The 72089-nt window shown below is 38.0% G+C and overlaps 1 protein-coding gene and 1 non-coding gene across 2 annotated transcripts; both read right to left on the reverse strand.

Annotated features, from left to right (window-relative positions):
- Positions 1-21751: 21751 nt before the first annotated feature.
- Positions 21752-23878, reverse strand: LOC137716117 (probable receptor-like protein kinase At1g11050). Its single transcript, XM_068455517.1, has one exon. The coding sequence runs from the start codon at positions 23746-23748 to the stop codon at positions 21916-21918; it is 1833 nt and encodes a 610-aa protein (XP_068311618.1). The 5' UTR covers positions 23749-23878; the 3' UTR covers positions 21752-21915.
- Positions 23879-40514: 16636 nt separating this feature from the next.
- LOC137720267 (small nucleolar RNA R71) lies at positions 40515-40625 on the reverse strand. The gene has a single exon (XR_011066483.1). It is a non-coding gene; the product is annotated as a small nucleolar RNA R71 (small nucleolar RNA).
- Positions 40626-72089: the final 31464 nt, after the last annotated feature.

Genomic DNA, 72089 nt, shown 5'->3' on the forward strand with positions numbered 1-72089 from the left:
TGGATGGGTCTCCAGAAGTGAACGCAGATCTACGAGCTCAGATCCCTCCCTCTGTTTCTTTTGGTGTTCGCTGGGAAAATCGTGTTGGTGGAGAATCAATGGAACCAGCACGGGCTCAGCTTGGAGAAAAGGAAGAAGAAGAGAAAGTTCAGAGAAAAGGAAAAAGCTAGAAGGTGTAGAGAAAATGACTTCTTTGCCCTTTAAAGGCAGTCATACGGGTATCACTTCACCTATTTAACGGAAAAATAGATGAAAAATTAAAAAATTTAACAATAGAGTGCAAATTGACTAATTATGAGAGTTGAGGGGAGCAATTGGCCAAAATTAAAGTTGAGAGAAGAAATTGGCCAATCAAGTTCAGGGGTAAATTGATGAATACCTCTACCTATTAGGCAATTCCATTCCCCTGAACTAATTACTGTAATTATGTGCAGGTGCAACAAATACATTTCAAATACTAATCCCAACAACTTAATCAAAGACGCTTTCAAAGTTGCTAGTTTTCCACCCGATGCCTCTTGGCTTAGTTTTTTCTCATACGTTCTATTGGCATGAGTTCTTCCAATAATATAATATCAATTTTTCATTATAAAAAAACAATAGTTTTGGTGAGATCCTTTTGGTGCATAGTAAAGAATATGTTACAAGATATTTTTAGATGTAGCTAGAATGGAAGTCTGTTGATTCAAACATCTACACAATGTCCTTAATACTATGGTCTAGTGGTATTCCTCTTCATTTGTAAGTGAGAGATTTTAAATTCGATTATCGGCAAAAGTAAATTTGAACCACATTATATAAAATAAAATAAAAAAGTTCCGGAAAAATTACAATAAAATTGATTTGTGACAATTTTCGTATAATTTTGCAAAACTGATTAGTCTGTTTACAAATGAAAAAAAGAAAAGAAAAAGGAAGTTATACATAAAAGTGTTATATTTTTGTTCAAAGAAATAGTAAAGTGCATGTTCGACACGATGTATGGAAGAATAGACAAAAAGAGAAAATCTTGACTGAGAATTTGCCCAGAAAAAATCATCATTGCATGAACCTTACTTTGTTGATGAATGTTAAACAGTGTTTTGGTGCAATTGCGGAAAACAATGATGCTTATGCACCATGATAGAGGTTTGATCTTCATCGACTCTCATCCCTTTAACAACTAATTATTTAACTTACTAACACTATTGTTTGTAAAAAAATAAAAAAATAAAAAAAGTCATTTGGAGTTATAAATTTTATGGAGACAAATACTGAACTTAAAAGTTAAAAGTAACAAGTCACAAAACTCTTATAAATTTTGCCTAATTACTCATAAATGTGATGCAATGTTGTTATTCTCCCACTTTCCAATGATCAAAACTTTAAGGGTGAGTTTGTTTGGCTTCACTAAGTTTCACTGGACTAGACTGGCTTACCCAGGATTACTAGTCCGAATTTGGTGCAAGCAAGGACTAAGTTTAATGAGACGAAGTGCGACTCGTGTGGATTAATAGCTTCACCAAGGGTGCTTTTGTTGCACTGGACTATCTCTAAATGGACTAGCTTCATGAATTAAGGTCATCTCCAACCGACCCAGCCAAGGGACTATAAGGCTAAAAATAGCTCGAAATGACACGAAAACCGTCTCCAACCGAGAGGTAGGCTAAAGGGCTCATGGGCCCCACTGGGCCAAAAATTGGAAAACATGCCAACTACCTGGCCCAAACGAGCCAGCCAACATCATGCTGATGCTAGGTTACCGTTGTATTTCAATTTTTTTTTTTTTTGGGGCAAAGTTAAAAATAAAAAATAAAAATTCTAATTTTTTTTTTCCTATAAATACCTAAGTCATTCCTACACCATTTCTCACATAATTTTCACCATTCCAAACTATCTTACCTCATTTTATTTCAATTCTTCACATTCTATTCTCTTACCTCTTCCAATAATCTTTCCTTCAATTTTTTCAATAATTTTCAAATGGCCACATCTGCAATGAAATGTAGGGTTTAGAGCCGAAAAAAAGATGAAGCTCTTTGCAAGGCTTTAGATGGGTTTCGAAAGATAGTTCAAAGGGGAGTTCTCAAACAAGTGAAGGTGTTTGGACTCGTATGTCCAAAAAGTGCTATGAAGGCACCACTCCACCGAATTCCCGAAATCACGAGAGTTGTTTTTCAAGATGGAAAAAACATATTCATCCAAGTTTGAATAAATGGCATCAAGCAGTGTTAAAGGCCGGAAGCAAACATGAAAGCGGAGCCAATTACTACGACGAAGTAAGTGTTTTCACAAGTTATTTTAAATATTTAATTATATTACATTTAATTTCAAAAATTAATTTCCTTTAATTTTTGTAATTATATTTTATAGGTACGCCAAGCGGAGGAATTGTATATGGAGGACAACTAAAAATCCTTTAGTCATCACGGTTGTTGGGAAATTTGTAAAGGATGGGTGTTATTTGAAGATCCACCTCAAGAAAGATTTGGTCCTACACCGATGTTCGAAAATGTTTCCTCAAATGCAGTTGGGGATCTCCTACCATTCAAGAAACAATGGCAGAAAATCTGTTTCCGGGTGAAGCTTCCATACCTAGGGCTACGAGACGAAACAAGGCCCAAAAATTGAAGGAAAAGGGCAAGGCAAAGGATGATTACGCCTTTCAATATGAAATGGCATCCCCATTGCGATTAATTGCAGAGCAAAATACCTTTGCCGCAGAAGAAAGGAACTGTAGGCATGAAGAACGGGCAAAACAGATACAAGAAAAGATTGATGATAGGAACATGCAAAGGAACACTTCAGATTACACTTCTATGAGTAAGGCATATTTTGATAAGAAAAAGAGGGAAATTATGGCCTGACGGGAGTTGTTTACATCCGACTATACTTTTACAATGTTGGATGAAGATGATGATTATAGTCTTTAAATTGAAGTTGGTGTGGTCTTTATTATTTAAGATGTAGTTTTTAAATTTAAGTTCTAATTTTTAAATTTAAGTTCTAATTTTTAAATTTAAGTTGTAGTTTTTAAAATGAAGTAGTTGAATCTTTAAATTGAAATTGTTGTATTTTTTAATATGTCCGAAAACCTTATTTTAATAAGGTAGTTTAATTTAAGTAACCATAGTAATTCAATTAAAATAATAAATTATGAGCCTATGGCCCTTTGGCCCCTCGTTTAGAGATGATTTTTTGTCACAGGGTTATATTTGGCCTATGGCCCCTTGACCCTCTCGGTTGGAGATGGTATGAAATATGGCATGGCACGGCACTGTTCAGTAAAATATAATTTTTTGGAAGGCTATACGGCTAAAATGAGCCATATGGCCCTTATTTGGTTGGAGATGACCTAAGCTAGACTGGGTTGGCTTAGACTAAGCTGAATAAGAAATATAAAATGTTTAGTGCAGTGTCAGACTAGCTAGTATTAAAACATATTTCGAACTCATAATTTCATTTTGTCATTTTTAAATCACTTAAAAAAAATTTAAAATTAAAAAAAAGTTAAAAAAAAGCTCTCATCACCGTCCTCCCCCATCCTCTCAACTCACAAGTCTCATCTCAACAATGTCTGTCCCCCACTCTCTCTAGCCACACTGACTGAACGACAACGACACTACTCAGAGAGGTTGAATTTTAAATCAATTTCTCCAAGCTCGGGGATTGTTGCATCCTGTCTGAACCCAGATCCAAATTCCAATCTTGTCTGCAACTTTAAAAACGAGACAAAGAAGATGCTCGACCGCGAATCCGTGTTAGACTTGACCAAAATCAAGGCCTCCAACAATTAATTTTAAAGTGTGTTTAAGTTGAATCGGTAATTTTGAATTAAAAACCCTTGTAGGTTTAGGTCGTTCTGGGTTGTTTCAATTTGCAGAGGTTCATATCATCTGTGAAGAATAGTGGGAAGAAGGAGGCGCAAAAGAGTTTCAGAGAGAGGTTAATTTCCGCGACTAAGGGAGAAGTGAAAAGAGAGAGAGAGAGAGAGAGAGAGAGAGAGAGAGAAACGGGGAGAAGAGATTAATCGGTAGTCCAAGCTAATCCTCTACTTCAACAGGGGACTATCTAAGGCCAGTTAAAGAGGTCCATTGTCCGAGCGAATCTGGGTTAATCCTAGCTGCACCAAACGTAGGACATTAGTCCGACTTAAGCCAATCCTAGCTAACGAGTTCAATCAAACGCACCCTAAGTGATCCTAGCGAGACCCCTCAAAAACTAGGGGATTGCTAGTCCTGTTTCCATCGTCTACAACATGCCTTGCCGATCTCAGTTGTCCCTCAGACGCAATCATCGACTCACCAAATCTTGCATTCTCTTTCGTCCTGCAACTTCACCGCATCCTTAGTTTAACGCCTTAAATCCAAGCTCCTCCCCTGATTCAGATGATTTGCACCAAAAATTTTGATCTCAAAGTTCTTGTTGAGGCTCTCTCCTAAGAGCTTCACAAATCTGACCAATTTCTGTTGGGTAAGTGGGTTAGGGGACGAAGAATCACAACTCAGATTAAAATTGAGGATGATAATCAGCTAAAGTGGTGATGAAGGATCATTGCCCATCTGGGTTAGAAACAAAATTAGGAGATGAAAATGGCAAATTCTTGTAGAGGAGAGGGAGGGGTAGAGACAGTGAAACGTGGTGATGTGAGGTTTTTTTGTTTTTAATTTTAATTATTTTTTGGGTATTTTAGTCCGCGGCTAGCAGGGCACTGCATCAAATGCCTCACTACTTGATCTTACTTAAAATAAGTCAAGGTAATTCAACTTAGCCTTTAAAGTTAGTCCAATTCGAAATAATTCAGTGTAACAAATGCACTCTAAAAGTAAAAAGATTTGCAGTCTTGTCCCTAGCCTGAACCTTGTTTCGTGCATAAACCACATACTGGTTTGATCTTTAACCAGAAAGTTTGGTAAAAAAAAGCCAGCTTACAAGGTTTGGAGTTTGATTTTGACCCAACAAACAAAAATGTTTGAACTTTGAATTTGACCCAAAATAGAACTAATAAAGGGACATTGACTTGGACACCTTATAAATAGAAACTTCAGAGTTCAAACTCAACTTTAATTCAACCTTAGGAAAGAGGTGACTTGAAATCGAGGAGCTACTTATATGATACAATTATAGTTACTTATGTGATACAATTATACCTTGGTATTGTAATTTTTATAATACAGCTACACTCTTATAGTTACGTTACATATTATTGACACAATATTATACCTAAGCTTTTCTTTGTAGTACATTACACATAATATTGTAAAAATCTTCTCCAAATTTAGAGCTAAAACTTGCTTGAAACTAGATTTATACCCATATATATATATATATATATATATATATGTCTTATTCATGCAGTATCCACCCAATTTCATTTAAGTCTTTCCTCAATCAGACGAGGAGATGGATCTAAATCCATAAAGTACACTATATTTCATATAAATTGCTCTCCGAGCCTTAGGCCAACTAAGGGCAACTCCACTATGGTGGATTACTCGGGGGACAGGCCAGAGAAAAGGGCCTGAGGCCCTGTGGATTCGCTCTAGCGTGAAAGAGCTTGAGTGGAGGTGGAGGTCCAAGCTCAAGGCTTGTGAAGAATTGCCAGCCCGAGAGCCCGAGTGGATGTGACGCCAGGGTTGACGTCAGCCTGGTGTCAGGCCCTTTTTTCATTTTTTTCCGTCAGGCGCGTGCACCCCACTCGAGCGTGGGGGCGCGTCGCCCGACATATTTTTAGAAAAGTTAGCCCACTTTTCAGACTGAAATGTTACCGTTGGAAGCCACGTGGCTTCCCAGGTCTATTCGATCTCAACGACTCTTTAACTTGGACCGTTCGATCTTAACGGTAAAAAAAATTAAAAAAAAATCTTATTTAATATCAACCATTTGATCTGAGATCGACTGTTGATATTAATCTGCTTTATAAATAAATAAAATAAAAGAAAAAATAGTTTTAAAATTAAGAAAAGTTACCGTTATGACACGTGGCACAATCTAGAGTGTTGGAATTCAATTTTTTTTTATATCCAACGGCAGAGATTAATTAGTTGAATAAAAATTAAAAAAAAAATTGTAAAAAATTTGAAAAAAAATATGAATTAAAAAAAAAAACAAAATAGTTTTTACTTTTCTATAAATACCTTTTCATTATCATCTACCTTACACCACAATTTCATATTTTCTCAACTACTTTCAATCACATTCCTTTCTTTCTCTCAAAGTTTCAATCCATCTTTTTTCAACAAAATGACTACTGATGCAGGTATGAATTGGTCGCTTCTTGAAGATGTTGCGTTGTGTACTAACTGGGTTGAAGTTACTCATAGTTCGCTTACGGGTAATGAGATGCAGTTGCAAGAAATGTGGAGTCTTATTCATACCAATTATCTTGAGAAAATTGGTGGGAAAAGAACCAAAGAATCGATGTCCAATCATTGGAAATTACTTAGCCAATTGTTTAGTACGTGGAGAGACGCCTTAGCACAAGCTAGTACTAATATTCGAAGTGAGGAAAATTACTCGGATCAAGTAACAATATATTATTTATTTGTTTGTACTATACCCAAATTTACATTATAATTATTTGTTTGTATTATTTATTTGTTACCTATTTACATTATAATTATTTGTTTGTATTATTTATTTGTTACCTATTTTCATTATAATTATTTCTTCTCCCGCATTGTGTAGGAACTTCAAGCACAAGCTTGGTACGGTGCCAAAACCAAAACCAAAAATAAATCATTCAACCGGTGGGAATGTTGGAATATTGTCAAAGATTATCCTAAATTTAGAGTTGTGCTTGTCGGTCCAGGAGTTTTCATGAACAGCACCTCTCTACACTCTACACCCGACCGTGGCTCGCATGTTCATGAAGATGATGCAGAAGAAGTGCCTGAAACGCCCCTCCTTGAACAAGCATCGGATTCGACCCGTTATCCAATTAGGCCTCAAGGTAAGAAGGCTTCAAAGAGAAAAGGGAGTGCTTCCAAGAATGATTATGCAAAGTACATAGAAGAACTTGCTCGCCAAGGTGAATTGACTTTGGTGAGGGAAATGGCGAAATATGAGGCTGATAAGGCTAGAGAGGACGCAAAAATTGCAGCTATTGAGAGAGAATTTTAGGCTAATGAGAGAGAAAGAGAGCTACTTAGGCAAGAAAGGGAACATGTTAGAGAAGAAAGACGGGCTCAACAAGATCGTGAGATTATGAACACGCCTTTAGAAGGGAAGTCTCCAAATTCTAAATTTTTTTGGAAGTCAGAGAAAGGGGACGTGGTGCGAAGGAGGCGTGCAAGAGAAGCGAGAGCAAGACAAGATGGTCCTAGCACCACAAGAGAAGGTCATCCTAGCACCACAAATTGGTTAAGTGATGATGAATGTAGTAGTTTTTGTAAATGGAGCCCATAATTTTCCAATCACTTTGGGTTGTAATTTATTATTTATTGAATATAGTACTTTATGTTGTTTCCAATTTATTGAATATTTATTCAAATGAATTTGGTAAGTTATTTATACTAAGAGAATATTTATTCAAATGACAAAAACACACCAAATAAAATTACATAAGCATACCGAATAATAAAAAAACTCACTAAAGCTGAACTAAAAAAATTACATAAACATACCAAATAATAAGACACACCAAATAAAATTACATAAACATACCAAATAATAAAAAACACACTAAATGAACTTAATTATCTTCAGCTTGTTTCAATGCCCACTGGTGCTCTATCAAGTCATTTTGCTGGGCACTGTGCATGTCTGGCATTTGAAATGCAGTATATTGTTGAATGACCCTTTCATTGTAACGTCCATCCCTTTGTAATGACTCATGTTGCACGAGCTCATCGATGGCGTCATGAGCACAATATATACGTGTTCTTGAATTGTTCATCATGTTTGGCTCATATTCATCAACGGCTTCATAATCGTACTCATCTTCCACAATCATGTTGTGAAGAATGATGCATGTTATCATGATGGATCGAAGCGACTCTACATCAAACAATCTGGCAGCACCCCTGACGATCGCCCAGCAAGCTTGGAGGATACCGAAACAACACTCCACATCCTTCCTGCACCCCTTTTAACAGCTTGCAAAGTGTTTTTCCTTTGCACTTTGCCGACGTGGCACTGTTTTGACAAATGTTGACCACCTTGGGTAAATGCCGTCAGCTAGGTAGTATGGTCCGTCGTACATACGTCTGTTGACCTCATACGTGACTTTTGGTGCCTTTCCTTGTAGGACATCGTTGAACACTAGGGATTGGGTAAGGATGTTGATGTCATTTTGAGCTCCTGGAACTCGAAAAAGGCGTGCCAAATCCATGTATCAAAAGATGCCACCGCCTCCAAAATGATACTTTTTGCTCCTTTTCTGTCCCCATAAGCGCCTTGCCATGCACTTGGATAGTTTTTCCACGTCCAGTGCATACAATCAATGCTTCCAATCATCCCCGGAAAACCACGCATTTCGGCCTTCTTTAGAAGCCTTTGCAAGTCCATGTTTATAGGTTTCCGGAGGTACTCTGCGGTGTAAATAGATTCGATTGCTCCGCAAAACCTCATAAGGGACTTAAGAATGGTTGATTTCCCCATCCTCGTTATCTTATCCACTTGGTCTGCAGATACTCCATATGCAAGCATCCGCAAGGCAGCAGTAATTTTTTGTTGAGGAAGGAGACCAATAGCACCAAAAGCATCATTCTTTTTGATAGGAGCATATTTATGCGACTTAAATGGCTTGTTCTCGTACATTTACGTTATGTTTCTTTAGTTATTTTAGTACTTTAAGCTATTTTCGTGTGTTTGTAGGTCCAAAGGGCTAAAGGAGCAAAAAGATGCATTTTGGAGACTTTTGGAGCACTTTTGGGCTAAGGACGGATAGCTTATGCTTGAAGCCAAAGTGTTGGACGAAATTGAAGACCTAATTGGAGCCAAAGTGTTGGAACCTTGTTCTCTTTAGTTTTAGGACATTTAAACCTTTCCTAATCCCAATCATGCCATGCATAACACACATCCATTCTAACACATTGTCATTGCACATGCATTTCCTTCATTAGTTAACCCACATGCACTTATCACTTATCATCACCACATATCATATCACTTAATCACTTATCACTTATCATCACCACTTAACCACTTATCATATCATAACCACATATCATATCACTTATCACTTATCACTTAACATATCATCCACCTACTTCACCTACAACATCCACCTACTTCACCTACAACATCCACCTACTTCACCTACAACATCCACTTCACCTACAACATCCACCTACTTCACCTACAACATCCACCTACTTCACCTACAAATGACATAGCCATATGTTCCCTCCACTACTCCTATAAATACCCTTGCATTCAATTCACATCACTCCATCATCTCATTCACAACACAACACCCCTCAAACACTTCCATTCTTCTCTTTGCCGTGAGTCCCCTTAGAATCCAAAACCATCTTTCCATTTCCACCACTTCCCAACCCTCCAAACCACTCCTCTACCATTTCCATAATCCCCCAAACCTCACCTTAGACCTTGTGCTACAACAACGAGGAAGATAAGAGGGCCTAAACGTTCATACAATTCAAGTTTGAGTTGTTGGAATGTTTAGGTGTTTCTTTGATTTCAAAGTTTAAATTCAATTCTCTTTGTTTTGTACGTATGAGGAATGGAAGAGAAGAGTGCCTAAACGTTCATACAATTCAAGTTTGAGTTGTTGGAATGTTTAGGTGTTTCTTTAATTTCAAAGTTATGAGGAAATAAACCCCCCTTTAGCTAGGGGGTGATTCGAAATAAATGTTTATACTTGCATTTTGATTTGATTACCTTTCGTTGGAATTTCATAAGTTTTGAATTCAATTTGTTTAACCGTTTGATTGATAACTTATTTATGAATGTTTATTAAGAATGCGCGCTTAATTTTCATGCATAAATATGACGCTAGAATATAAGTGAATTTCACCTAATCGTTATGAACTTATATTCACAAGTAGTGGAGGTTGCTTATAAACAATCGCGTTAAACGAATTCTTGGCATAAGTTTCATGCGTATTCCATAGTAACGAATGCCTCGTCAACACTTATAGTTTTCATAATGCTTAATGATCTTTGATTGTATCTTTATTGTGCTTTTCACGTAAAGGACTTTTGGAGAATGTGGTGAATTGCGTTGCGCTAACCCATCCAATTCATTAACTTAAGGAGAACTTGACGGTTAATTTAAGCGGACCTAATTAACCCGGGGCGTTGAGTTTCATAATTTATCGAAAGACCAACTGAGAATCAATCTTGTATGCAAGTGTAACATGTATGGAGATGAACCCCTTAGCTAGCATTCATCCATAAATTTCATATTTACATTCTGTCTAGTTTATTAACTTGTTTCGTTATTTCAATTTTCGTAAAAACCTCAATCCCCCTTTTGCTTTAATGTTCATTTTAGTTAGAATTCAATTTAGTTTGTGTTTTTAAAGCATTTTGAGTTTTTGGTTTGTCTTAGTGTTTTAAACTTTATTTTACATTTTTGAGTCAGTTTCCAAGAGATTTGCAATCCCTCCTAATCCCCGGTCCAGAACGATCCCTACTTATACTCATACTACAAATCGACAAAAAGAGGGTTTAATTTGTGTGCGTATAATTCTCGCATCAAATTTTGGCGTGTATTTACGTTATGTTTCTCTCGTTATTTTAGTCCTTTATGCTTCTTTTGTGTGTTTTCAGGTTCTAAGGGCCTAGGGAGCAAGTAAGTGCATTTTGAGGCCATTTGGAGCATTTTTGGGCATGGATTGGATAGCTTATCCATGGAGCCAAGAGGATGGACGAATTTGAAGGCCTTGTATGCACTTGAAGACACAAAACAATGGCCCTAACCCAATCACATAACACATTATGCCATACAAACCAACCTATTTTAGGCCCATTCTATGTACTTAAACCCTAGCCCTTTAAACTAGTTCATTTATCACTTATCAAACCATTCACTTATCACTCACCACATATCATTCACTTATCACTTAACATATCATTCATTTATTTCACTTCCATACTCCTCTTAATTCCACATGCATTCTCACACATGCACATCATTCACTCACATTTCCACCATTCATTCTTTATTCCTTTCCAAACATCTCACATGCATTTCTTCATTATTTCCTAACCCTACATGCATTATTTATTTCATCATTACACCACCATTCACACACACATGCACTTACTCTTTCACACACACATGCACTTACTCTTTCATCATTGCACCACCATTCACACACACATGCACTTAATCTTTCATCATTGCACCACCAATTCAACACATGCATTCACACACCAACAACCTAGCTCTTTTTCCATCATTATTTCATACACATGCACTCTCAATCATAACAACCACATTCACTCTTAAACAATCACCCACATATTCTCCCATTCCCCCTATAAATACCCTTGCATTCATTCATTCAAGCATCATCTCATTCACAACACAACACCCCTCAAACACTTCCATTCTTCTCTTTGCCGTGAGTCCCCTTAGAATCCAAAACCATCTTTCCATTTCCACCACTTCCCAACCCTCCAAACCACTCCTCTACCATTTCCATAATCCCCCAAACCTCACCTTAGACCTTGTGCTACAACAACGAGGAAGATAAGAGGGCCTAAACGTTCATACAATTCAAGTTTGAGTTGTTGGAATGTTTAGGTGTTTCTTTGATTTCAAAGTTTAAATTCAATTCTCTTTGTTTTGTACGTATGAGGAATGGAAGAGAAGAGTGCCTAAACGTTCATACAATTCAAGTTTGAGTTGTTGGAATGTTTAGGTGTTTCTTTAATTTCAAAGTTATGAGGAAATAAACCCCCCTTTAGCTAGGGGGTGATTCGAAATAAATGTTTATACTTGCATTTTGATTTGATTACCTTTCGTTGGAATTTCATAAGTTTTGAATTCAATTTGTTTAACCGTTTGATTGATAACTTATTTATGAATGTTTATTAAGAATGCGCGCTTAATTTTCATGCATAAATATGACGCTAGAATATAAGTGAATTTCACCTAATCGTTATGAACTTATATTCACAAGTAGTGGAGGTTGCTTATAAACAATCGCGTTAAACGAATTCTTGGCATAAGTTTCATGCGTATTCCATAGTAACGAATGCCTCGTCAACACTTATAGTTTTCATAATGCTTAATGATCTTTGATTGTATCTTTATTGTGCTTTTCACGTAAAGGACTTTTGGAGAATGTGGTGAATTGCGTTGCGCTAACCCATCCAATTCATTAACTTAAGGAGAACTTGACGGTTAATTTAAGCGGACCTAATTAACCCGGGGCGTTGAGTTTCATAATTTATCGAAAGACCAACTGAGAATCAATCTTGTATGCAAGTGTAACATGTATGGAGATGAACCCCTTAGCTAGCATTCATCCATAAATTTCATATTTACATTCTGTCTAGTTTATTAACTTGTTTCGTTATTTCAATTTTCGTAAAAACCTCAATCCCCCTTTTGCTTTAATGTTCATTTTAGTTAGAATTCAATTTAGTTTGTGTTTTTAAAGCATTTTGAGTTTTTGGTTTGTCTTAGTGTTTTAAACTTTAATTTTGCATTCTTTGAGTCTAGTTTAGTGTTTTAAACTTTATTTTACATTTTTGAGTCAGTTTCCAAGAGATTTGCAATCCCTCCTAATCCCCGGTCCAGAACGATCCCTACTTGTACTCATACTACAAATCGACAAAAAGAGGGTTTAATTTGTGTGCGTATAATTCTCGCATAAAATTTTGGCGCCGTTGCCGGGGATTAGCAACTTTGCTAATCCCTTAGTTCTTTTCTTTTTTTTTTGGTTTAGTTGTTTTCGTTTTAGTTTCTAACTTAGTGTTGTTTTCTTTGTTTGTTGTTACTTTTGATTTTTGATTTAGTTCTCTTTCTTTTTAGGTACTAGAGAAGTAAGATATGGATTTTGCTAGCATTCAAGCTCAATTGGCAAATCTTACTTCTAAATTGTCGCCGTATGCCGAAAGGACCACAATGCAGAGTGTCCCTACATTTGGTGCTTCGTATAGGCAAGGATTTCAAGCCAATCAATGTCCACAAAGAGATTGGAGGGATCATTCAAACTCTATATGGTGGGAAGATCAACAAGTTCAACGTGAAGCATATTGGCAACCATATGAGGAGTTCTATTCAAGACCTATGCAGCCACCACAACTTCATATGCAATATGCTCAATTAAATTCAAGTTCGCCAATAGATTATATTCAAATTCTTAATGAAATAAATTCTTTGGCGCAGGGGTCACAAAATCAAGCCAAGGAGGCTCAACAAGAAGCATATTGGCAACCATATGAGGAGTTCAATACAACACCTATCCAGCCACCACAACCTCCCCCACAACAATTCCAATCAAGTTCAAGTATGTCCATGGATAATGATAAAAATTTTCAATTACTAACCTCTTTGACGCAGGACGAACAAAATCAAGACAAGAAGTTGGGTAAATTGGACGAGCAATTTGGGCAGATTATGGAGTTCATGAAACAAATTCAAGAGCAAAGTGAACTTTCCAACTCAACTATTGAAAACTCGAAGGAAGATTTTGAAATCCATAATGCTATCACTTTGGGAAGTGCTATGGAGGTTGGAGCTGACCTAAAAATGTCCAAACATAGCCTAGAAGTGGATGAAGAGCTGCTAATTGAGGAGGAGGAAGAAGACATGCACACGGCAAGGGTAGAACAACCCTTGCCGCAGCCCCCTAAGCCCTCTAAACCACCCACCACCAGTAAGGACGTCCCAATTTCATGTTATTCTGATGTTATTCCACCCAATGTCCCTTTTCCTAGCAGGTTTTTGATTCCCAACCAAGAAGAGAGTAAAAAGGACATCGTGGAAGCCTTCCCAAAGGTGCAAAATGCTATTCAAATTCTTGGTGCAACACAGCAAGTTTTAGATGGTGTTGAATTCTTCAAAGGACTTTGTACACCAAGAAGAATGATTCAAGAGAAGGTAGTGGCTGGAGAAGATGTAGAAGGCATCAAAGAGGACAAATTTGAAACCACAATTCCCAAGGAAGTTGGATTTTATGACACGGGACAAGTCATAACTTTCGAAGGGGTGTTTATTCTGGAGTTCATTTTGGAGCACACAGGTAAGCCGCATCCCCGAATTTCAATTTTCTTTTATACTAACATGTGGTTAATGATTCAGGCACCCAATCTGGAATTTAAACTATTACCGGATCATTTCAAGTATCACCGCCCATTCAAAGATAAATTCCATGCCGTTTGATTTTATTTATGTTAAAAAAAAAAAAATAAATAAATAAAAATAAAAAAATTGAAAGAAAGATACTAAACATGGAGAAAGGTGGAGCTTCACAAAGGTTGTTTACGTGAAGCCCCACTACGAGGCGCAGAAGCGGAAGGCGCAGAAGCGGGAGGCATAGAAGCGGGAGGCATCGGAGCGGAAGCCATCGGAGCGGGAGGCATCGGAGCTAGAGCATTCCAGGCCTCAATACTTGGCCAAGCGCTGGATGACCCAGGAAAAAGGTGCCTCTGGAGATAAGACGCAAGCCTTTGACGGTCACTGTGAATTCGACCCTCAGATTCCTGCAGCTCATCAAGCTTCCTCTTCATCCCCGACGAATAGTTATTTGCAAGCACATGCAAACTTCTATTCTCGTACTTAAGCTGCTGGATCTCTTGCTTAAGTCTTTCCACCTCTGCCATCAACGATTCCACCTGACGGGAGCGGGCAAGCAGGCGTAGGCCCATGTTGGACACAGAGCTCGCACACTGAACACTAAGTGCGAGGGACTCTTGAACGGCCAACTCATCGGACCGTCCTGACAGCAGCCTACTATCTTTTGGAGTGAGGAGATTCTTAGCTACTATTGTAGCTGTTGTGGCGTCCTGCATCACAGAGTCTTCACCTGAAAGAGGACCGTTAGAAGATAAAAAAGAAGGGCGCCATACGTTACCTTGACGCGGCGCGCCCGTATCACTGCTAAGGCTCAATTCCAAGCTAAGGTTCGATGAGTTTGCCATTTTTTTTAAAGGTGTTCAAAGATAGGGGTTGATGGAGTAAATTTTCAAAGGGTCGGAGTCGATTTTCAAGAATGGGAGTTCTTCAGAGTGTGTTTGTTGTGGTGATCGATAGCTCTATAAGAAGCCAAGGCGACGCGTCCACCAATTCAAAAAGCCGGAATTTCCGGCGTAATCAAGGCGACGCGTTCTGACAAAGCTGAAAGCACGTGGAGGCCATCATCGCAACTACACATCTTTAGCCGACAAACGCAAAGTTCGGCGACGCTTTCTCTGCTTTTCAGAAAACACGTGCAGCTTTGTCAAAAGGAGCCGCATCTGCATTACCACGTGTCGTTCAGAAAGCGAAGGGGCGTCGTTCAGAAATCGAAGGGGCGCCTGCTCAGAAATCGAAGAGGCGTATTCAAAGATCGAAGAGGCGCCACTATTTCAAAAAGCCGGATTTGCGGGATCAAAACGTTTGTCGACAAGGGTAAAAAGTACCACCACTTGATATTATCTCTATATATGTCGACCTTCGTCTTTTATGGCAGGGCAAACCTGAAGAAAATGCCCAACTCTCCCTCACCTCTGAGGGCGCACTCCCAGCAAAGCCTTTCAAAATACTCAATTCTTTCTTCTTCCCCAAAGATGATACCAGATGCCTGGAGTACATATGACCCAGGAGGAAACGGCGGATTGAAGCATGTGCTGATTCATTCACCGCTTCTTCAAAGCAAAGGTATCTCATATCATCAAGGTCAAAAGCAAAAGTATCTCATATCATGCTCTTTCCCTGTCTTTTTCTTTGTCCTTGTTCTTACTCGCATGGCAAAGTAAAAGAAGCAATCAGCCGGCACTTGGAGTCAGTCTTCCGTTCTGGAGCCAACTGCCTGGAATCCATTCCTGATTGCTTACCTAGCGTTGCTCTCGAGTAGTCATCTTCAACGGTTGATACACTTCCAGAGAAGGGACCACTTCTGCAAAGGGGAGCGAGTAAGGCAAGTGAAAATGATACATTGAAGCATGTGGAGACAAACATAGGCTGAGTTATCCTCCAACCCTTTTCAATACGAATTGGAAAGATTGAACAAAGAAACAGACCAAAGGATAAGCTCAGACCTTCGGGGGAGACCAAATGAACCATCCTGCTGCCCAGTTCAAGAAGTAGCACAAAGGAAAATCAACGATGGGCAGAAACCAGTTCAAGAGTAAGCCTGTGGAATCACAAAGATCAAAAGCCTCAATGCAATTACCAAGGAGAAGATGGAATTTACACTCTATAACCAGATTTGCGTCTCTAAACTCTTCTTTTTGTTAATTACATTCTGCCATGTTTAGTATGTTTAGTGCTGTTTGTGTGTTTACTTATGTTTTGTGTGAATCTATGCTTAAAACATTGAGGACAATGTTTGATTTAAGTGTGGGGGGGTAACTAATGTTGTTAATGCAAATTCGTGGGATTTTATCACCCATAACTTCAAATGTTGTTCCTTGCTGTTTTAAGGTGTTTTTAAATTGTTTTAGAGTGTTTTAGTGTGTTTTGTTTTATAACTCCGAAAATCACATAAAAATTTGAAGAAAATGTTTTGAAAAGCCTAAAAAGAGTGTTTTAAGTCGTTTTTGTGTGTTTGTGTCTTAGGGTACTTTCCAACACAATGATTAGGATTTGGTTTGTAATTGCATGACTGTTAAAAAGAGTTATTAACATAGAGAAAAGTTTGATTTACTCTTGGTATATGCTTGGTTATGGTTATAATGTATGACTTCACATGCAATCATAAAAGAAAAAAAATTCGTTTTTGTAACATGCTTGAAGGAAGGAACTCAAACAAACGCTACAACCCTGAGAGACTTGAGCCTATAACGTTCTTTGGAGAGTATAATCTGTGATTTCTTGTTTTCTAAAGTCGTTGCATGATCTCATTATTCTTTGCTTGGTTACTACTTAGAAGGCGTTTCATCATATAGTTCCAAATGCTAGAACTCATGCCCATTTCATTCAAAGCATGTTATTGATTTGCATAACATATATCAAGATGAAGTTGTGTAGTTGCCACCATAGCCAAATAGCCTCGCTTCCCATATTTCGTATATGTTGTAAGTTTTACCCCCGTTGAGCCATGTTAACCCATGTTCTTTGTTAACCCACTTTATCTTCACCTAACCTAGAATATGACCGTCCTTACCCTTGTTCTTAAAAGATAGTGAGCATGACTTAATTGAATTCCTTTTGAGTTACATTATGAAAGAAAATAAGCTAAGTGTGGGGGAGAGAATGTTTAAGTGTTTTTGTTTTGAGATTCAAAAAAAAAAAAAAAAAAAAAAAAAAAAAAAAAAAAAAAAAAAAAAAAAAAAAGAGAAAAGAATAAGTGATTGAAGAAAGGTTCCAAAACACCAATTCTGGGCGTAAATTGTCTAAATTCTCCCTTTTTGTTCAAAAGTTGAGTTTTCATTCAAAAGTGAATTCTAAGTTGATTCAAATGCTTGCTCACTATTTCTTTAAGAACCTTTGTTTTCCATATCCCTTCTTTGTTATCCACATACCCCAAGCCCCGTTACAACCCTTGACTTCTATCTTGAGTGTTGTGTATTTCAATTTGTGGAGTTTGAACTTGGTATGAGCTTATGGTGTCACTGGTTCTTGCGTCTAAGTAGTAGCATTCCATTCATGAGATCATATCTAAACTTGATTATTAACTCCAGAATTTGCGTTCTTTGTGATACATATATGTGAGTGTCTTTTTCATGTTTACATCAATCTTCACACATATGACTAGATTAGGGTGTGTAGTTAGAAAATCTGAGTAAAAATTGAGTGCATATCTTGAAAGAAATTGAGCAAATTCTCTAAGGCATGTTACTACATTCAAAACATGGTTTTAAATGCTTAATTGTGAACTAGTATATGGTGACTATGATTAAGAATGTACTTAAGTGTGAAGATGACTAAAATCTGTGAGAATGATGATTTTTAACATGTCATGTGCATTGGAAATCCCTAAGACGGTTGTTGGAAGGTTTAGGTTGTGTTTTACGTGTTTAGTGTCGTTTTGTTTATTCGTTTTTATTCTGTTTTGCTCGAGGACTAGCAAAAGCTAAGTGTGGGGGTATTTGATAGGAGCATATTCATGCGACTTAAATGGCTTGTTCTCGTGTATTTACGTTATGTTTCTCTCGTTATTTTAGTCCTTTATGCTTCTTTTGTGTGTTTTCAGGTTCTAAGGGCCTAGGGAGCAAGTAAGTGCATTTTGAGGCCATTTGGAGCATTTTTGGGCATGGATTGGATAGCTTATCCATGGAGCCAAGAGGATGGACGAATTTGAAGGCCTTGTATGCACTTGAAGACACAAAACAATGGCCCTAACCCAATCACATAACACATTATGCCATACAAACCAACCTATTTTAGGCCCATTCTATGTACTTAAACCCTAGCCCTTTAAACTAGTTCATTTATCACTTATCAAACCATTCACTTATCACTCACCACATATCATTCACTTATCACTTAACATATCATTCATTTATTTCACTTCCATACTCCTCTTAATTCCACATGCATTCTCACACATGCACATCATTCACTCACATTTCCACCATTCATTCTTTATTCCTTTCCAAACATCTCACATGCATTTCTTCATTATTTCCTAACCCTACATGCATTATTTATTTCATCATTACACCACCATTCACACACACATGCACTTACTCTTTCACACACACATGCACTTACTCTTTCATCATTGCACCACCATTCACACACACATGCACTTAATCTTTCATCATTGCACCACCAATTCAACACATGCATTCACACACCAACAACCTAGCTCTTTTTCCATCATTATTTCATACACATGCACTCTCAATCATAACAACCACATTCACTCTTAAACAATCACCCACATATTCTCCCATTCCCCCTATAAATACCCTTGCATTCATTCATTCAAGCATCATCTCATTCACAACACAACACCCCTCAAACACTTCCATTCTTCTCTTTGCCGTGAGTCCCCTTAGAATCCAAAACCATCTTTCCATTTCCACCACTTCCCAACCCTCCAAACCACTCCTCTACCATTTCCATAATCCCCCAAACCTCACCTTAGACCTTGTGCTACAACAACGAGGAAGATAAGAGGGCCTAAACGTTCATACAATTCAAGTTTGAGTTGTTGGAATGTTTAGGTGTTTCTTTGATTTCAAAGTTTAAATTCAATTCTCTTTGTTTTGTACGTATGAGGAATGGAAGAGAAGAGTGCCTAAACGTTCATACAATTCAAGTTTGAGTTGTTGGAATGTTTAGGTGTTTCTTTAATTTCAAAGTTATGAGGAAATAAACCCCCCTTTAGCTAGGGGGTGATTCGAAATAAATGTTTATACTTGCATTTTGATTTGATTACCTTTCGTTGGAATTTCATAAGTTTTGAATTCAATTTGTTTAACCGTTTGATTGATAACTTATTTATGAATGTTTATTAAGAATGCGCGCTTAATTTTCATGCATAAATATGACGCTAGAATATAAGTGAATTTCACCTAATCGTTATGAACTTATATTCACAAGTAGTGGAGGTTGCTTATAAACAATCGCGTTAAACGAATTCTTGGCATAAGTTTCATGCGTATTCCATAGTAACGAATGCCTCGTCAACACTTATAGTTTTCATAATGCTTAATGATCTTTGATTGTATCTTTATTGTGCTTTTCACGTAAAGGACTTTTGGAGAATGTGGTGAATTGCGTTGCGCTAACCCATCCAATTCATTAACTTAAGGAGAACTTGACGGTTAATTTAAGCGGACCTAATTAACCCGGGGCGTTGAGTTTCATAATTTATCGAAAGACCAACTGAGAATCAATCTTGTATGCAAGTGTAACATGTATGGAGATGAACCCCTTAGCTAGCATTCATCCATAAATTTCATATTTACATTCTGTCTAGTTTATTAACTTGTTTCGTTATTTCAATTTTCGTAAAAACCTCAATCCCCCTTTTGCTTTAATGTTCATTTTAGTTAGAATTCAATTTAGTTTGTGTTTTTAAAGCATTTTGAGTTTTTGGTTTGTCTTAGTGTTTTAAACTTTAATTTTGCATTCTTTGAGTCTAGTTTAGTGTTTTAAACTTTATTTTACATTTTTGAGTCAGTTTCCAAGAGATTTGCAATCCCTCCTAATCCCCGGTCCAGAACGATCCCTACTTGTACTCATACTACAAATCGACAAAAAGAGGGTTTAATTTGTGTGCGTATAATTCTCGCATAACTTTTGCACAAAGTAAAAATCATGGTTGCAAACAGCAATCATGATTTTGTTGAACAAATGTCGTTCCATTCTAAAACGACGTCTAAAGTACGTATCAGGGAATGCACTATTACGGACAAAATAATCGTCCAAGAGTTCCGTACCTTGTCGTTGCCTGCTTCTATCAAGGTTTCCGGAATGGCTGGGCCTGCAAATCTAAGCCACAGCTTGGATGACTCGACGGGAATGTGAGGCTCTGCCCATTCTTGCTTCATCATCTCTCCTTCTACGTTCCTCATCCTCTTCCCTTTCATTTTTTGCCACCTAGAGATTGAACATTCCTTCTGATTGGTTAAACAATTCTTCCTCTTCTTGATCGAGTTCCCACATCATCCTTGAGGAAGGAAGCAGAAACTATGAATAATGATAGAGATTTTTGTGAAGAAGGAAGCAGAACCTATGAATAATGATAGAGATCTTGAGAAAATTGGTGTGAGATTTGTGAGGATGGATGGTGGATTATATGGAGGATTCAGAAAGGCTTAGGTTATAGATAATGCCACGTGGCATGCCATTATTCGTTAAAAATCTGATGAAAATCTATCCTCAAATATTGTAAACAGATTATGACATGTGGCACAACATGATTGGTTAATAATCTTATCAGAAATCCATCATCAATAATTGTATTTTCGAATAATGATACATGGCATGCCGTCATTCGTTAAAAGTCTGATGGAAATTTATCCTCAAAGATTGTAAACATATTATGACACGTGGCGCGACGTGATTAGTTAATAATCTTATCAAAAATCCATCACCAATAATTGTATTTTCGGATAATGACACGTGGCATGCCGTCATTCGTTAAAAATCTGATGGAAATCTATCCTCAAAGATTGTAAACAGATTATGACGCATGGCGCGACATGATTGGTTAATAATTTTATCAGAAATGCATCACCAATAATTGTATTTTCGAATAATGACACGTGGCGCAACGAGTACGATTAAAAATCTTATCGGAAATCCATTCCCAATAATTGTCTTTTTGAATTTTATGACAAGTGGCGCAACGAGAACGATTAAAAATCTTATCCGAAATTACAAATAAAATTATTTTGTATTATTTAATAATACTTCAGATAATGACACGTAGCGCAACGAGAACGATTAAAAATCTTATCCGAAATTACAATTAAAATTATTTTGTATTATTTTATAAATAAATAAAATACTAATATTTTATTGCCTATTGTCAGGGCTATTAAAGTGCAACGATGGAAAAGCAAAAGGCGATTACTGTTCATTAAAGGTAGTTACTGTTCACTAGGTGAATAGCATAGTGTATTGCCTGAGGGGAGGTTTCACACGCTCGAGTTGCTTTAATAACCCAACCACTTGATTTTTGGGAATGGCAAATTTTTCTTTAATGAATAATTGCATACATCTTTCAATTCTTTGTATAGTCACAAAAACATGAAGAAGTAAAGAAAAAAACAAAATTCACACACATATAACCCACACCACCTTTGAAGTTTGAAGGGTCTTGAGTTTGAATACCCCTACTCCAATATCGTTTGTATCAAAAAATAACAATTAAAAAAACCTATGTTGTGCTCATCCTTGATGTACTAAAACTAGGTCTTTGGTGATCTTTCACTTGCTAACAACCTAGAAAGCCCAAAAGAAGATCTATGTGACTCATTTCCAAGTGGCATTGGCCTGTCTGGTAATTTTGGAATATCAATGTCCCCCTCCAACATCTTTAGTGCCTCAGAAATTGTAGGCCTAAAAGCCACCATAACATGAGCACAAAGAATTCCAACAAGCACGAACCTCTCCATAACACCCTTTGGTCCTTCCTCCCTTACTGCCTCATCAAAAATTTCCTCCACATTCCCTGACTTCAGAGCCATCCACGCCCAATCTGTGATCAACACGAACGCGTTTGAATCCGAACTCGATGTCTCCAAGACTTTCCTTCCACTCATGATCTCAAGAATCACAATGCCAAAGCTGTAAACGTCACTCTTCTCTGTTAGTTGTCCGTAGAGGGCATATTCCGGCGCCAAATAGCCGTGCGTGCCGGCAACCCTAGTGGTGAGGTGAGATTCACCATCGGAACTTTGCTTGGCCAATCCAAAGTCTGCAACTTTAGCCTTCATTTCCGAATCCAATAGAATGTTTGTGCCCTTTATGTCTCTGTGATAAATTGCAGGCTTGATCCCGTTGTGCAAGTAGGCAAGCCCCTTTGCCACATCAATGATTATGTTCTTGCGCTGAGGCCAATTCAATCTCTTCTTTCCAGACAATTGATCACTTAAATTCCCATTCGACATCAGATCATAAACCAAGAACCTTCTTTTCCCCTTCAAATCATCACTCGTCACACAACATCCTCGAAGCGAAAGAAGATTCCTGTGCCTGATTTTGCTTATGATTTCGACCTCATTGGAAAACTCTTCGTCCCCTTTGGAGTCCAAAACAAGAACATGCTTCACTGCAACCAAACTCCCATCAGAAAGTGTTCCTTTGTACACAACCCCATACCCGCCTTGTCCAATCATGTTTTTCTGAGAAAATCCATTGGTGGCTCTTTCGAGCTCGGACACAGCGTACCATTTCGCACCCGAATTGGGCAAAAAGCTAGTTCTAAAACTTGTCACATACTCTTCATGCATTGCAATTTGCTTCTCTTTCTTATCATGCTTCCTGTATAGGACTATAATCCCAACACCAACCAGGACAACAATCACAGCACCCAAAACCCCAAAAACCCATTTCAGCATAGTCTTCCTGCTCACCTGAGTGGATTGTTTCTTGTTCGCCGAGCCGGACAGAGGCAAACCGAGAATGCAAGCAGCAGTCCGGGGCTCTGCCGGACCCAACTCGTTAACAATCCCTGCAGCATACAACACAGTGTAGTAAAAGCATTTAGTCGCATTCGGGTCGAGACTCGACAACTGGGAATTCACCTTCATGCCGGCATCGACGCAGGAGCTGCATCTCGTCAAGCTTTCCAGGTCCCCTTTGCAGGATGTGTCCAGGGGGGTCATTGGCCCCACCCTCTCTGTCCAGTCCTGGATTGTGACAATCCCGGCACAACTAGCCGGGCTGGCGACGAACTGCGTCGAGTTCTCGAAGCACAATGGGACCACGGAGGGGTCGAGTTTGAGGGCGGCGAGGCGAGACTGGAGATCGGAAAGGCAGGAGGAGGAGGAGTTTGAGTTGGGTAATTGGAACATGGAGGTTTGCTTGAGGTGTTGGGATAGTCCAATCCCAAAAAGGCTGAGGAGGGTTTGGCAGCAGTGCTTTCCGGTGGGGTCTTGGCAAAGTGAAGAGTCCCATGGGAGGGTATGGACATAGCTGAGATCAATGGGACAGGAGGAGGAGGTTGGATTAATTTGGGAGGTGACGGAGATTGATAGGATTAGGAAGAGGAGGGGACTAAATGGGATGGGTTTGTTCATCTTGGTTTTCTGGGGGTTCGGATAAAATGGTTGTTTTGGGACACAATTTGAATCTGTGAAATAAAAGATGCTTTGAGATGTTCAGAACTTGAACTGAACTACTATCAACAATGGCAGGCGGATCTGGTGGTCAAAGCTCACGTTTTTGTTTGAGATTTGTCTTTCGGCCGAAGCATTATTATTATATAAGAGTTTTGAAAGCATCCTTTTTTTGGGTCAAAGGGCTTTATAGAGAGTTAAAAAAATGGTAGATATAGCCCAATTTCGAGCTATGAGGAACCTTTAGAGCTCTAAGAAAGAATTTCTTCTAATAAGGGATTATATATCTTTCGAACTCTATATGGAACTATATATTTTATTTTGTAGTAATTTGATTATGTAGTAAATTTATTTTTGTCTTAACTTTTTTTAACTTGATTTTTGGAGTGTTATCTTAAATTTTTATTGATAAAATTTTTAATCTAAAAAAATTCAAATTCTGACAAAGTTAGATTTCATCACTTATGTCGACTCTCTTATCTCAATCTCATTTGTTGGTTTGTTTCTATGAAATCAGACAAGATAATACTTCATTTCATAACAACCATTAGATTTGTTTATCTTATCTCAATCTCATCCGTTAGTTTATTTCTCTGATTGTCACATTCTCCGAAATCAAAGAAGATTTTCATTTCATAACAACCATTGGATTGGCACAATTTAGTTATGTTATTTGTTTATATTTTCGGTTTTGATAGGAGCATATTTATGCGACTTAGTTAGCTTGTTTTCTTGCATTTACATAGCTAATTTCTACTTGTTAGAGTGTTTTAAACTATTTTCGTGTGTTTTTAGGTTCAATTGACAAAGTTGGCAAGAAGTGCAATTTGGAGCATTTTAGAGCAATTTTGGACTTGGAATGGATTGCACATGCATGGAGTAAGGTGGATGGACGAATTTGAAGATCAAGAGAGGCTAGGAATGTGATTAACATCTGGAAAAATTAAATTGAAGACTTGGAAGATAAGGAATCAACTACAAAGAAGGAATATTATCCAAATTTCCTTATCTTATCCAAACCTTATCCAACCTTATCTTATCTTATCCTATCCTAATCATTTCCTACCTTAATTCCAGCTTCAAAGAGGACTCATTTTCACATTAAATCACCTAAATATCATGTTCTAGAAGCCCTATTTTTGTGCCCTAAGTTTATGCTACATGTAACCTTTCTAGAAGTTCTAGAATCTGCCACAAGGATCATTCCTTGTCCTCCTTGGAATCTGATTGAAAGTGTCCTTATTCTTTGGTGATTTGGAGTCCTAATTCCTCTCTTTTTCAGCCCAATTTCGTGCCTTCCCTTCACCGTATAAATACATGATGCCGCAACACTCATAAACCACCACCCTCTACCACAATGGGTGAAAGGAAGGCACGAAATTGGGCTGAAAATGAGAGGAATTAGGACTCCAAATCACTAAAGAACAAGGACACTTTCAATCAGATTCCAAGGAGGACAAGGAATGGTCTTTGTCGCAGATTCTAGAACTTCTAGAAAGGTTACATGTAGCATAAACTTAGGGCACGAAAATAGGGCTTCTAGAACATGATACTTAGGTGATTTAATGTGAAAATAAGTCCTCTTTGAAGCTGGAATTAAGGTAGGAAAAGATTACGATAAGATAAGATAAGATAAGGTTGGATAAGGTTTGGATAAGATAAGGAAATTTGGATAATATTCCTTCTTTGTAGTTGATTCCTTATCTTCCAAGTCTTCAATTTAATTCTTCCAGATGTTAATCACATTCCTAGCCTCTCTTGATCTTCAAATTCGTCCATGCACCTTGCTCCATGCATGTGCAATCCATTCAAAGCCCAAAACTGCTCTAAAATGCTCCAAATTGCACTTTCTTGCCAACTTTGTCAATTGAACCTAAAAACACACGAAAATAGCTTAAAACACTCTAACAAGTAGAAATTAGCTATGTAAATGCAAGAATACAAGCTAAGTTGCATAATATGCTCCTATCAGGTTTAGGTCTCTAAACTACCAATTTAATTTTATCACCTTTTTCATGAATTTTTCAATCTAGAAAATTAAGCACAAAGCACAACATTTTTTCGTAATCAATCACACAAAAAATAGTTGTTATTTGTATATATTTTCTTAATCAAACAAACGGTTGAAAATAAACTCTTAAAATCCTAAACGATTGAAAAATAAACCTTAAAATCATGTTTTGAAATTGAAGATGGGGCTCACCCATTTCTAAACTTTAAAAAAAAAAAAAAAAAAAAAAAAAAAAAACAAGATTAGGCCCTTAATTTGGTGTGTGTCCCCTACTTTTTGGGGCTAAATATAGGGTTGGTTTGGTATTGCTGCGCTTTGAAAAAAAATACTTCTGCTGTGCTGTGAGAATAAACGGCTGTGAAATAAAGCAGCAGAGTGTTTGTAAATTTTTTTGTAAAAGTGCTTTTGGGAAAAAAAAACAATATAATAACGTTTGATAAACTTTTATGTAAAACAGTTGTGACTGTGAAATGACCAAAACCAAACTTATCTATCATATTTCTTTTTCTTCGTTTCCTCCGCTGCTTCTCTATCATATTTCTTTTTCTCCGTTCCCCATAAGCGAGCTTAATTCTATCTTTTAGATTTTTTCCCTTTTCTCTTTTCTTTTACTTTTCCAGAACACTCTCTCTAGAATCATCTTCATTTTTTCTCCTTCCTGTCTAACTATCTCTCTGTCTCTCCCTTTTCACTTTTTCTCTCATCACCAAATTCCATTCTTTTCGCCACTTTCTCCCTCATCATCAAATTCCATTTTTTCTCATTCATTCAGAAAAAAAAACTTCTAGATTTGTCATATGGGTATTTTGTTTTTTGGATTTTTCACAAGCTGAATTTCATATAGGTTTTGACAGATCGGTATTTTTGTCTTCTGGGTTTTGGCTAGCATCGTGGAGTTTGTCGACGATGTCGCAACGGATGAAGGCGATGGTCGAGCAAAGAGCGAGATTAGGAGTCGAGGAAGCAGAGGATCTGAGTAGAGGAGAAGCGATGCCTTTCGACAGCGAGCTCGACGATAAAGCTGGGGGCGACACAAATCTTCAAAGATCTTTGGTAGAGAGAAGCTGGGAGGAGCAAAAAGGGGATGATAGAGATGAAGGGAGGGTACGTGTTTGTTCGATAAAGTTCCACACTTTCTTGTATATTGCCATTTTAGTATGCCTGTAAATTTCCTTTTTCTTTTGATGTTTGGATGCGATTGCAGTGCATCTGTTTGTGGGTACTATTTTTTTTCTGGGATTTTTGTGCTTGCTGTGTTTGCATGGCTCTTGGGTTCATCTAACTGATAGGTGGAAAATTTGAGATGAAATGTTTCTGAGTAGGTGGTTTTTCAGGTTGAAAATCTGTACTTTTTGTGTGATGTTCATGACTTTTTTGGATTTTAGAGATGAGATTTTGTGGTGATTTATGTTTATGTCGTTCTATTCGAATCAATAATTTGGATTTAAGGGTAGGATTGCTAGAAACTTTCATTAAAGGGTTTCATTAAAGGGTTACTGTTCACCTGTGTTTTGAGGTTTGCACAAAAGCTGAAAAGCCAGTTTTTCAAAGATGCCTTTTGCTGCTTTTGTTTTTTGGCTTTTTTTCACCCAAAACTATGAAAAGAAGCTGAAGCTGGAAGTTTACCAAACACCAAAAATTCTCCCAGCTTTTTTTCATACCAGCTTTTTTTTAAAATCACCTTAACCCATAACCTAACTCTTTGCTATCCAAGGATTGAAGTTGCTAGCCCATGTGGTGACTATAGCCCCATTTTCCGGCCCATTGGGGATGAAATTTTTCGTTAGAGCTACAAATGTGGTAGCCTCAAGGAGGATAAAGCCCCCATTGAGGATGCTCTTAGTACTTGCTAGACTTGTTTTTCATGCGTTATAAATAAGTATTTTTTCCACGGATAACTAGAAGAGAATGACTTGGCCTTTTGAGATTGAGGAGTTCCTCTTCAAGATATTTTATGACTAATTTGTAGAACTTTGTGTGAGTTGTTCATGTTATAAGTTATCATGTAAAGATAATTTTTGAAAAAAGCAATTCAAAACAGGATCGTTTTGTCAATCAACTGTAGTAAATGAATAGACGATTCATAATTCTTTTACCAAATTCGTCTATATGCTTTTATATAGTTCGATGACTAAATGATCTCATATTTTATTAGTTTTTTGCATAAGTGATATTTATATAGTGATTTATAATATAAATGATTTCGATTATGAGCATAAAATTCTGTTAATCTATTGCTAAGTATCTTGAGAAGGAACTCATTCTTGTTCCTAAGAAGTTAATTCTTACATAAAATTATGATAGCCTTAGTTGTTTATGCGCGAGTAGGTGATGCCAACACTCCTCGTCTCAATAATATGAGATGTTAGTACGTTGTATGGTAGAATAATGATTGTCATTGCTCCTTGTCTCAATCTTATGATAATAGTATCAGTTGTTCACATATGTATAAATGCATTTGATGCTAGTACTTATCGACTCAATAATATGATATCTACTGGATAAAGTTATGAAAACATAAGTTGTACACCTGCACTTGAGTGACTTACGATATCACTCTTAACCGCATATTGTATATCACATATATCAAATTATACATTTTCAATGAAAATAGTATACACCCACATGAATCATGATGATTTTAAAAGTATTAATTCTAGAACTAACATATCAACAATTTGAATGCTTGAGATGTATGATGAATAAAAGCAAATGTTACACATCCAAATAATTCATATTAAATCTAATATCAAACTTTTTAACTTAATTCGGTTCTTTGTAATCAAACGTGAATCATCTTAATTCAGTTCTTATTAGATTTCTCTATCTTCAAATGTTATATAGGGAAGGGGAACTCCAAAACTTTTGTATGTTCGTGCATGCATGGAACATGTGCTTGATAACTAAAACATATTTTTGTGTACAACCGGTCGTATGTGACACTGTTTATTTGTGAGGCTATAACTTTTATTTAGGTTTTTTCTTTTTAATGCCTGCTCTAGTTTATAGGTTGCGGTCATCTATAAGTGTAGTAAAAATCGCAGACATTCAAAGGTAGTTTAAATGTTACATACAATAATGAAAATAAAAGAATGTGGAAATTTGGAATACTATCTCCATCTATATTTAAATCTACAATATTATAGGTTGTGTTTCGTATTTGTACTTTTATATCAAAATTTGATTATAATTATGATAAAATTAAATGCTACATGGTATCTAAAATTTGATTATTTTCCAAATATCCCTTTCTATTTCTAGAGTTAGAAGCCTCATATTTCATAAGTCTATTAGGATGCCCTTTTCCAGTGAAAAGAATTTTTTTTTTTAATGTGCTGGGCAACTTGGATTATTTGTAAAACCAGCAATGTCTTCACACCAGTTCACACACTATATAATTGTTTATAAATTTCCATGGGAACGGTAGCTGCCATTTAATTCAAAATATGACCCCCAAATAACTAGTTTATAATTTTCCGAAAAACAAAAAACTAGTTTATATTTCAAAACTTTGCCTGCTTTCGGTTCCCGTCATTCATATATAAGGTCAACAGATATTTCTTCAAAGTTTTCTTCTCTCCCTGTCGGTGAGAGTCCTCTCCCATTGAGAGATTTTCTCTGTTTGTGTGAGGTTGCCCCTTCGTTTCTTCCAGATTTCCATTCTGCTATGGTCGGTGGTAGCCTTTTTCTTCCTTTTATTTTTCGTTTTCTTTCCTCCAGCTATTGTTTTCCCACGGTTCTCCACTCTGATCTGCATGATATTTCCACCTCATAATCCATCGAACCTATTCTATGTCCTCAGATCAGTTGTTCTATCCCTTGTTCTACCTCCATCTTCACATCCCTCATCCATCATCAATCTATGTTTTCTTCCGATTCTTACTTTCTGATTTCACTCAATCCTTCATCAATTTCTCCCCAAATCCAGTTTTCAATCACTTTCGACCACAATTGTTGTGGTTAATCGGGAAGGCGTGTAGAGTTTCGGTATTCATACCAACTTGGGTGTTCGCACCACCTCCTTCCCTCGGTCTGCCTTTGTTGGTAGTGTTGCTTGTAGGAATCTGATAGGATCCAAGTATTAGAACAATGCAAAAGAACAGAGAAAAGGAAAAGAAATTCTAAAGCATCAGATTTTTCATTTCATTTCATACCTTTCCCAAAAGGTGAAAGGGGACATATATACAACCCTAGAGAGGAAGAGCTCAGATTGAGACACAATTCTACCCTCATTACCGTCAGATGAAACCAACTCTACCAGAACAAGACAAAATACTGTAAAGGTTAGACTTGACAACTGTCTAATAATTCTAAGGTCTTAACAATCCTGCCCCCCTAAGAAGGAGCTTGTCCTCAAGTGGTGAAATCGGAGAAACGGTCGATGATGGAATCAACATATTCCTAAGTGGCATCGTGTTCAGGAAGACCTAGCCATTTGATGAGCCAACGCGTGATCGCCATGTTGGCCCTCTTGAACATGCCACGCTGGAGAATTCGTTCCAGTGTCCACACCATAAGTCCAGACTCGTACAAGGAAGGAAGACTTGTCGAAGCAACCACATTTGAGCCCAGTTTAGGCTAGAGCAAGGAGACATGGAAGGTGGGGTGGATGCGGGAGTTGGGAGGTAAGTCCAAGGTGTAGGCAACGTTCCCAATGCGAGCCAGGACCTTGTAGGGGCCATAGAATCAACGGGCGAGCTTGAGACAATTGTTGTGATGGACAAAGGATTGTCGATAGGGCTGTAAGCGGAGAAAGACCCAGTCTCCCACATTGAATTGGCGCTCAGAGCGCTGTTTGTTAGCGTAGTAGTGCGTTCTTGAGCATGTTGCAGATTCTCACGAAGGAGGCGAAGCAAGGCATCTCGGTCTCAGAAGGTGGTGTCTACGAGGTGAACTGGGGAAGAACCTGGGAGATAAGAGAAGATACGAGGGGGTGGGTACCCCTAGATCATTTCAAAAGGTGTCATCTGAATGGCCGAATTAAAGTTGGTGTTGTACCACCACTCCGTCCATGGCAACCATTCAACCCAAATGGTGAATTTGTCACCTACGAAGCTACGTAGGTAGTGTTCCAAGGTGCAGTTCAAGACTTCGGTTTGGCTATCGGATTGGGGGTCGTAGGCCGAGCTGCAGTAAAGTTGTGTGCCGTTGAGCTTGAAAAAAGACTCCTAAAAGGTGCTGATGAAGATAGGGTCCCTGTCACTGATTATGGTCACTAGCATACCATGGATACGGAATACCTCACGGAGAAAGACCTCAGCCACCTTGGCTACTGAATATGGGTGTTTGATGGCAATAAAATGGGCATACTTGGAAAGGCGGCCGATGACCACGACAATTGCATTGCGGCCATAAGTGTGGGGAAAGCCTTCAATGAAATCCATTATGATATCAGTCCAAATTTGGGAAGGGATCAGCAATGGCTAAAGCAACCCCAGAGGTTTAATGGACTCATAGTTGTTGCGTTGACAGGTATCACAACTTGAAACAAAGGATTTAATTGCCTTCTTTAAACCAGGCCAGTTGAAGTTTCGACGAACCAACTGATATGTGCGAAGGAATCCCGAATGGCCTGCCATGGGGAAGGAGTGGAATTCCTATAAAATTCGAGTTCTCCACGGGGAAGTAGCCATCACGAAGATGTCGTCTCTGTAATATAGAAGGTCGCCACAAAGGGAGAAATGGGCACGCGACTGTTGCTGGTTGTGTGATAGGAGCATATTCATGCGACTTAAATGGCTTGTTCTCGTGCATTTACGTTTTGTTTCTTTAGTTATTTTAGTACTTTAAGCTATTTTCGTGTGTTTGTAGGTCCAAAGGGCTAAAGGAGCAAAAAGATGCATTTTGGAGACTTTTGGAGCACTTTTGGGCTAAGGATGGATAGCTTATGCTTGGCACCAAAGTGTTGGACGAAATTGAAGACCTAATTGAAGACCAAAGTGTTGGAACCTTGTTCCCTTTAGTTTTAGGACATTTAAACCTTTCCAATTTCCTTAGCCGTGCATAACATTCCAACATTCCAACATTCCACTCCTTCATTTCAGCCACACTCCCACATATCATTACTTATCATAACCACATATCATATCACTCATCACTTATCACTTATCACTTATCATATCACTTATCATAATCACTTATCACTTATCATCATCACTTATCACTTATCACTTAACATGCATAACACACATCCATTCTAACACATTGTCATTGCACATGCATTTCCTTCATTAATTAACCCACATGCACCTTATATTCTTTCATCATTTCAGCCATCTTCCACACCCTTTAATCATTCAACACATGCATATTCACCCACATGCACTTTTAATCATCCACCAACACAAAACAGCCCATCATTGCCGTGCATCCCATTCCATCTCCCATTTCAGATTGCATTCCCTTGCATTCCAACCAAAACCGTGCACATGCACTTGTTCCTCCATTAAATCAGCTACATGCATTCATCATCATATCCTAGCTGTCATTGCACATGCATTCATCATCATCCACACCTTGCAGCCACATTCATCACCAAAGAACCCATTATTGTCGTGCACATTCCTTCCCATTTCCAGCTTTCTATTTCATTGCAGCCACATTCCACATGCATTTGCACATGCATTCCCTCACCAAGAAATCATTCAACACATGCATTCACTCTTTAATCACATGCACCACCAATTCAGCCACTTTTACACACCAACAACACCACTCATTGCACATGCACTCCCACCCTTTAATCACATGCATAAATCAGCCACATACATCTCCCATCACCATTTCAGAATTCCAGCATTTGCACATGCAACCTAGCTGTCATGTTCCCTCTCCCATCCATCCATCTCCCTATAAAAACCATACACACTTCACACAACATTCATTCAATTCGTCCATATTCAGAAAATCATCCATTCACACCACTTCCTTGTGCCGTGCCTTCCCTACAAATCCAAAAACCACTCCAACCACTCCCCATCCCTCCAAAACACTTCACACTATCCCAAAACTCACCTTGGACCTTGTGATACAACAACGAGGAAGAGAAGAGTGCCTAAACGTTCATACAATTCAAGTTTGAGTTGTTGGAATGTTTAGGTGTTTCTTTGATCTCAATGTTTAAATTCAATTCTCTTTGTTTTGTACGTATGAGGAATGGAAGAGAAGAGTGCCTAAACGTTCATACAATTCAAGTTTGAGTTGTTGGAATGTTTAGGTGTTTCTTTGATTTCAAAGTTATGAGGAACTAAACCCCCCCTTGGCTAGGGGGGAATTCGAAATATATGTTTATGCTTGCATTTTGATTTGATTACTTCTAATTGCGTTTCATAAGTTGTGGATTCAATTCGTTTAACTGTTTGATTGATAACTTATTTATGTATGTTTATTGAGAGTGCACACTTAATTTTCATGCATGAATATGACGCTAGAATATAAGTGAGTTTCACCTAATAGTTACGAACTTATATTCACAAGTAGTGGAGGTTGCTTATAAACAATCGCGTTAAACGAATTCTTGGCATAAGTTTCATGCGTATTCCATAGTAACGAATGCCTCGTCGATGTTTATGATTTCCGTTGAACTTAATGATCTTTGTTGAATGTCTCTATCATGCGTATTCCATAGTTAGGGACTTTGATTAGGAATAATTTGGTTGTAATGCGTATTCCATTCAATCCAATGAATCTAGGGAAATCTGAAAGTTAATTTAAGCGGACCTAATTAACTTGGAGCATTGAGAATTCATGGTTTGTTGAAATGCAATTGGAAATCGTTTTATTATGCAAGTGTAACATGTATGGAGATGAACCCCTTAGCTATTCTATCATCCATTCATTCCATTCCATCAAATTCGTTTTACAATCTGTTTAGTTTATTAACTTGTTTTGTTTTTTCAATTTTCGTATAAACCTAAATCCCCCTTTACTTTAATGTCAAATTAGTTAGAAATCAATTTAGTTTGTGTTTTTAAGAGTCTTGAGTCAAGTTACAACTTAATTTCGTCCAAATTTGTGTTTATACTCAAAACTGCCCAGAAAGTGGTTTTTAGGCAGATTTGAGTGTGTTTGTGCTGTTTTGAGTCTTTTAGTTTGTTTGAGTGTTTTAAAGTTTAGTTTTGCATTCTTTGAGTCTAGTTTAGTGTTTTATATTGTGTTTTTACGTTTTTGAGTCAAATCCAAGTGATTAACAATCCCTCCTAATCCCCGGTCCAGAACGATCCCTACTTATACTTATACTACAATTGACAAAAAGAGGGTTTAATTTGTGTGCGTATAAACCTCGCATCATTGTGGAAGGCTTAGAGGATAACAGAGGCCTCTGGTCCTGAACATATTTTGCTTGAATCTTTGAAATGCTATAAAAAAGAGGTTAGGAGAGACCCATAAGTGCTAGGCACCCATGTTGACGTGACAAGGCATCGGCTACGATGTTCGACGAACCCGACCAGTATTCAAGGGTGTAATTATAGCCTAATAGTTTGAGCAGCCATTTCTGCTAAGTTGGTGTGGTGATCCTCTGGTTTAAAAAGTATTTCAATGTTTGGTGGTCTGTCAAAATGGTGAAAGCGTGGCCGAGTAGGTAAAGGCGCCACTTTTAGACCGCGAACACAATTGCCATCATTTCTATATCATAGACAAAGAGAGTTCTATGTTTATCCACCAAGGATTTTCTGACGAAGGCAATTGGGTGTTGATTTTGGGAGATGATAGCCCTGATGTCGGTGTCAGACGCATTGCATTCAATAATGAAAGGTTGAGTGAAGTCAGGAAGAGCCAACACCGGGGTGGATGCAAGCGCCTATTTGAGTGCCGAAAAGGCAGATTCCGTGTCAGTGGTCTATTGAAAATTATCGTTCTTCAATAGATCTGTTAAAGGACAAGCCAATATCCCAAAGTTACATACAAATTTGCGGTAGTAGCCAGCCTTTGATTGTACGAAGGTGAGGCCATTTTAAAATGCATTGCACTTTCTGAGAATCAACAGCCACACCGTCAGCCGAAATGATATGCCCAAGGTAGGCCACTGTGGGTTGGCCGAATGAGCACTTAGACGCTTTGATCCTCAAGTCATGAGCATGCAGGACATCAAACATAGAGACCAAATGTGTGATGTGGGTTTGCAAGTTCAAGCTAAAGACAAGGATATCGTTGAAGAAAACAAGGACGAACTTGCGTAGGAAGGGCTTGAATATAGAATTCATTAAAGCTTGGAAAGACGATGGAGCATTACACAGCCCGAAAAACATCACCAAAAACTCGAAATGGCCTTCATGCGTGTGGAACGCGGTTTTGGGGATGTCGAGTTCATACATGCGGATTTGGTGGAAACTCGAGCGAAGGTCCAATTTGGAGAAGATAGTAGCACCGCGGAGCTCATCTAATAATTCGTCAATTATTGGCACTGGAAAAGGAAACTTGATCGTAACTTGATTAAGAGCTCGGTAATCGATGCAAAATCACCAAGTGTTATCGGCTTTATGGACCAATAGAGCGGGAGAGGAGAAGGGACTCGAGCTGGGGTGAATAACGCCAGCAGTGAGCATCTCTGCCACTTGATGTTCGAGCTCTGCTTTCTGGACATGGGCATATCGATACGGACAAACGTTCACTGGCTGGGTGCCATGCAACAAGGTGATCCGGTGGTTCGTAGGTCGTGGAGGATGGAAACCCATAGAGGAAGTGAAGATGTCTGAGTATGTGGTGAGGAGTGGTTCAATGAGTAGTAGGGTGAGAGAAGCGACACCAAGAGATGAAAGATCTTGCATCATAGAAGCCACCAGAGAACCCAAGTCTGTCTTTGAAGAAGTGGGTGAGGGCTGGGCATCTATGGTACGCAAACTAACCAACCTGTAGTTACAACCATTAAGGTGAAATTCCATAATCTTGTTCTTAAAGTGCCAGCCGATGTAGCCTAGAGATTCCAACCATTCAGCCCCAAGGATTAAGTTGCTGTTGGAAGTATGCCCACAAAGCCACTCATTTGATGTAATAGCTTTTTGGAATACTTATTGTGTTAAACTTTTATATGTTTAATAGAGGGCAAAGCTTATTGTTAATCACTATTTATAGTATCTTGTGTTTAAGCAATAAGGGAATCCAAGGAATGTATTTGATCTAAGAGACAAGTGATTTAAGTTAGTTAAATTAACGGGACCTTTCTCTTATGTTCATTCCTAAAACGTTCCTAGCCATAGGATTGCCAATTGGGCATTGACAATCCGCTAAGGTTAGTATGTGTTATGTCGACTCAAGCATGAGTATGAACTAGTCTCAAGTCATTTGGTGTTGGACACTAAGGCAAACACATAGGTGCTCGAAAGAGTAATCGAGTACACTGAACAACGATCAAACGAGAGTTCGAACATACATGTCATGTGAGAACTCAATAGTTGCAATATGCAAAGTAGTCCTTTGACCTGAGGGATCATTGATGTCTAATGGTTAGGTCCTTGATCTTTGATTATGTCAACGGCATTCCATTGGAGTGTCCACGGCATTGTTGGGGTCAAGCTATCTAGTCATGTAGGCATATGAATGCACAACAAGGGATCTCTAACCTTCCATGGTGGAAGGAGAATACTCTAAGATACGATTCGAGAGTCTTTGGCCAAAGCATATGAATATGACTAAGGAAGTTTGTTCCAAATCTTATTCAATTGAATCATATAGAGAAGTATCACATTGGATAGTAGACATGAAACAAACTATCACTTGAACAATGTGATTAAGAGTATTGTATTAGAGAAGGACCGTATTGCATTGTAGTTGTAACTGGATAGGTTCTCCAACCACTTCTACTTAGCTTGGGTAACCATGACATGCTGCTAGGCGTCACCCATGGTTTGTGGAAGCCCTAAAGATTAGCAAACACTAATTTTAAGGGAGAATTGGAATGTGGTTTCAATTCACAATCGATCGTTAAGAGTAACATCGCCCACTACCTCGCTAATTGGAACCTAATGGATCTTACACCGAGTAAGGATATAAGTGAAGAAATTATATGAAATGGATAAGCAATTAAATGGTTTAATTGAAGAATGGTCAAGATTAATTAAATAGTTAATTAATGATATGAAACGTTCGTATTGGGCGTTTAAGTTAGTTTTGGGCTTCGGGGCACAAAAACGTTTTGGTCCACAAGGCCCATTATGTTTAAGTTGTATGACAACTAAAACAAAATGGGCAATTAAGCCCAATAACAACATATGGCCGGCCATAAGGGTGAGGGGTAGCAAACTTGTATTAATTACAAGTTTGCCACTCACATGAAATGAAGTATAAAATCAACATTATAGCTTTGTTTCACATTAGGGTTTTCTAATTGAATTTGGGTGAAACATATTCTCTCATTTTCTACATAGAGGCCGGCCACTTAGGGGAGGAACATCTAGCAATCTTCTTCTTCCCTAAGTCATCCATTTCATCTTCACACTACATCTTTGGTGTGGAGACTGACACCAAACCTTTGGTGTTTTTGGAGAACAAATCCTCAAATCCTCAAAGAAGAAAAGGAGCACTAAAAGGGAGGAAATCACAAGGAAGATCCAAGGAGCAAAGAGGTGACTTGAAGGCCCTCCACTTGGGTGAATCCCTTGTGTAATCAAGGATGAGCTTCAAGGGTAAAGAATCTCTAAATTCTTATTCTCTTTAATATTGTTAAAGAGTCTTATGGTTCACCATATACTAGGCTTTGAAAGTCATGGGTTTTATGAATTGTTTTTGAATGCATGCCTACTTTAAAGTGTTATTAGTATGCCTATGTATTCAAATGTTCTTACATGTTCTTAGCTAGGACAAATTTTTTCCTTCAGTTGCAACCCCCACCACGGATATAAGCTGGATGTTCGAAGAAAAAGAGTAGTCCTGCAATCGGATCTGGACATCTAAAGCAAGCCCTTGGGTGTAACATAAACGGTTAGCAATCGTTACAGGCTCAGTAATAGAATGGTCGATGTGGAGGCCAAGTTGTGTAGCGACGAAAGGGTTGAGAAAGTTAAGGTCAGCCCCTGAGTTGACGAAAACCCCAATAGGCAGATACCCAATGTGACCAACCAGGTGCATAACATATCCACGAGTGCATTTGGGAGAAGACAGGGCATGGAGAGTGATAGGGTCCTCCGACGAAACATCTTCGAGTGCTGGTAGTGGTTCGTTCATGGGTGTTTCAATGGTGACCTCGGAGATAGATGCGGCATCCAAAAGCAGCAGGTGCGGGGTGGCACATGTATGTCCTAGGTAGTATTTATCTGGGCAATACAAGCATTGGCCGCAGGCACAGCGTTCTGATAGGAGCATATTTAGGCGACTTACTTAGCTTGTTTTCGTGCATCTATGTTGTTAATTCATAATTGTTTTAGTAGTTTAAGCCATTTTCGTGTGTTTTTAGGTTCATATGGCTAAGGAAGCAAAAAGATGCATTTTGGAGCATTTTGGAGCAAAATTGGGCTTGGAATGGATAACATATGCTTGGAGCCAAAGTGTTGGACGAATTTGAAAGCCTTGTATGCACTTTGGACATAAAACAAAGGGCCTAGCCCAATCAAACAATCCTTTGAGCCATGCAAAACCTCTAGCCCAATCAACAACCCTTAGCCACATGCATTCACATGCATCACAACCCCAAAACCATCAAGAAACACCATTCACACACACATGCACTTACCCTTTCATCATTGCACCACCATTCACACACACATGCACTTACTCCTTCATCATTACACCACCTTCTCCATCTTTATTCCACATGCATTCATCATAATTCACCCTAGCTACCACCATTCACACACACATGCACTTACTCTTTCATCATTGCACCACCATTCACACACACATGCACTTACTCTTTCATCATTGCACCACCAATTCAACACATGCATTCACACACCAACAACCTAGCTCTTTTTCCATCATTATTTCATCCACATGCACTCTCAATCATAACAACCACATTCACTCTTAAACAATCACCCACATATTCTCCCATTCCCCCTATAAAAACCCATGCATTCATACACAAAAATCACATCTCATTTTCATACACAAGATAACACAAACACTTCCCCTTTGCCGCAAATCCCCTTCCATTTCTACACAATCTCTTCTCGGTTTCATTCTATTCCATACACTCTCCCATTCGCAGAAACCATTCAACCTTAGCCGCTCCACCTTCAGTTACAACACACTTGGAGCACCACACCGAAGGCAACTCTTAAGGGATTTCGACATCAGTTTTGCTTCAAGGGTTCTTTCTTCTTAATCCTATGTTCACTCATGTTATATATTTTTATGTCAAACCTTTTGTAAACATGAAGTGTAACTAATCTCTCTCTAGGGATTCGATGTAGCCTTGCAAGATTGCCATGTAGTTAATTCAGAATTCTCATTTAATCTATCTATTTCTTGTTTCATTCTCCGATTTAATTGTGACTTAGTGTGTTGATTTTAATGCTTGATCATCATTTGAATTAACCACAGGTTGTTTAGCCAAGATTAAAGCACACATCATGCATAATCTTGGTGGATATGTGAATGAATGAAGGGAATGCTTTGCAAACAACCTGCCGAGTGTTTCCTTTGGTTTTATGAAAGTTTCTTGTGCGTATCATGTTCTTGATTAGGGACCAAAGTTGCACATCACACTTAGGTTCATGATTAGGAACATTTGATCAAATCCACACATCATATGGTTGATCATATCTAAGTGAAACAAACCCAAGAAATAGGTAGATGGATGAGTATAATCTGACTTAACAAGCATGGACTTGGCTTAGCAATGGTGAAACCGAATCCCTAGCTTCATTTCCATTTGTGCTATCTCATTTTATTAATTGTTGATTCATTTATTTGTGTCTACTTCATTTTCTTGTGCTTTCAAGTTACAACAACAAATCTGCCTAAGTTGATTAGTTTTATTTCTCTTATAGAGTTCTTGCAAAACAAGTAGTTGTATAGGTCCAATTAGTCCCTGTGGATTCGACACCCTTACTTGTGCCATTATACTAAACATATTCTAGCACGAAGAAGGAAAACCTCAACCAAAATGGCGCCGTTGCCGGGGACTGATTTCAGTCCCTTATAATTGCTTGTTTTGATATTAAACCTTGTTCTTTTCATTTTAAGTAGATTTCTGATTTTTATTCAAACTTGTTTTATCTTGTTTCAGGTAGTATATGTCAAATAGACTTGCTGAATTAGGCCAAAGAATTGAACGGTTAAAGGGCAACACTTTGGAAAGCTTTGTGCCAACAAGTTCCTCCATTGTCCGTGAAGAAGAGGAAGGGAAATCGTCTAGTCCAACAAGTGAAGGATCTGAGCACTTTAATTGGGAAAGAGAAGAAGAGATGGCGGGCAACCAAGATGATCTTCGAGCTTTGGAGGATTTTGCTCAACCAATCATACCAAATTCACCTTCATGCATCTTGCTGCCCACAGAAGCTAGAAACTATGATCTTAAATCTTCACATTTCCATATGTTTCCTTCTTTTTATGGCTTACCTAATGAAGATCTTTTAGCTCATATTAAAGAATTTTACAATGTTGTGAGTGGTTTACCTTTACAGGGAGTAAGTGAAGCAAATCTGAGGATGAGAGTGTTCCCTTACACCTTGAAAGATAGGGCCAAGGGTTGGTTGATGACTCTAGTACCTGGTTCACTCACCACATGGGATGCCGTGGCTAAGAAGTTTTTGGAAAAGTTCTTTTCCACTCAAAAGACAGCCACATTAAGGGGACAAATCTTCAACTTCAAACAAGATGATGGAGAACCTTTCAATGAGTGTTGGGAGCGCTTTAAAGGCCTTTTGTTGCAATGTCCACACCATGGGTTACCTCTTCACTTACAAATGCAAATTTTCTATGATGGACTAATCCAAACATGTCAATCAACTGTTGATAATGCAGCAGGTGGAGCTTTGAAGAAAAAGAATGCTCAAGAGTCATATAACATTTATGAGATGTTGGGATCTAATGCTCAACACAAAGATGTAAGGGGTAAGAGAGTTGGAGTATATGAAACAAGCTCTAATCATGATCTTTCTTTACAGGTAGCTAACCTAGAAAAGAAGCTTGAATCTGTGCTCAACATGGTGCCAAAAGCAAGTGAAGTGTGTGCCATTTGCAACATACCAAGCCACCTTACTCATCAATGTCCATCTAGGGAGGCTTACCCCGAGTATGTCCAAGAGCAAGTGAACCTCATGAATTCTTATAATCAAAGGCCAAGGAATGATGTGTATTCCAATACATATAACCCAAGTTGGAGAGATCATCCCAATCTTTCGTGGAAGAACAACAATCAATTCCAAAACTTCCAACCAAAACCTACTCTTGAGGATACGGTTAAATTGTTAGCCCAAAATACCTTGCAATTCCAACAAACCACCAATAGCACTCCCCAACAACATTCGGCCGCTCTAACCAAAATGGAGACACAATTGGGGCAGATTGCAGATGCCTTGAGCCAAAGAGAGGTTGGAAAGTTTCCAAGCCAACCTGTGATACTCCAAAGGAACCAAGAGCAAGCCAAAGCAATCACTACACTTAAAAGTGGTAAGGTTATCAATAATAGAGTTGGCAATGAAGTTACTAATGAATCTGATCATGTGAATGCAGGGGTTACTCAAGGAGAAAATGAGAAACCAAATGAGGAACCAAGCCATGCTACTCTCTCGTTTGAAGCACCAAATCTTCACAAGGCCGAGAAACCTTACACTCCACCAATACCATTCCCTGGAAGACTTGCCAAGAGCAAGCAGGATAAGTCATTTAAAGAGATTTTTGATATTCTAAGTAAGGTAAATGTTAACTTACCTTTGCTTGATGTCATTAGGAACATGCCAGCTTATGGGAAGTTCTTCAAAGAGTTAAACAACTACAAAAGGAAGTATGGACCACATGAGAAGGTAGTGGTGTCCGAGAATGTAAGTGCCGTGTTGCAAAGAAAACTTCCACCAAAGCTCAAGGATCCAGGAAGTTTTTCTATCAACATCACCATAGGGGACAAGAAGGTAGAGAAGGCGATGCTTGACTTAGGTGCTAGCATCAACTTAATGCCTTATTCCGTGTACCTTCAACTAGGTTTGGGGGAATTGAAAGCTACCGTCATCTCATTACAACTTGCGGACAGATCCGTGAAATATCCAAGAGGTATAGTAGAGGACATTCTAGTTCAAATGGATAAACTAATCTTGCCTGCGGATTTTGTAGTGTTGGACATGGAAGAAGCTCCTATACATGACCGAGAGTTGCCTATTTTGCTTGGGAGACCGTTTATGGCCACGGCCAAGACCATTATTGATGTGCAAAATGGACTCCTCACTATAACAGTGCTAGGAGAGACCGTTCAATTCAAAGTGTTTGAGTCTCTTTCACATCCTTCTTCATCTCTTGATTGTTATGCCATTGATGTGCTTGATTCGCTTGTTTTCTCTAAGTTCTTGCAGGCACAATCTAATGAACCATTACAAACTGTTTTGAGTCAATCTCAAGATGAGTTTGATGAAGAAGATGCACTTATGGAAGAGGTAGCTGCCTTGGAAGCATTGGCACCGTATCCTTTGAATATTTTACCTCTTTTAGAGCCTTTAGAACCATCGAGGTCACATTTAACCCCTTCCACTGTTAAGGCACCAAAACTTGAACTTAAACCACTTCCACCACATCTAAAGTATGCATATCTAGCTGAATTTGAAACTCTTCCAGTTATCATAACTTCTGACCTCACCCCAAATGAAGAAGATAAACTAATTAGGGTGTTAAAAGAGTTCAAATCAGTTATTGGTTGGTCTATTGCAGATATCAAGGGAATAAGCCCTACCATGTGCATGCATAGGATTCTTTTGGAAGAAGGAGCAAAGTCAACCCGTGAACCACAAAGGAGGCTCAATGCACACATGAAGGAAGTTGTGAGGAATGAAGTGTTGAAGTTGTTAGATGTGGGGATCATATATCCCATTTCTGATAGCAAATGGGTGAGTGCTATTCAGGTGGTACCTAAGAAGGTGGGAATCACGGTGATGAAGAATGAAAACAAAAAGCTTGTGCCCACAAAGCCCACGGCTAGTTGGCGTGTTTGCACCGATTACAGGAAGTTGAATTCTAGCACTAGAAAAGATTACTTTCCTATGCCTTTCATAGATCAAATGCTTGAGAGATTGGCAGGTTACTCACACTATTATTTTCTTGATGGTTACTCAGGTTACAATCAAATTGCAATTGCTCCAGAGGATCAAGAGAAAACTACCTTTACTTGCCCGTTTGGCACATTTGCATATAGAAGAATGCCTTTTGGACTTTGCAATGCTCCAGCAACATTCCAAAGATGCATGTTGGCAATCTTTTCTGACATGGTAGAAAGATTCATTGAGGTATTTATGGATGACTTTTCAGTGTTTGGTTCCTCTTTTGATGAATGTCTTAACCATCTCTCTTTAGTACTTCAAAGATGTCAGGAAACAAATTTGGTTCTCAATTGGGAAAAGTGCCAATTTATGGTGAAACAAGGAATTGTGTTGGGGCATGTAATCTCTAGCCAAGGAATGGAGGTGGACAAAGCCAAAATTGACATCATCACCAATATGGCAGCTCCCACAACCGTGAAGGGAGTAAGAAATTTTTTGGGACATGCGGGTTTTTATCCTCGTTTCATTAAGAACTTTTCAATGATCACTCGTCCATTATGCAATCTGTTAGCTAAAGATGTTGTATTTCATTTTGATAAAGCTTGTATGGATGCATTCAATACGTTGAAACATGAATTAACCTCGGCCCCTATTATTATGGCACCAGATTGGTCTTTACCTTTTGAATTAATGTGTGATGCCTCTGACTATGCTATTGGTGCAGTTTTAGGGCAAAGGGTGAACAAGCTCCCACACGTGATCTACTATGCAAGCCGGACTCTAAATGATGCTCAACTTAACTATTCCACAACTGAAAAGGAGTTGCTTGCTATTGTTTTTGCCTTAGAGAAGTTTCAGTCATATCTTGTTGGATCTAAAGTTATTGTGTTTTCTGATCATGCAGCCCTTAGGTACTTGATGACAAAAAAGGATGCTAAGCCACGCTTAATTAGATGGATACTCTTACTACAAGAGTTTGACTTGGAAATTCGAGATAAGAAGGGAAGTGATAATGTTGTGGCTAACCATTTGTCACGGCTCAATGAAAACCATGGAGTTGGACAACCTTTGCCTCTAAATGAATCATTTCCAGATGAACAACTCCTTGTTATTCAAGAAAAAGAACCATGGTATGCTGATTTTGTTAATTATCTTGTTTGTGGTATAATTAGAAATGACCTTTCTTTTCAGGAAAGAAAGAAGTTCCTTGCCATGGTAAAACACTACGTTTGGGACGAACCATATTTGTTTAAATATTGCCCTGACCAAATCATTAGGAGGTGTGTCCCAGAGAGTGAGCAACAAAGCATTCTAACGTTCAGCCATACATTGGCATGTGGAGGACATTTTGGTGCCAAAAAGACATCTCTAAAGGTTTTACAATCTGGTTTCTTTTGGCCTACTTTATTCAAAGATGCTTTTGATTTTTGTTCTAAGTGTGATAGGTGCCAGAAAATGGGGAACATTAGCCGAAGAAATGAGATGCCATTGAACAACATTTTGGTGGTGGAGCTCTTTGATGTTTGGGGAATCGATTTCATGGGACCATTTCCATCCTCTTTTGGTTACTTATACATATTAGTGGCAGTAGATTATGTATCCAAATGGGTTGAAGCCATTGCTACAATAACTAATGATCATAAGGTTGTTTTGAATTTTCTTAAAGATGTGATTTTTTGTAGGTTTGGAACCCCAAGAGCTATTATTAGTGATGGTGGCAGCCATTTCTGCAACAAACCCTTTGAATCCTTGATGAAGAAGTACAACATCAACCACAAAGTGGCAACCCCGTACCATCCTCAAACCTCAGGACAAGTGGAGATTAGCAATAGGGAGATCAAGAACATTTTGATGAAGACTGTGAGCCCTACAAGGAAGGATTGGTCATTGAGGTTGAATGATGCACTATGGGCATATAGAACAGCATACAAGACCCCCATTGGCATGAGTCCTTATCGCCTTGTGTTTGGGAAAGCTTGTCATTTGCCAATGGAGCTTGAACACCGTGCATATTGGGCCATCAAGAAGTTCAACTTTGATTATAAGGATGCTGGAATAGCAAGGAAGCTCCAACTTAATGAGTTGGAAGAACTCAGAAATGAAGCATATGAGAATGCCAAAATCTACAAGGAACGGACTAAGCTCTATCATGACAAGGCCATCCTATGGAAGGAGTTTCACCAAGGTATGAAAGTACTGTTGTATGACTCACGTTTGAGACTTTTTCCAGGTAAATTGAAGTCTAGGTGGGTGGGACCATTTAAGGTGCTGCAAACATTTCCCCACGGAGCTGTGGAGATAGAGAACATGAAGAATGGCACCTCTTTTAAAGTCAATGGGCAGCGATTGAAACCATATTTGGAGAAAGTGGAGGAAGAGCAAGTTTATCAAGTTGTAGATTTTCTTGAGTTTACAACACCGTGAACAAGCTACCATGTCTTGCCTAGACATTAAATAAAGCGCTTACTAGGAGGCAACCTAGTGTGGTTTGTGTTCTTTCCTCATTTTGTATTTATGTTGTCACCATTCCATATTCTTTGCCTACTTGCATTACATACAATTTTAAGCATCGAGGACAATGCTTTGGTTAAGTTTGGGTGTGGGATGGAAGGTTTGTGTTTTTTGTGTTAGTTGTGTTAGTTTTGGTTAAGTGTGTTTTTGCTTACTAATACGAATGTATATGAGGGCTATGTTTGTAGACAAACTATTGGGTTGCTATGAAAAAGGGTTTTATGACACGGGACATGTCATAACTTTCGAAGGGGTGTTTTTAAGTTCATGTCGGAGCACAAAGGTAAGCCGCCTCCCCGAATTTCAATTTTCTTTTATACTAATATGTTGTTAATGATTCAGGCATCCACTCTAGAATTTAAACCATTACCGGATCATTTCAAGTATCACCCTCCATTCAAAGATCAATTCCATGCCATTTGATTTGATTAAAAAAAAAAAAAAAAAAAAAAAAAAACATGGCAGAAAGATGGAGCCTTCACAAAGGATGTTTACATGAAGCCCCACTACGAGGCGTCGGAGCAGAAGGCGTCGGAGCAGAAGGCGTCGGAGCGGAAGGCGTCGGAGCGGAAGGCATCGAAGCGGGAGGCATCGGAGCGGGAGCATTCCAGGCCTCAATACTTGGCCAAACGCTGGATGACCCAGGAAAAAGGTGCCTCTGGAGATAAGTTGCAAGCCTTTGACGGTCACTGTGAATTCGACCCTCAGATTCTTGCAGCTCATCAAGCTTCCTCTTCATGCCCGACGAATAGTTATTTGCAAGCACATGCAAACTTCTATTCTCGTACTTAAGCTGCTGTATCTCTTGCTTAAGACTTTCCACCTCTGTCATCAATGATTCCACCTGACGGGAGCGGGCAAGCAGGCGTTGGCCCATGTTGGACACAGAGCTCGCACACTGAACACTAAGTGCGAGGGACTCTTGAACGGCCAACTCATCGGACCGTCCTGACAGCAGCCTACTATCTTTTGGAGTAAGGAGGTTCCTAGCTACTATTGTAGCTGTTGTGGCGTCCTGCATCACGGAGTCTTCACCTGTAAGAAGACCGTTAGAAGATAAAAAAGAAGGGCTCCATACATTACCTTGACGGGGCGCAACCGGATCGCTGCTGAGACTCAAATCTAAGCTAAGGTTCGATGAGTTTGCCATTTTTTTCAAAAAGTGTTCAAAGAGAAGGGGTGGAGGGAGTAAATTTTCAAAGGGCCGGAGACTATTTTCAAAGAATGGGAGATCTTCAGAGTGTGTATGTTGGCGGTGATCGATAGCTCTATAAAAGCCAAGGCGACGCGTCCACCGATTCAAAGAGCCGGATTTTCCGGCGTAAGTTAGGCGACGCTCCCTCGGCTTTTCAGAAAACGCGTTCAACTTTGTCAAAAGATTTCTGACAAAGCTGAAAACACGTGGAGGCCATCATCGCAACTACACATCTTTAGCCGACAAGCGCAAAGTTCGGCGACGCTTTCTCTGCTTTTCAGAAGATGCGTGCAGCTTTGTCAAAAGGAGCCGCATCCGCACTACTACGTGTCGTTCAGAAAGCAAAGGGGCGTTTGCTCAGAAATCGAAGGGGCGTCGTTCAGAAATCGAAGAGGCGCCTGCTATTTCAAAAAGCCGAATTTGCGGGATCAAAACGTTTGTCGACAATGGTAAAAGAACAGTACCACCACTTGATATTATCTCTATATATGTCGACCTTCGTCTTTTATGGCAAGGAAAACCTGAAGAAAATGCCCAACTCTCCCTCGCCTCTGAGGGCGCACTCCCAGCAAAGCCTTTCGAAATACTCAATTCTTTCTTCTTCCCCAAAGATGATACCAGATGCCTGGAGTACAGATGACCCAGGAGGAAACGGCGGATTGAAGTGTGCTGAGTCATTCACCGCTTCGTCAAAAGCAAAGGTATCTCATATCATCAAGGTCAAAAGCAAAGGTATATCATATCATGCTTTTTCCCTGTCTGTTTCTTTGTCCTTGTTCTTACTCGCATGGCAAAGTAAAAGAAGCAATCAGCCGGCACTTGGAGTCAGTCTTCTGTTCTGGGGCCAACTGCCTGGAATCTATTCCTGATTGCTTACCTAGCGTTGTTCTCGAGTAGTCATCTTCAACGGTTGATACACTTCCAGAGAAGGGACCACTTCTGCAAAGGGGAGTAAGTAAGGCAAGTGAAAGTAGGGCATTGAAGCATGTAGAGACAAGCAATGCTGAGCTATCCTCTAACCCTCTTCAATACGAATTGGAGAGATTGAACAAAGAAACAGATAAAAGGAGGAAGCTCAGACCTTCGGGGGAGACCAAAAGATTCCTGCTGCCCAGTTCAAGAGTAGCACAAAGGAAAATCAACGAGTTGGAGGAGACCAAAAGAATCCTCCAGCCCAGTTCAAGAGTAAGCCTGTGGAATCACAAAGATCAATGCCTCAATGCAATTACCAAGGAGAAGATGGAATTTACACTCTATAATCAGATTTGCGTCCCTAAACTCTTCTCTTTGTTAGTTACATTCTGCCATGTTTAGTATGTTTAGTGCTGTTTGTGTGTTTACTTATGTTTTGTGTGAATCTATGCTTAAAACATTGAGGACAATGTTTGATTTAAGTGTGGGGGGGGTAACTAAGTTTGTTGATGCAAATTCGTTGAATTTTATCACCCATAACTTCAAGTGTTGTTCCTTGCTGTTTTAAATGTTTTTAAGTTGTGTTTTAGAATGTTTTGTTTTTATAACTCCGAAAATCACATAAAAATTAAAAAAAAAAAAAAAAAAAACATGTTTTGAAAAGCCTAAAAAGAGTGTTTTGAGTCGTTTTTGTGTGTTTGTGTCTTAGGGTACCTTCCAACACAATGATAAGGATTTGGTTTGTAATTGCATGACTGTTAAAGAGAGTTATAAACATGGATGAAAGTTTGATTTACTCTTGGTATATGCTTGGTTATGGTTATAATGTATGACTTCACATGCAATCATAAAAAATAAAAAATAAAAATTTGGTGACATGCTTGAAGGAAGGAACTCAAACAAACGCTACAACCCTGTGAGACTCGAGCCATTACCTTCTTTGGAGAGTTATTTTCTGTGATTCTTTGTTTTCTAAAGTTGTTGCATGATCTCATTATTCCTTGCTTGGTTGCTACTTAGAATGCAATTGTATCATGATAGAACTAAATGCTAGAACTTATATCCATTTCATTCAAAGCATGACATTGAATTGCATAACATATATCAAGATAAAGTTGTGTAGTTGCCACCATAGCCAAATAGCCTTACTTCCCATATTTCGTATTTGTTGTAAGTTTTAACCCTTTTGAGCCTTGTTTAACCTATGTTCTTTGTTAACCCATGTTATCCTTACCTAGCCTAGAATAGGACCATCCATGCCTTTGTTCTTAAAGCATAGTAAGCATGACGGAAAATGAATTCCTTTTTGATTAATATGTTGCAGAAAATAAGTGTGGGGGAAGGATTATTGATGAGAGTTGTGCCATAGGCACGGCTAAAAAAAAAAAAAAAAAAAAAAAAAAAAAAAAAAGAAGAAGAAAAAAAAAATTGAAAAAAAAAAAAGAAAAAGAAAAGAAAAATAAGAGTTGTTTGAATTTCCCCTATTAGTCTAAAAGTTGTTTTCCGCGCTCTAAAGGGAATTCCAAGTGCCTAATTCAATACTTTGCTCACTATTGCTTTAAGAATGTTTGTTTATCCTTCACCTTTCATTGTTAACCAGTACCCTAGCCCCGTTACACCCCTTTGACTTCTATCTTGATCGTTATGTGTTCAATAATGTGGAGTTTGGATTTGATATGAGCTTATGGAATCACTGGTTCTCATTCTAAGTAGTAGCATTCCATTCATGAGATCATATTCATGTCATTATCGTAAATCCAGAAAATGCTTTCTTTGTTATAACATATGTGAGATACTAGTCTTTCATGTTTACATCAATCTCTCACATATAACTAGTGTAGGGTGTGTAGTCAGAAAATCTGTGTGAAAATAGAGTGCATTCTAGTAAGGAATTGAGTAAATTCTCTAAAGCATGTTACTACATTTGAAATGTGTTTTAATTGCTTAATTGTGAACTAGTATGTGGTGACTATGATTAAGAATGTACTTAAGTGTAAAGATGGCTAAAATCTGTGAGAATAATGATTTTTAACTTGTCATGTGCATTGGAAATCCCTAAGACGGTTGTTGGAAGGTTTAGGTTGTGTTTTACTTGTTTAGTGTCGTTTTGTTTATTTGTTATTATTTTGTTTTGCTCGAGCACTAGCAAAAGCTAAGTGTGGGGGAATTTGATAGGAGCATATTTAGGCGACTTACTTAGCTTGTTTTCGTGCATCTATGTTGTTAATTCATAATTGTTTTAGTAGTTTAAGCCATTTTCGTGTGTTTTTAGGTTCATATGGCTAAGGAAGCAAAAAGATGCATTTTGGAGCATTTTGGAGCAAAATTGGGCTTGGAATGGATAGCATATGTTTGGAGCCAAAGTGTTGGACGAATTTGAAAGCCTTGTATGCACTTTGGACATAAAACAAAGGGCCTAGCCCAATCAAACAATCCTTTGAGCCATGCAAAACCTCTAGCCCAATCAACAACCCTTAGCCACATGCATTCACATGCATCACAACCCCAAAACCATCAAGAAACACCATTCACACACACATGCACTTACCCTTTCATCATTGCACCACCATTCACACACACATGCACTTACTCCTTCATCATTACACCACCTTCTCCATCTTTATTCCACATGCATTCATCATAATTCACCCTAGCTACCACCATTCACACACACATGCACTTACTCTTTCATCATTGCACCACCATTCACACACACATGCACTTACTCTTTCATCATTGCACCACCAATTCAACACATGCATTCACACACCAACAACCTAGCTCTTTTTCCATCATTATTTCATCCACATGCACTCTCAATCATAACAACCACATTCACTCTTAAACAATCACCCACATATTCTCCCATTCCCCCTATAAAAACCCATGCATTCATACACAAAAATCACATCTCATTTTCATACACAAGATAACATAAACACTTCCCCTTTGCCGCAAATCCCCTTCCATTTCTACACAATCTCTTCTTGGTTTCATTCTATTCCATACACTCTCCCATTCGCAGAAACCATTCAACCTTAGCCGCTCCACCTTCAGTTACAACACACTTGGAGCACCACACCGAAGGCAACTCTTAAGGGATTTCGACATCAGTTTTGCTTCAAGGGTTCTTTCTTCTTAATCCTATGTTCACTCATGTTATATATTTTTATGTCAAACCTTTTGTAAACATGAAGTGTAACTAATCTCTCTCTAGGGATTCGATGTAGCCTTGCAAGATTGTCATGTAGTTAATTCAGAATTCTCATTTAATCTATCTATTTCTTGTTTCATTCTCCGATTTAATTGTGACTTAGTGTGTTGATTTTAATGCTTGATCATCATTTGAATTAACCACAGGTTGTTTAGCCAAGATTAAAGCACACATCATGCATAATCTTGGTGGATATGTGAATGAATGAAGGGAATGCTTTGCAAACAACCTGCCGAGTGTTTCCTTTGGTTTTATGAAAGTTTCTTGTGCGTATCATGTTCTTGATTAGGGACCAAAGTTGCACATCACACTTAGGTTCATGATTAGGAACATTTGATCAAATCCACACATCATATGGTTGATCATATCTAAGTGAAACAAACCCAAGAAATAGGTAGATGGATGAGTATAATCTGACTTAACAAGCATGGACTTGGCTTAGCAATGGTGAAACCGAATCCCTAGCTTCATCTCCATTTGTGCTATCTCATTTTATTAATTGTTGATTCATTTATTTGTGTCTACTTCATTTTCTTGTGCTTTAAAGTTACAACAACAAATCTGCCTAAGTTGATTAGTTTTATTTCTCTTATAGAGTTCTTGCAAAACAAGTAGTTGTATAGGTCCAATTAGTCCCTGTGGATTCGACACCCTTACTTGTGCCATTATACTAAACATATTCTAGCACGAAGAAGGAAAACCTCAATCACGTTCACGGACTTCCACGGAGGAGAAACGTAGGGGTGGTCTAGTTGAAGGGGGTGGAGCAGGATTGGGATATATGGATGGAGGAGATGACGATGATGCAGAGGCTGTGATGGGGGAACGGGTAGGGAAGGGGCGAAATGGACCTTTACGATGTTGATGCTTGTTGTCATAAATTTGGGCTAACTCAATGGTGCAAGTTAACGAAAGAGGTTCTTGGGCCAAAACGTGATCTTGAAGTTCAAATTTGAGCCCACCCAGAAAAACCCCAAGGAGTTGGGAGTCAGACCATCTCTGAGCTCAGCAAGACAACCGAATGAAGTCATTAATGTAGGCCTCTAGTGGGCCTTTCTGAGTGACATGGGAAAAAAAACATGTGGAAGTTCAATTGCTCGCTCGGCCCAAACCGTTGGAGAAGGGAGTCTGTAAAAATGGCCCAAAGCCCAGAACCAATATGCAATTTGTACCATTTGAACCATAAGGTAACATCCCCAGAGAAGTGGAGACCCGCAACAATGACCCGGTTGGTGGCATCGACGGCGTGGTAATCCATATACTCATCGGCTAAGGCAAGCTAACTATATGGGTCATCGCCAGAGAAGTGGGAGAGCTCTATCTTCATGTGTGTTGGTTCGTGGAAGGGGAATGGTGGTGTATGAGGGAAGGGGGGCTGGTGGGGAAGATGGAAGGAGGAAGGTGGGAGGTGGGGGCGGAAGGTGGTGGTAGAGGTGAAGTGGATATGAAAGGGTTGTGGGTAACCAGGGATTAGAGTGTAAAGGAGAGAGGGGGAACGGAAGTAAGGGGTCCTCAGATTGGAGAAGAGGCAGAGGGAAGGGGTTGGGAAGGTGGGGGTAGCGGGGTGGAAGAGGAACCAAGGGGAATGTGAAGGGAACCGATTGAGATTTGGGAAGGGGTAGTGGACGGGGGTGGGTGGTTCTTGGAGGCATGAATCTCCTCTATGAGGTGGTTCTGGACAAGGCTAATATTAACCAGAGAAGCCTGAATGTCCATCAGATTCGATTGGAACGATTCCTGGCGACTGGCGAGCAAGGACACCAAATCATGGAAACCATTAAATGCTCCAGGATTTGGTGTTGTTGGTATTCGAGTTCAAGGTCGGCCTTCGTGGTGTTGACCACCACCGTAGAGGCCTTGCTCTTACCTATGGATGGCATCAACCTGTCGCTGATACCAGATGATAGGATCCAAGTAATAGAACAGTGCAGAAAGAACAGAGAAAAGGAAATGGGGCATATATACCAGGGAGTTTTAACGAAAAGCCCATAGTACTGTTCACTTTAACGAAAAACCACATTTTTACACTAAAAAGTCAATCCTGGTACTATTTTCTTTACCCTTTATTTTGTCCTTATCATTAAAACTCAATGTTTTCAAGCCCTTTTCATTAGTTTTCCTTATATACAACCCTAGAGAGGAAGAGCTCAGATTGAGACATAACTCTACCCTCATTACCGTCGGATGAAACCAAGTCTACCAGAACAAGACAAAATACTATAAAGGTTAGACTTGACAACTGTCTAATAATTCTAAGGTCCTAACAGAATCCCACCAGCTTCTTTGATTTCTTCTACTTGGTGGCTGTAATTGAAAAGGGATTGGTTGCTGGATGATGGAGTCTTTTTCCTACCTTCTTTGAGGCGTTGTTAGGTTCAAATTCTGGCTTTCGTCGGGGTATATTGGTCAAGTTGATCAAGAGAAGCTGCGGCGGCTTTAGTAGCAGAAGAACTAGGGTTTCTTTTGGTTTGTGTGTTTTTAGGTCTAATCACTTGGTCCAGCATTTGTTGTTTTGTTTGGAAGGTCCCATTTTTCTTTGTGTACATGTTTTGGGCCTTTGTTGTAAATTTGTTCTATTAGTAATAGAAGTTTCACCATGTTCTGTCAAGGTGTTTTTACCAAAAATAAAAATCAAAGCCAGAGCTCTCTAAATTAGGGGTGAGTTTGATACATCTACTATATCAAAAACTCCATACAAATTACCAAACCAAACTTTTGGTATACAAAATCTATTATCATTATTGTGTCAAATTTTCGGTATACCGAATTTCAGTATGCTAAATAGTTTAGTTGACATGATATGATAATGGTAATTGCTAATTTACTTTGAACCACTTTTTGGGCCGAAATCTAAAAATTTTCGGTCCAATTCAAGCCCTAGATGTTTTTTTGTCTTCAGTTTTTATGCCTTTATCTCATATATTGTAGCCTAAATTCAAGATTCATCAATTTTCATTCATCTTCACAATTCACACACATAAAGTAAATCAGATAATGCATCAAGATTCATTATAAAAATTAAGGTTATAGTCCAAATAAAAGTTACAAACCAAATCAAATAGAAGTTAAGTTTACAAACCCAAATAGAAGTTAAATTTCAAACCAAATGAAAATTGGAAAACCCAAATAGAAGTTAAAATTTCCAACCAAACGAAAATTGAAAGTGTTCTAATGTATCCGAGTTAAAAATTCATTGATCAATTCTTCAAGTTTGAGCTTGTAGAAAATTAAGGTTGAGCTTGTATCAAGCATACATTACCAAAAAAAAAAACAAACATATTAGTAGCATTTAAAACAAGAATTAAAGTTGAATATCATTTAATTTACTAAATAAATTAAAGCATTCTTACTTGTTTCCACTTCTATTTCCTTGTACAATTGAAGAAACAAACAAAGAGTGTTACCGAAAAAAAAAAAAAAATCAAGCAAAGGTGCGAAAGGAGATGCTAAAGGACTAGGAAAAAGTGAAATATACAAGAATAATTATTAATAATAATCACATAGTATATAGTTACATATAAATTAATAAAATGTATATATATTATTAATAATATTGTTTCAATACAGTATACTACCGGTAATAGTTTTGGATACCATTATCGTACCGAAAATGTTTCATTTCATACAAATATCGTACCTTTACCAAATGATACAAATTTTCACAATAATTTGATATGGTACGATTGATAATTCAATTAATATAGTAATTTGGCATAAAATTTCATCTACTCTAAACTGCTTCGTATAATAAAAGCCTATAAAAACCTCTCTAATCTTATATGCAATCAACACTAACTCTATTCATAGATCATTTAACTATTAATGCAACACATAAATTTCTAACTAAGACATATACCACACGGGCGTGACGTCCACTCAAGTTAAACACATACACAACATATTAGTTAAACTGAGTGGAAGCCTTAGACGGAAACAGTTAAAAATGTATGATGCAATACAAGTGTTTTTCTAAAATAATAATAATAATAATAATTTATGCAAAACATACAATAATGGTCCATATGTATGTCTTATGTTATGATAGTTGAAAATTAAAGTACACATAACGAACAAGTAAACCAAGGGATTAAAAAACTAAGAGTATTATTGAAAACGAACAAATATACAAATTCGCCGAGACTGCTACATTACTTGAATGGACTAAATCATAATTGACTTCTTATCCTATTGAGTCACAAAGCATCATATATATAGAAAACTAACATAACCTTAGTAGACAAGGAAATGAAACCTTAATACTAACGAGCTAGACCCAAAAAACCAAACATTAAAATAAACCTAAATATTAATATTTTTCAACACTCCTGTCAAACTCCTAGGGATACACAACATGGGTTTACCAATAGACAGATGTGGATGCAAAGCTCTGTTATGCTAACTTCTGATACCAATTCCCATATGAAATTTGATCAATTTAATTGCAAGGTACCAATGCCAGTGCTGGTGCAAGATTCCAGTGTCATTGTCAATGCCAATGCCAATGCAAGATTCCAATGTCAGTACATATGCCAAATTGCCAATGGAAGTACTAGTGCAAACTTCCAATGCAAGTACAAATTTTCAAACAAACTTCCAAAAAAATAAGCAAAATATTTAATTTGACATGTTCATAATGTCATTCAAGTGGTCACCAATCCAAACAAACTAGTGACCCTTGCGGTGGCCAACAACGTACTTCCCAATACAAGCCTAACAACCACCTTGTCAAGTCATCCGTGTGGAGAAAATCTTATGTGGGGCTCAACATGCCACTGGATAATGCCTAATGACACTACTATTCAATCAAAATTTGACACATGATAAAATTCAACTAAAATTTTTTATACCTAAAAAAAAACTGAAAAATATTATTTTCATCGTTAAAACTAAAATAAAACAAAAACATCCCACCCCTCTTCTATTGATCCGGTCAATCTGTTTCGAACCTTCCCAATTAGCTACTGGAGACCGGGTTCTCACTACCAGTCCAAGTGGAATTCTTCTAAGAAATCCCCTTCTCATTGTCTTTGTCTTGGCCCCCCTTACGAGATGTTTGTCCCTCCACCGGAAAAGCTTCAATTGCAAGTCTAAAGGTGGAAAAAGAACTTTAATCTGGGTTGATCAGTTTCCTAAGGGATGCTTGTTGCTTTCATCCCGTTCCTCCAGTTTATGTATTAAATCTCCCTTGTCTTCAAAGAATTGAAATCCCATCATTTCATATTTTCTCTCAGTGAATTAATTGGAATTGTTTAGACTTTGGTCTTGAAAACGACTACATATGATTGAACTCTAATTTGTTTTCTCTCGTTTTTTTTTTTTTTTTTTAGGTGATGAACCATTTTCTTTTTGCAAACACAAATTTTCAAAATATTGTGCAAACCTTGATAGAAAAATCTTTGAGAATGGAAAATATAAAGCTTATTCTCTCAAAGTTTAGTCAAACGATGCTTGACGTCAGCTTCTACCAGGGAGGGGCGAATTCTTAGGTGGAGGGCTGGGTGATTGGTCTTTTTCTTTTTATCTTTATAATAGATTCTCATTTTTATGTAATTATGAAACTAAAAAACCATAGTTAAATTTTACAATATGTCATATTTTGATTGAGTCGTAGTGTCATTAGGTATTATTATTTAGGGTAAATCTCAGTTTATTACTCTTAAGTTTTGTGGTTTTCAACATTTAGTACATGAAGTTTTTTTCGTCTCAGAGTCATACCTAAAGTGTTAATTTTGGAACAGTCTCATACATCTGTTAGTCTAGCTATTAAGTCTTCAGTTAACTGATGACGTGACGCTCGCGTGGACAATGATTGGACGCCACGTGTCATTAAGGGGGTCCACATGGAAATTAAAAATTAAAAAAAAATTTTATCACAAAAATAAAATAAAATAATACACCCTTTTGTTACTCGTCTTCTTCCCAGAGGAAGTTATATCAACCCATCCATCCCCTATCCCCTCTTCCCTCCGGCCACCTTTTCTTCCAGATTAGCCGGACCCACCTCATCAAATCACCACCGTGAGTATCCAATTAGCCTTCCCCCTCGTCAAATCGCTGCAAGCATTTATTTTTGAGTTTATGATTTTTGTCCTCCCACTGTGTGATGGGCTTGCAACGAGAAGGTTCACAAAGTGAACAAGCTCACAAGTTATGTCCTCCCACATGCCCAATTTTGAGTTTATGATTTGCATAAGTTGTTGGGTAATTGAATTTTGTTTGAATATTTTAGTTTGATTTGCAGGTGGCTGTTCACTGTTGGGTAATTGGGTTTTGCTTGATTTACAGGAGGCAATTGTGTGGCCTAGAAGATTTAGCTTTTAGTAATTTTAATTTTGGATTCCGACAATTGGGTTTTGCTTTTGTAATCAAATTACTGGATGTTCTTGAAGGAGATCAGAGTTTGTGTAAGAACTCTTCGTAGTCTCCATTGGTTTTGAGGTATTTGCAGGGAAAGGTGGGTCCAGCTAATCTAGAAGAAGAGATGGCCAGAGGGTGAGGTAGGAGAGGAACGTTGGGTGGGACGCGGAAGAGAGAATGGAGAAGGGGATTGGGGATGGATGGGCGGATCGAACTTCCTCTGGGAGGAAGACGAGTAACAAAAGGGTTTTTATTTGGTTAAAAAAATGTTTTTTTTTAATTTTTAATTTCCACGTGAACCCTTTAATGACACGTGGCATCCAGTCATTATCCACATGAGTGCCATGTCATCAGTTAACCGGAGACTTAATAGCTAGACTAATAAATGAATGAGACTGTTCCAAAATTAACACTTTAGGTATAACTCTAGGACGAAAAAAACTTCATGTACCAAAAGTTGAAAACCACGAAACTTGAGAATAGTAAACTGAGATTCACCCTATTATTTAAGAGTAATGGGGAAACTAAATTTGCAAACTAAATGATGCGTCACCAATATGAATAAGTTTATTTATCAACATTTAAGTAATGAACTAATGATCAACTTCCATGTCTTTTAGTTTTCAAAATTTGATCTACAAATTTAGTCTCTTTAGCATTACTCATTATTTGACGTTTATTTCCTTTCATCTTCCCTTAATTGCAAACAAGCCGTCTCCTTCCTTCATGTTCACTTCCTTTTGCAATGTAGGCTAACAAACAACTATCAGACAAGATTGTGGGCCTTTTGGTTCAATAACCAATCCAAGTAGACAACTAATGTAGCACCTTGTGAAGTAAAGAGCTTATGGACAAGAAAAACGATTGTTAGATCATGAGAACTGTGGATCACATAGTTCAATTAGGGTCGAGAGATGCAGCTTTAATGGGTGCGGGTATAGATGGGTGCGATGCGGTCAAGTACGCCGTGCATCAGGCAAATGCGAAGTAGTGGTGATGGTGCAACAGGATGGTGTGGTGCAGGTTCTAGGAAATCATGAAGTAGCAGGAGTGGTGGTGGACACAATCGTGTCAGATCAGGTGCGAGTGCGGTTTCAAACAAGTATTTCTTCAATGAGATGCAACGGTTTTTCTAGCGTGTTTCGACGGTGCGGTGCAAATGCTTCAGATCTGGTTCAGTTTTTCTTTTACTGATTTTTTTTTCTTCGGACTATACCAGTGACTAAAAAAAGAAAGAATTAGATAAATGCTTTGTGTATAATGAGTCGAGGTTTGAAATGACATCTTAGAACAAAGTGATAAAGATTTCAAAAAAAGTTATGCATTATTTGCCAGTAAAGCTTAGGCTGCAGCAATTGTATATGTCAATGCATATTGCAAGCAACATGAGATGACATAAGGAAGACTAGGTAGATGATGATGTTATGAGGCATCTTGCAAACGGAGAGGCATGAAAACAGTTTGATCAAATGTACCCTAATTTTGTAGTTGAGCCCCAAAACGCAAGGTTAGAACTTGCCACTGACAATTTTAATTTGTTTGGGATTCTAAACCAATACCATGACACTTTGCCGATCTTCGTATTTCTGATAATTTGCCACCTTGGAAATGCATGAAGCAAGATATTTGATAATGACTACTGATTACCAAAGATCCAAGGAGGTCTATTGAGGTTTAGTTGCGACCATTGGTCGAGGAGTTAAAGGATTTATGGAAAACGATGTTCACACCAATGATAAGTCTACTGGGAAGATGTTTACTTTGCGATCAGTGATTTGGACTATAAACAATTTCCCCGTGTATGTAATGATATCTGGCTGGAGTACTAATGGTTATATGGCATGCCCAGTGTGCAAGGAGAATGTAACATCTTCTTGGCACGTGGTAAAATTTTGTTATCTTGGTCATTGTATATGGTTGTCATGAGACCACAAGTAGCGGCAAAACGATAAAGCATTCAATGGCACAACTGAGACTCGCCCAAGACCCAGAGAATGGTCAAGAGCTAAGATTTTTGAATAGGTTAACTGTTTGGATTTTGCTCTGTTCAACAAAACGGTAAGCAGGACCAAGCCAAATACACATTTGAGCAAGATGCACAAGAGTATGTTTTTTGAGCTCCTGTACTAGTCAAAATTAAAACTGAGACATAACCTCAATGTTATGCATGTTGAGAAAAATGTGCTTGATACATTGGTTGAACAATTCTAGACATCAAGGGAAAAATGAAGGACACAATCAAAGCTCGTTTTGATTTGGAACAAATGGGCCTAAGGGCTGACTTATGAATGAATAGGGATGGTGACAAAGTGAGAATGAGCCTTGTGTTTTTTTTTTTCGATTAAACCAGAAGAGAAGAAAAAGTTTAAAGTTTCTATCTTTTATAAAGTTTTCAGATAGGTATTGTGAAACCATGATTTTTTAGACCCAAGACATATGGCAACATAGGTGGCAAGAAATACCAGAATGCCTATAACACGTGTTGTTTAGGTGAACAAGCTGAAAGGCTTGATGCAGATTAGAACATGTTACTTTTACATGCATCTTAGTTAGGTCGAACTACCATTAGTCAAACCAGACTAGCATTAGTCTGACAAAGTCAGAATACCAAGCGAAGTCAGACAGACTAGGCTTAAGCCCATTGAAGTCATTACTTGTCTCTCAAGTAAGAAAACCTTAATTAAAGTTAAATTATGATATCTTAGGGATTAGGCAACATAATCAAGATTATAGGAAGACTGGGTATCTTATCTTAGATTTCCTCTTAGATGGTCTCTTGATTTGATGTAGATCACTCTGCCTACGAGGACTCTCAAGATCCCTATAAATATATGAGCCTGACATTTATTAGGAGGATATATATCAATCTCTCTCAAAGATCAATATATCTCTCTTTAGGTCTAATATTCTCCACTACATATTCTCTCTATGCCAAGCAAAAGCCCTTGGGCTATTATCTACGCGTAGACAATTCCATTAATAACTCATCTGCTTCATACCTTGCCATAAGCTATTTGTCAAGGATGGTTCACTCCATTCTTCCTTAGAACTATACTCGGGGTTTGATTCTCCTTCCCGGGGATATGTAGGCAGTCCAATTCGTATTCAACCATACCCCCACCCCCTAATAAACCCAATTATTCTCTTGCTAGAGGTCATGGGCTATTGCAACTGGATTTCGCCATTATTTGCGGATGTGCATGAATTTGGTTCCAACAGGTATGCTTTAAATATTGTGCCTTGTGAACGTTACCAACGGAAAAATTTCTAGAATAAAGAGTCATGCTTGCCATGTGATTTTACAACGCCTACTTCTGGTTGGTATTCGACGCCTCTTGCCTTTTGAAGTGGTGAAGCTTGTCATGTTGTTATCAAGATATTTTTTCGCAATTGACTGCAAGGTCGTTGCGAAAGTCGGCCGTTAAATAGTTGCCCGACGACATTGTGCAAGTCCTATACACGTTCAAACAGATATTTCCTCCAGCTTTCTTTATAAATATGGTCTATGTGATGATTCAATTGTTGGATGAGGCATTGCTTGGTGGACCCGTCAATAATTGACCGATGTATATCATCGTCCATAATTTTTTATTCATCATCAATGGATGACTTGACTTATTTGTATGATAACTTTTTATTTTTGTAGAATGCTTGGTGATTTTTAAAAAAAAAAAAAAAAGTCAGTACAAAATAAGGCGAAGCCCGAATGATCAATTATAAGGGCTTTGGTCATATATGAGTCACTTACATTTTGTAGAATGCTTTACAAGATGTTGAGACGGCTTTCAATCGTCCACATCGCAATAATGACAAGGGTCTGAATAAGGAGAAACTTTCTGTTTTTGCTTGCACATCTTGCATGATCCTTTGGTGATCCTATAAGAGGCGAGTCATTTTCCCAAAAGGAGATCAAGGTAGCGCATTGGTTCATACTTAATAGTTGTCACGATACAATGACATATCTGGATGAGCATGAAGAGATGATTGCTCGGCATTACGACTAGAATGTTAACAGATGGAATTTCCTCCAAGGGGATATGTTGCTACGAGCCATGATACCTTCTACGAAGGAGAAGGCAACATACATCTTTACTCCACGATGGGAAAGGCCATACAAGGTGGTTGAGGTAGTACGACCAGGAACATATAGGCTGAACGACCGCGAAGCATGACAATTGTTAGAAGTGGTCGGATATGATGTGAACATAATTGTGGAACAAAACGAACCACAATTGTAAACGGAAGATTTGCTTGACTCCTTTGAATGAGAGTGTAAGAGACAAACTCTTGTGTGAGGGATTTTTCTTTTTGAAAAAAAAGAAGAAGTTTTTTGAAATACAAAGTTAAAATATGCCGACCCTCATTACACTAAAACCTGCACATATAAATCTCCCCGACCCCTAAAGACTTGCAATTTAAACCAATTATCACTATCATGTAAAAAATAACCCACATTTCATCATACATCCATACAACGATAAAGGATCCATAAATATATTGAAAATGACCCTTAAGACCTTGTCCAAAGAAACAATTATTACAACCTAAGTAAAAAAAATGTTTGATTGTTAAAAAAGAAAAGACTTGAAAAAGAAAGCCACGACAAAGAACACATGGGCTGGTCTAGTAACAGGGTCACACAGCTTAAGAGTCGTGCTCAAGAACATTGGGCACTTGGTCGGAAAAGATTCATCATGGTCTGCTTGGATGAGGCTCCAGTTGTCTGTTAAAGAGGTGGCAGAGTGAAGGGGTTAGTGTTTAGAAGATCTTCCAAAACAATCTCCTCGTCTGCCTCCTACTCAAACTCCTCGGCTTACCCCCGAAGTCTATATCATTGTTGGGGTGGACCACCTTGACCTTTTTTTGCAATAGTTCAAGCAGACTTTATTGCAGAATTTGGATGATCAACTAAGGATCTTTAATCCTCGGTATGAAAGGAAGAATACTCTAGGACATGATTCGAGAACTTTCAGCCAAAGTATTGAGCATAATGATGGAAGACATTCTTATATGACTCAATTGAATCATATCACATAGTATAATCACATTAGGGGTTTGACACAAAGTATACGTACCCTTGTAATGTGATTGAGAGTATTGAATTAGAGAATGATTGAATTACATTGTAATTCCAACTGAATAGGTTCTTTGACCAATTTCTACATTAGCTTGGGTAGCCATGATATATGGTTAGATGTCACTCATGGCTTGTGGGTCCTTATAGATGGTTAAACAAGTAGTCATCAAAGTAGAAGAAGAATTAAAAGTAATTTTTAATTCACGAAGTGATTCTGTAAGTACTAAATAAATCATAAAAGCAATGCAATATTACTTTTGGCTTAAAGGAAGTTTGGGTTCTTTCGGGCCCATTGGGCTTTTAATTCAAGCATAAAGATGACTTAAATTGATGAAAGCCCAAAGCCAAAACCCAGACTATAGGGCCGGCTGTTTAGAATGAGGCTCAGAGGGAAAAATGCTAAAGTTTGAGTTTGTTCTCTCTCCCTATAAAAGGGAAGTTATAGGGAAAAAGTTCCTTAGGGTTTTTGTGTGAACATCTTGCCTCAAGAGAAACAAAATAACTCTTTCTCTTACAAACAAGGCTGGCCACCAAAGGAAGAAGATAGCCACTCATCTCTTAATCTTTTGGTTATTCCTTCATGCACCTCACTACACCAGAGGGCATGCATCTTTAGAGGTCTTTAATCTTGGAGACTAACGGAGTTCCAAATCCTCAAGGTGGAGGAAGCAAGGGGGGAGGCTAGACTCAAGGAATTCCAAGAGCAAAGGTCTTGGAGGTGGTCCATCCTTGGTCTAAAATCTAGATCAAGAGGTATAACACTAATCCTTCAGTTTGTTTTTCAATAAGTTTTTTTTTTTCGTACATCAATACTTTTGCACTAAGGAGAGGGGAGTTTGACAAAGCCACACAATGGGTAGCCTAATTTGGTATCGAATTTGCGATCCACGAGATTTGAACCTAAGACCTCTCACTTCCAAGTGAAGAGGAATACCACCAGACCATAGTACTGAGTGGCTTCAATAAGTTAGTTTGATGCATCATATCTAAACTTGTGCTTCTTGAGGGGACTTGCATGACTATAACTTTGATATTATGCTTCCTTTGCTTATGTTTATGAATTTTGAATTGTCTATGCATGCTAGTCACTAGAAATCCCACATAAATCTCAATATTTCCCTTCAGTCAGATGATAAAATGCCAACTAACGAGCTTTGGGTTTCGTGCACAGCAAAGCTCAAATGGTTGCTGTGTGTGTTCACATGACGAAGTGGCGTCGTTTGGGGCTTGGTCTCAAGGTTCAAGCTCAGCTCGGCTTAGTGCACGGCTTGGCGCGATTTCCCTTTTTTATTCCTTCAGTTTTTGCGGGTTTTTAAAACCCTAATTCATACTAATTTCTTTCGGTTTCTTTGACTCACAAAATTTCACATAACAATTTCATCAAGATATACAAATATCAATTATGTATGCATGAACATGCTCATATATATTGACAAGTATACAATATAAAATATATATAATCATTGTTGGGGGGTTTTTTGTTTGAAGGGCTTTAACAGGCTTATGTTATTAGGAGGTGAGCCAAAAAAGCTTCACGTGAGATTTTTAGGCCCCAACTTTAGTAAAATTATGAAATAATAGACTGAGATTCATGCATCATGGGTAATGTTTTTTATGCAAAAGGGGCTAATAAATTATCAATTATGTACTGTAGAAGAACCTGATTGGCTGAAAACCATGGTTATAAAGTACGTTAGGTGCTAGTCAGGGGGCGGCTAGGGACCCATCGCCTAGGCGTTATTTCTTAAAAAGCTAAGCCACACAATAAAACACCTTCACTTAGTAAACTAATTTAACAGAAATATTAGAAAATTCCCTTAAAATTACCAGTTAGTTGGATAAGGCTTTAATGCTACATACCGTTCAATGCTACGAGTATTTAGTCGTTAAATTTGATATTCTCAACAATTAAAATTTTTTTTATGTGTAATCTCTATCATTTATTTTCGTATAATTTATACTAATAGTGTTGAAGAAAAATTGCAGCCACTACGAAACCCTGCACCATTTGAAGGTTTGAAGGGAAAAACGAAAGGCGATTGGACCGTTTAGAAAAAGAAAGGAAAAGAAGAAGATGCACTTCACAAACAAGAGAAAAGGACGCAAACAATTTTTATTTTTTTAAACACATTTTTAAAAGGGTTATTATATTAGCACCCCAAATATTGTTGAATACACCCCACATATTTAATACACCCCATATTTACTTTTTTTCAATTGAAAGTTATCTTAATACACCCCACATAATTTCCCTTAGAGCAACGCCAGCGTAGGAAGCCCCCCCCCCCCCAGGGCAACTGCTTATTGAATCCCCTCTAGTGAATAGTAACTGTCTTTAATGAACAGTAATTGTCTTTTGCATCTCCACCCCTAACTGAATAGCCATGGCAATAGGTAATAAAATATTAGTATTTTTTATTTTATAAAATAATACAAAATAATTTTATTTGTAATTTCTAATAAGATTTTTAATCGTTCCAGTTGCGCCACGTGTCATTATCCGAAAAGACAATTTTTGGTGATAGATTTCCATAAGATTTTTATTCAATGTCATTGCACCACGTGTCGTTACCTTTTCAAAATCGTTGAGGATAGATTTCCGATAAGATTTTTAACCAATCACGTCGCGCCATATAGACCTGGCATTCATGTCGTGTTTTTCGTGTTCGTGTCGTTTTCGTGTCATACCCGATATCTTAACGGGTCGTGTCGTGTAACATCCGTTAAAATAAACGGGTAAAATGACCCGACCCGAAATTGACTCGATAATATTAATAGGTAATATGACCCGACCTGTTACCCGTTAAGGAAAATATGTTTTAAACCAATAAATAATCAAATGAAAAACATAATACTAAATAAGTATATACATACCATATTGTCACATCCAAAATATAAAAACACATTTTTCTTTTAAGAATATTTTCGCTTACCTAAATTGATTGCTCTTGCCTTTTTATTTGCAAGACTCGTATTTGTATTGTCTATACTTTCACCTCCAAGATCTCGTTTTGTTCCCATTATCTCCACGGACTCCTCATCACTAAGGTTTATTGAATTTGAATCTCTAACATCCATTGCCTCCGAAACAAAATGGGTATAAATTAATTAAGTAAAGTCTTTAATAGTTTTTTTATTAATGTAGAAGTGTAAAAAATATAGAAAATATATATAAACACTCGTAATGACAAGCTTTACAACTTTCATGAAGAACTTAACTTCGAAATTTGTCACTATAATCATATAAATCATAAATCAAAATTTAACTGCAAATTGTTGTTTACATTTACGCTTCATTGTTCTCATCAAATTTTGTTTTTTCAGATTTTCTTTTTTGAAAACATAATCTATTAAAAGATGTAGGAAGATGAATGGTTTTGATCGTTGATATTATATTCAGAGTTCTACAAACTATATGACATCGACTCATATTTCAGTTAACCATAAATATCGAAACGTGATATCAAAGATCTGAACCGTTCATCTTCTTACATCCGCCAGATGATCATGTTTTCAAAAAAGAATATTTAAAAAATGAAATTTAGTAAGAAGAATAAAGCGTAAATGACAATCGACGGTTAAATATAAATTTAAGGTTTATAGATTATAGTGTTGGATTTCGAAGCTGATCCCTTCATGAAAGTTGTAAAGCTTGTCACTATGAGTAATTGTATATATATATTTTATATTTTTTACACTTCTACAATAATTATTATTAATTTTTCCCTCAAATAAAAAACATTATTCATGAGGGTTTGGAGGATTTTAAAAATCTAAATGATAATATAAGTGTAACCATTATCTACTCGTTGAGGAATAATAATGAATCACGAGTGTTTATATATTCTTTCACATTTTTTGTACCTGTATGTATGTCTTCTTAGGTCTTACCTATACAAATACTATACTAGTTTATTTTAATTTTGGACAACAACATGTTAAGTAAAATTTATCCTAGTAATAATAATAAGGAACTCTCATAATAAAAATAAATAATGACTAATTTTTTTTTTAACTTATATAGAATAATAATATAAAACTTTATATTTAATATACAATATGTTGTATATATTAATATGGCTATTGTATTTTATAATAAAGCTTTTAGCAATTAAACCTTAAAATGATCAAATAATTTTTTCTTAACGGGTAGAGACAGGTTACCCACGTGTTACTCGCATGTATACCCGTTAAGAACCCGTTATTAACGGGTTCTGAATGGGTCACCCTATAATGACCCGATTAGTTATCGTGTTGACCGGAAACCCGTTATTTTCGTGTTGTGTCAGAAACTGTCGGGTCTAGTGCCATGTGTCACAATCTGTTTACAATCTTTGAGGATAAGTTTCGATCAGATTTTTAACGAATGACAACATGCCACGTGGCACTATCTACAACCTAATCCTTTATTTTTCCTCTATATAACCTATCATCCATTCTAGGAAATCACACACCAAATTCAAAATCTCTATCTTTATTCATAATTTCTGTTTCCTTTTAACAATGTCTTCTTCAAGGATGTTGTGGGAAATCGATCAGCAAGAGAAAGAATTGTTTAGGCAAGGGGAGGATATGTTCAATCTCCAAGGGGCGAAAATGAGATGGAAGAGGAAGAGGATGAGGAGCGTAGAATGAGAGATGATGAAGCAAGAAGTCAAAGAGCTTCACATTCCCATCAAGTCATCCAAGCTGTGGCTGAGATCTCTAGGCTCAATTGTTCCACAAACATTGATAGAAGCAGACAACAATGAGGTACGGATCTCTTCGACGATTATTTTGTCCATAACAGTGCATTCCCTAATATGTACTTTAGACGTCGTTTTAGAATGGAATTATATTTGTTCAACAAAATCATGATTGCTGTTTGCAACCATGATTCTTACTTTGTGCAAAAGAATGATGCTTTTGGTGTTATGGGTCTCCTTCTTGAGCAAAAAACTACTGCTACCTTGCGGATGCTTGCATATAGAGCATCTGTAGACGAAGTGGATGAGATAGCAAAGATAAGGAAATCAACCATTCTTGAGTCCCTGATGAGGTTTTGCTCCAAAATCAAATTTATCTACACCATAGAGTACCTCTGGAGACTTATTGAGATGGACTTGCAAAGGCTTCTGAAGAAGGGTAAAATGCGAGGCTTTCCTGGGATGATTGAAAGCATCGACTGTATGCACTGGACCTAGAAAAACTATCCAAGTGCATGGCAATGAGCTTATGGGGACAGAAAATGAGCAAAAAGTATCATTTTGGAGGCGGTGGCATCATTTAATACATGGATTTGGCATGCTTTTTTCGGTGTTCCGGGAGCCCAAAATGACCTTAATGTCCTTGTCCAATCCCCAATGTTCAACAATGTCTTGCAAGGAAAAGCACCAAGAGTCACGTATTGGGTTAACGGACATAAGTATTACGGGCCAGACTACCTAGCAGACGACATTTACCCAAGGTGGACATTGTTTGTCAAAACAGTGCCACATCTGCGAAGTGAAAAAGAAAAACACTTTGCAAGTTACCAAGAAGGGCGTAGGAAGGATGTGGAGCATTGTTTTGGTATCCTTCAAGCTCATTAGGCAATTGACAGGGTGCTGCTAGAATGTTTGATTTAGAGTCGCTTCGATCCATCATGATGACATGTATCATTCTTCACAACATGATTGTGGAAGATGAGTATGATTATGATGCCATTGATGAATATGAGCCAGACATGATGAACAATTCCAAAACATAAATATATTGTGCTCATGACGCCACTGAAGAACCTATGCAACATGAGCCATTACAAAAGGATGGACGTTTGATTGTTGTTTTCCTTCTTCGTGCTAGAATATGTTTAGTATAATGGCACAAGTAAGGGTGTCGAATCCACAGGGACTAATTGGACCTATATAATCACTTGTTTTGCAAGAACTCTTTACTAGAGAAATAAAACTAATCAATGTAGGCAGATTTGTTGTTGTAACTTGAAAGCATAAGGAAATGAAGTAAACACAAAATGAATGAATCAACAGCTAATAAAATGAGATAGTACCAATGGAGATGAAGCTAGGGATTCGATTTTACCATTGCTAACCCAAGGCCATGCTTGTTGAATCAGATTATACTCATCCATCTACCTATTTCTTGAGTTTGTTTCACTTAGATATGATCAACCATATGATGTGTGGATTTGATCAAATGTCTTTAATCATGAGCCTAATTGTGATGTGCAACTTTGGTTCCTAATCAAGAATATGTAGTGCACAAGAAACTTTCACAAAACCAAAGGGAACACTCGGCAGGATGTTTGCAAAACATTCCCTTCATTCATTCACATATCCACCAAGATTATGCATGATGTGTGCTTTAATCTTGGCTAAACAACCTGTGGTTAATTCAAATGATGATCAAGCATTAAAATCAACACACTAAGTCACAATTAAATCAGAGAATGAAACAAGAAATAGATAGATTAAATGAGAATTCTGAATTAACTACATGGCAATCTTGCAAGGCTACATCGAATCCCTAGAGAGAGATTAGTTACACTTCATGTTTACAAAAGGTTTGACATAAAAATATATAACATGAGTGAACATAGGATTAAGAAGAAAGAACCCTTGAAGCAAAACTGATGTCGAAATCCCTTAAGAGTTGCCTTCGGTGTTGGTGCTCCAAGTGTGTTGTAAATGAAGGTGGAGCGGCTAAGGTTGAATGGTTTCTGCGAATGGGAGAGTGTATGGAATGGAATGAAGCCGAGAAGAGATTGTGTAGAAATGGAAGGGGATTTGCGGCAAAGGGGAAGTGTTTGTGTTATCTTGTGTATGAAATTGAGATGTGTTTAGGTAATGGGAATGCAAGGGTATTTATAGGAGGAGTGGAGGTGTATATGGCTGTTTGTTTAAGGTGTTTGTGGCTGGTTAATGATGGAAAAACAGCTAGGAAAACATGTGAAAGCTGGAATTGCATGTGGCAAAGTGTGTATGTGCTGGAATGGTGTGTGTATGCACGGGTTTGGGAAGCTTTCTTGCTGATTATCTGGCTGCATGATGAAGAGTTAATAAATAATGCATGTAGGTGGCTGCAATGATAAAGAATGAGAGCTGGAAATGAAAGGGAAAGCTGGAAAGACATGTGAAGATGCTGGAATTTCAATGTGAAGTGCACGGCAAGGATTTTCAGGATGGGTCTTTGTGTTGTTTTGTATGCCAAGGGATGTGTGATGAATGATGAAGTTTTGCATGTGCTTAATGATTAAAGGGTGAGAGGATGCAGCTGCAATAATGTAGTGGGAAGGCTGGAAGTTTGAATGGGGAATGCACATGCAAACAGCTAGGAAAAGTTATGGATTAGGTTAGAAATGTCAAGGTTATGCACGGCAAAGGGTGAATGGGAAGAGAAATGGGAGTGCATGTGTGTGAATGTGTGGCTTAATGATTAAGTGAATGAATATGTGGCTGCAATGATGAAGTAGGAAGGTGGAAATGCATGTGGAATGCTGGAAAGGGATTGGGAATGCACGGCATTGAGTTGTTGTTGGTGTGTGAATGCATGTGTTGAATTGGTGGTGCAATGATGAAAGAGTATGTGTGAATGGTGGTAGCTAGGGTGAATTATGATGAATGCATGTGGAATAAAGATGGAGAAGGTGGTGTAATGATGAAATGGAATGGCTGAAAATGCAAGGGGGAGTGCAAGGCACGGCAATGGGTGTTTCTTGATGGTTTTGGGGTTGTGATGCATGTGAATGCATGTGGCTAAGGGTTGTTGATTGGGCTAGAGGTTTTGCATGGCTCAAAGGATTGTTTGATTGGGCTAGGCCCTTTGTTTTATGTCCAAAGTGCATACAAGGCTTTCAAATTCGTCCAACACTTTGGCTCCAAGCATATGCTATCCATTCCAAGCCCAATTTTGCTCCAAAATGCTCCAAAATGCATCTTTTTGCTTCCTTAGCCATATGAACCTAAAAACACACGAAAATGGCTTAAACTACTAAAACAACTATGAATTAACAACATAGATGCACGAAAACAAGCTAAGTAAGTCGCCTAAATATGCTCCTATCAACGTTACAATGAAAGGCTCATTCAACGATATACTTCACTTCATGACTAATACATTCACAAAGCCTGGCAAATTGACTTGATAGAGCACTAGTGGGAATTGAAACAAGCTCAAGAAACTTAAGTTCATTCAGTGTGTTTGTTTTTATTTGGTGTGTTTATTTAATTTTATTTGGTATGTTTCTGTAATTTTATGTGGTGTGTTTATGTCCTTTGAATAAAGATTCTGTTAGTTTAAATAAAATAAATATACTCTTAGTTTAAACAAAGTACTAAATTCAATAAATTGGAAACAACATAAAGTACTCTATTCAATAAATAAGAAATTACAACTCAAAGTGATTGGAAAATTATGGGCTCCGATTAAAAACAAATTCCCTAGTCCCTTGTGAATGGAAAATCATCACCTAACTATATTGTGGTGCTAGGACCATCTTTTATTGCTCTCGCTTCTCTTGCATGCCTCCTTCGCACCACGTCCACTTTCTCCGAATTCCAAAAATATTTAGAATTTGGAGACATCGCCTCTACAGGCTCCTTCATAATGTCACAATCTTGTTGAGCCCTTCATTTTTCTTTACGCTCTTCCCTTTCTTGCCTAAGTAGCTCTCTTTCTCTCTCATTAACTTGAAATAATCTCTCAGCGGTTGGAACTTTTGGCTCATCCCTAGCCTTATCAACCTCAAATTTAGTCATTTCCTCATCCAAAGTCAATTCACCTTGGCGAGCAAGTTCTTCCATATGTTTTGCATAATCATTCTTGGAAGCACTCCCTTTTCTCTTTGAAGCCTTCTTACCTTGAGGCCTACTTGGATAACGAGTCAACCCCAACCCTTGTTCAGGGGTCACTTTCGACACTTATTCTGTGTTGCTTTCATGAACATGCGAGTCATGATCGGGCGTAGAGTGTAGTTGGGTGTTGTTCATGACAACTTTTGGACCGACATGCACAACTCTGAATTTAGGACAATCCTTGACAATATTCCAACATTCCCATGGGGTGAATGATTTGTTTTTGTTTTTGGCATTATACCAAGCTTGTGCTTAAAGTGTCTACACAATGCAGGAGAAGAAATAATTATAATCAAAGTAGCTAATGTAAATTTGGGTATAGTACAAACAAATAAATAATATATTGTTACCTGATTCGCAAAATTTTCTCCACTTCAAATATTACTACTAGCTTGTGCCAAGGCGTTTCTCTAATGAGTAAATGATTGGCTGAGTATTCTCCAACGACTGGACAACAATTCTTTCGTTCTTTCCCACCAATTTTCTCAAGAAAAAGGGTATGAATAAGACTCCACATTTCTCGCAACTACATCTCATTACCCGTTATCGGATCATGAGTAACTTCAACCTAGTTAGAACACAACGTAACATCTTCAATAAGTGTCCAATTCATACCTGCATCATTAGTCATTTTGTTGGAAGCCAATTGGATTGAAACCTTGAGAGAAAGATTGGAATGTGGTTGAAAGTATTTGAGAAAATATGAAATTGTGGTGGAAGGTAGAAGATAATGAGAATGTATTTATACAAAAGTAAAATAATTTTTTTTTAATTTTTAAAATTTTTTATTAACTTAATTAATTTATGCCGTTGGATTAAAAAAAATTGAAATCCAACCCTCCAAATTGTGCCACATGGCACAATGGTAAGATTTCTGATTTTTTTTTTCTTTTTTTTCTTTTAATTTTTTAATTTTTAAAGGCGAATAACGTGGACCGTTGATTTGAAATCCAACGGCTGATATTGTGCCATGTCATCTAGTCGTTTGGAGGAGGTTTGAATTTTTTTTTACCGTTGGAAAACCAATGGTCCAAAATAATTATCCGTTGAAATCCAATGGCCTAGAAGCTGCCA

The sequence above is a fragment of the Pyrus communis genome, chromosome 1, assembly GCF_963583255.1.
Source record: "Pyrus communis chromosome 1, drPyrComm1.1, whole genome shotgun sequence".
Taxonomy (NCBI): Eukaryota; Viridiplantae; Streptophyta; class Magnoliopsida; order Rosales; family Rosaceae; genus Pyrus; species Pyrus communis.

Coding starts and splice junctions, on each gene's coding strand:
- LOC137716117 (XM_068455517.1), bottom strand. CDS start 23,748: ATGAACAAACCCATCCCATTTAGTCCCCTCCTCTTCCTAATCCTATCA.